The following is a 59,111-nucleotide window of genomic DNA, read 5'->3' on the forward strand; positions in this document are numbered from 1 at the left end:
CAGCGAATCCTCTGCTGCTCAGTATTACACAATGCTCCTGCAGTGCTGTTCTGACAATGAACACATGAAGCGATTTAGCACAGAATCAGATCTTTTCTAATTCTGTCATCTTACGCTTTTCATGTCATGTTCTTCTGTGTGATCAGGAGCTCATCTGGACAAACTGGTTCCTGTCCTGATGAAAGTTATCATGTGTAAATGGTGTGAGCGATGAATTCATGAATGAGTCAGTGGGGGGTAAATCTATTGACCTTATTATACATCTGAATGCCTGTGGGAGGGAAATATGACAGTAAATCCTGTGTTGTTGTTGTGTAAATTTTCAATATAGTGTTTGGTTTGTAAGAGATAGACTTAAAACACTGGGTTAAAAAAACAACCCAATTTGGGTTGTAGCCGAAATATGCTGTGACTGACTCCATAACTTGTCCATAAACAAACAGTGTACAGTTCTGAGAACATATTTTAACAACCTAAGTATTTATATTATGTATCTTTTTGAATAAAATCAAAAATTTTATGCAAGCATTAGGTGTTTCCATCACACGAAAAGACCAACGCGACATACTCACATCGTGCCCCTGTATGTTGCTTTGCATAGAATTAAACAATATACAGAACAATAATGAATTTGTAGATAAAATAAAATGTACACAAATCTGTATTTTACCGAAGACATGCACCAATTTGATGGAGCTGCACTGCTCTCTTCTGAAGAGGGCACAAAAAGCCTGCAATAAATAACTCAACCCCTGGGTTATGTCTGACCCAGGATCTGGGAAAAACAAAAACTACCTAAACACTGGGTTGTTACGTCTGACCCAGGATCTGGGTAACACAAAAACTACCCAAACACTGGGCTGTTACGTCTGACCCAGGAGCTGGGTAACACAAAAACTATCCAAACACTGGGTTGTTACGTCTGATCCAGGATCTGGGAAAAACAAAAACTACCCAAACACTGGGTTATTACATCTGACCCAGGAGCTGGGTAACACAAAAACTACCCAAACACTGGGCTGTTACATCTGACCCAGGAGCTGGGTAACACAAAAACTACCCAAACACTGGGTTGTTACGTCTGATCCAGGATCTGGGAAAAACAAAAACTACCCAAACACTGGGTTGTTACGTCTGATCCAGGATGTGGGTAACACAAAAACTACCCAAACACTGGGTTATTACCTCTGATCCAAAAAATGACCCAAAAGGCTCAACCCAGGACTTGGATAGAAAAAAATAACCCAAGATTTTTTAGAGTGTACTTAAAATGCATTCTACTTAAAAAAAAAAGGGGCCAAATAAATAAATTATACTTTAATAAATACTTAAAAAAATAAAATAAAATAATGGATAATACACTCAGCTTATTTTACTTTTTTTTTTGTTTGTTTTCTTTCAGGAAGTCCAGAACTCAAAACATTGGCATGACAAACAGAAAACAGATGTCCACTGAACTTGTTCGATCAGTGGAGGCCAGTGGGTTGTGTCCCAAAATCCATTGAGCTGCCTACAGCATTTTTGGGAGTCTTAAAGGGATAGTCCACCCAAAAACCAAAAATGAAAATTCTGTCATCATTTACTCACCCTCAAGTTGTTCCAAATCTGTATAAATTTCTTTGTTCTGCTGAACACAAAGGAAGATATTTTGAAGAATGTTTGTAACCAGGCTGCTTTGGGGCACCATTGACTTCCAGAGTAGGAAAAAAAAAAAATAGTATGGAAGTCAATGGTGCCCCAAAACTGTTCAGTTTCCCACATTCTTCAAAATATCTTTCTTTGCGTTCAACAGAACAAAGACATTTATACAGGTTTAAAACAGCTTGAGGGTGAGTAGGCTAAATGATGACAGAATTTTCATTTTTGGGTGAACTATCCCTTTAAGTGTGGACCGAAGTTTTGGACCGAAATGCTGCTCACACACATAATACCCAAAATTAAGCTTGTAAGGCGCACATAAAACGCCCTAAATGCCGCTCACGAGGTTTAAAGACGCAGCCGGTGTGTGGAGGAGGAGCGAGAGGAGGAGACAGTTAAACATCCCTAAGATAGAGAGAATGACATGAATGAACAACACTGAGAGAGAGAGAGAGAGAGAAGAGAGATGTTGATGTTAAAAGGAGCGGACGCGCTCGCAGCGAATCATTCGTGTTGATCTCGCGCACGTTCTTTAATGACGTCATGAGCGTGCGGTCGTGCGTCCAGCTTTCAGGCTTCTGCGGGATGCGATTGTTGTGAAGCCTCGTCCAGCCTCTCAGACGCGCGATATGAGCTGGATAATGATGAGCACGAAGCGCGAGGCGTCCTGATGACAGAGTCTCGATGGATCCGAGTGGATTGAGGCTCCTCTGATCCTCACAGCAGCAGCAGTAGCATCTTTAACGGACACGACATGGATGATTCGGGAATAATCAGGCGCAGGAGACTGCAGGTCAGATCCACATCCTTTCAGACAACATTACCATGTTTTCTGGACATGTACCATGGTAATACCGTGGTTTCTGTCCATGTGTAGGGGTAGTACCACAGTAGAAGGGCATTGGTGTAAGAATATGGTAATCATTCAGTACTGGTATTTATACATATCAAAAAAACATGATGTTTATATCTGAGATACTGATTAAACCATATAAGGACAGTCTAACCAATAGGGAGTGGTATTCTTTGAAATACCATAGTAAATGAACATAGTAGTCATTCAATACCATGGTGTTAATGTGTTTTCTAAACATGCACTATGGTAAAACCATGTTTTTTGGGCATGTACCATGGTAATATTGTCGTTTTTGCCAATGTATTCTGGTAGTATATAAATATGTTATTCTGTATTGGACCACATAAGGACAGTCTAAACAATGGAGTGGTATTCCTTGAAATACCATGGTAAAGATACATGATAATCACTTAGCATGGTTTATATCAACGTACCATGGTAGTGTGTTTTTCTGGACATGCTATAGTAGTACCATGTTTTCTGGACATGTACCATGGTAATACTGTGTTTTTGGCCAAATATAGGGGATGTAGCATGGTATTCTTTAAAGTACAGTGAGGTAACATGGTAAATGAATATGGTAAACATTCAGGACTATGGTATATATCAAAAATACCATTGTAATACTATCTGATTGGACCACATAAGGACAGTCTAACCAATGGAGAGTGGTATTCCTTGAAATGCATGGTAAATGAATATGGTAATCATTCATTATTACTATGTTTTTCTAGATATGTGCTATAGTAATACCATGTTTTTTTGGCAATAACATTGTATTCTTTGAAGTACCTTTGAGTTGTTTTTAAATGTTTTTCATTCAGGTGCTTTTTTTACAGTATATATCTGAAGGTATTTGTTTGTAAGGTGAAAATAATGCTTTATACTGCATGTTCAGTGGAATTGATCTAAATCCTTTGCTTTGCTGGACCGTGTATGTGTGTGTGTCGACATCAGAAACCGCTTGTGTATCTAGAGTTTCACAATGAGTTAAACAGTCTGATATGATATCTCACACACACACACACAGTCATCAGTAGACAGTCATTCATGAAGTCTGAGACATGAGAGAGAGACGGACGGTCTGTGTGTTATCTGAAAATTTCAGCCTGAAATCAACCACAAAAATACACAATTATATTTAGATTAAGCTTATTTCTTGAGCAGTTTATTTTTTGTTATCATTCACGACAATTAAGTGCATTTACCCCCAAATTGTCAAAAAATTATCATTACTATAATCCAATAGGAAAAATCTTTTTATCTGAAAACATTTTTTTTGTTTGTTTAAATCAACCATTTTACAGTTTAAATAATATCAGTATTTTATCAGTTTCAGAGATTGTTTGACATTCACAGTAATGAAATTTTGGGGTGAAATGTGTCATTTAAAAAATTAAACCAATGAAGAATACATTGTATCAAAGAGTAGGACCATGCGTATCCAAGATTATTTGACATTTACAGTAATGAGAATTCGGGATGAAACGTGTTTAACTGTCATGAAAATAATGTCAGAATGCAAAAGAAAAAATGTTCCTAAAATAGGCTTCATTTATGCAGAATATAATAGCTTGTCATTGTGTGTGATTGTGTTTCTCAGACATGTGACACGTTTTTTGCTCAGTGTGAGAATAATTGCCCTCCACCATTTTTTTGCGTGTCCCTCGGGTGTCTTCTGTGCATCACACACACTCATTGTGTTGGTTATTCAGTTAACACCCCCTCCCACTGCACTGTTGCTGCCATATGGTGCAACACACCGTCTCAGAGGTCAAAGGTCACTCCCATCATGCAGCAGGGTGCTGCATGCTCATTAGGAGCTGATAGGCTATAGGAGCATTTTAGGTGAACGGCTGTATGCATGCAGCTCAAAATGTTCATTTTTTATTATATTTTTAGTGATGCACCGAAATGAAATTTTTACAGAGACACCAAAACCAAAATTAAAGTTTTTAATTTAGCTGGAAATAAAAATAACGTGTTTTTTTTTTTTAAAATGAGCAATAAATTAAGCAAAATTATTTCATAATCAACAATCAAATAAGAACTGAGTTTTACAAACATTTAAAGTGTTTTTACATTAAAAATGTACTCCAATTTGTTGTTGAGATAAAAACTTTTAAACAATAGGTGTAATAAAAAAAAAAAATTCATGACAGATTTATTCAAACATACATTACATAATGAAGACAACACTAACAGGTTAAGTAAAAATATAATGAAGATGTAATAATTCAGGAATTTATTCAGTTGTTTATTCTAGTTAACTAATGAGCCATGGACACTTACTGTAAAAAAATAGTAAATAATAGTAAAATAATTGGAGTACGTTTTTCTACTTCAAAATTTAATGTTTCTTTGTAATTATTTGTAAAACTTAGCAATTACTGAGTGAAAATTGTTTCTATACCAATATTTTTTAGTGTGTATGGAAGCTTGCTTCTGCCATGAATAAAAAAATAAAAAAGGAATTGCGACTTTTTATCTCACAATTCTGACTTTTTTTCTTGCAATTGCAAGATCTAAAGTCAGAATTGCGAGTTATGAAGTCAGAATTGCGAGATATAAAGTCAGAATTGACCGTTGGCAAGGACCTGCCCCCTTTAGTTACTGTTGCTACGTCCGACAAGCCATGCCGATCTCTCACCACACATCATGTTCTCACGCATTGGAAAATACGTTGCGGAGCAAAGAGGACACTGACAACACGTCTACAGACAAGACAGAGCAGGTTACTTTTAATATGAAACAAAGTCTTAAATTTCAAATTTTGTCATTTTTAAAGAAATTTAAACAGTAAATACCATTTTGTGGCTCTTTAATGTGTCGTGACAGATCGCTGTAGCGCCTCATCAAGCGGCTCGTGAACCGATCATCTCTTCCTACTAGTTTAAAGCATCAAATAAACATGAATGAACATCAGAAGGAATGTTGTTTCAACCGTGGAAAGACGTCAGTACACTCCATTTTTCAAGTTCAAGTCCACCGACGTTAATCTACCAACTCCACTGACTGCTTTGTTGGACAAAATGGTGGATTCAGCGTTATGATTGGTTAGATCGCCTGTCAATCAAACTCCCGGCGAAGGGTCAGTTGCGTGTTATAAAGTCAGAATTGCGAGACAAGAAGTTAGAATTGCGAGATATAAAGTCAGAATTGCGTGACAAAGTCATAATCGCAAGATATAAAGTCAGAATTGCAAGTTATAAAGCAAGAATTGTGATATAAAGTCAGAATTGCGAGATATAAAGTCAGAATTGCGAGATATAAAGTCAGAATTGTGAGTTATAAAGTCAGAATTACGAGATATAAAGTCAGAATTGCGAGATATAAAGTCAGAATTGCGAGGTATAAAGTCAGAATTGTGAGTTATAAAGTCAGAATTACGAGATATAAAGTCAGAATTGTGAGTTATAAAGTCAGAATTACCAGATATAAAGTCAGAATTTCGAGTTATAAAATCAGAATTTCATGATAAAAACTTGCAATTGTGAAATAGTCAGAATTGCGACTTTATATTAATAATTGTGTGCAATTCTGACTTTACATTTCACAATTCTGACTTTATTTCTCAGAAGAAGAAAAAAAGTCACAATTACCTTTTTTATTTTTTTATTTAGTGGCGGAAACATGCTTCCATAAGTGTGGCTTTCCTGAGGTCAATATTTTTTAACTGTTTATACGCTTTTCACCATTTTGGAGCTTGACAGTGTCTGTCCTCATGTTCGTCTCTGTAATCGACCCTCGAGACTGGCGTGTTTTGCTTTGACGCAGACTCCAGCAGATTTCCGGCGGCTCTCATTTAATCACTGAAGGCATCTGATGCACATTTTACTCCTGATGCAGAGAGCCATTAGTAAAAATAGTTGGAGGAAATCCCGAAAATCCCGGCAGAAGGCGCAGCGATAACTCACAGGCTGTTTTGCTTTCTGTTGGCTGGCACACGGGACGCTCTTAGGTTAATGACGCTCAGATTATGGGGTTGGCGCAGTAAATGATGGGTTTGCACCAAACAGTGGGCAGGAGGCCCAGCTTGTGCCATTTCATTAAAGCTCAGACTGCTCATCGTTCTTCAGACAGATCATCTGGAAGTAGAATCGATGATGATCAGACTGTGTTCAACTCATGTTAAAAAAAGAAATATAATATGTAGAAGTAGATTTTTACATTTTATGAAGAAAGTGGTGCTTAAAATCACTGCCACAATGCATTATGCATAAAGGCTGTAAGTAAGGTGTTACCAAATTATCATTAGATTTATAATTCATCAAATGTTATTGTGATAATTAATTGTGATAATTTGCTTTATAATCTTTTTTAACTGTAATATTCAAAGCATCTCTGTGTTGGGGACTCAGTATATGACTCATGGTCCATTACAGCAGCTGAAGTGCTTTTCTCGGCTGATCTCTGCTCAGAGTTTGTTCTCGTTCGGCTCCATCTGTCCACTCGAGTTCGCCGGGCTGCTCTTCTCCGCAGGCAGGGTTTCTGGGAAGCTTTTACAGCATTTAAGGATGGAAAACTCAATTACTGTCTAAAATTAAACACGTGAGTCACAGTGAAACAAACAGACAGCACAAGTGCCACGTCTATCTTCAGAAAAACAAGTGATGAGCTTTAGCCTTCTGTTGCTTTACGTGGAACGTTAATTTAATGAAGATGACGCCTCATGAATTCATTATGTTGAAAATGAATACATGTTTTCACTGCCAGATATTTTGGTATCGTCATGAAACAGGCTTGTTCGTCACTTCAAGCCTCAGTAAAATTAATTAAGTCTCTGTTGACAAAACTATATATTGTACAACATTAATGAGAAAGTTAAATGAGTATCTCACTGATACTTGACACAGCAGAAGGAAACTGCACGCTGAAAGTGAAAGTCAGAAGTGAAATACAGTACTCTTTAAATTGAATTTAAATTGAGTTTCATTTCGTTATACTTTACCCTTATTAAAGTCTAAGAAGAGCTCCAGTATTTAATATGCCAAATACAAAACAGCTGAGAAAATGCTTAAAAACCTCTCAAAAGATTTTAGCAATCTTATTTTAGTATCACTGAGAGATGGTTGACTATTATAGTATAGTATTTTTTTTTTTCATTTTAATTGTAGGTAAAGTATTAGTGATTTTTGTTGTGCGTTTTTTTGTCATTTTTGTTAGTTTTTGTTTTTTAAAAAAATGTCTATTGTTATTCATTTTGTTTCAATTTTATTTTATTTTGAATTATTTTAGTACATAAAGTTAAAGCAAATGAAAATAAGAAATGTTTTCTTGGCAAGTAGCTGAAATAAAATAATTGTAATTTTTTTATATATTATTTTGATTCAGTTAAATTTTGTTATAGTACATGTAATTTTTTTATGGTTTTAGATTTAGTTGACTATAATAACCCTGGATTTCAATATATTCATCAGCATTTTACCATTATATATAACTTCATATTATGTATTTATTACATATATAAATGTTTTTACATTTAAATTTGATTTAAATAAAAAAAAAAGTTTGTAGTTAAAATTTCAATGTAGCGCAAAGGTGTAGTTGCAGAAATTTAATTTTACATTTGAATTAAAACATTGAATAGATTTCTAAATTATTGATATTTTTATAGCTTAAGCTCACAAGAAGTAATGAATAAAGCATAATCACATTTTTTTTAATAATAATTTTGTTGCATTTTTATTCATGAAATGTGGAAAAAGTCCTGCATGCTACTGTTGTAGCTTGCCAATCTTTATTAAATAGGAATGTGAATGTTTCAGTGAAATAACTTCTTCTGTCATGAAACTCTTGATGGCGCAGACTGATAGGTCTCTATAGGGCACAGCTGATTGGTTCCTGCTGTATCAGTAGCCAACAAGCTCGCTGCTCAACCTTCAAATACTTGGTCAGCATTTGCTGTAGCAGTTGCAGCATGCTTTCAGAAACCCTCCACATTCCCCAGCTCCACCTGTATAGATCTGCTTATGGGTAATTTACGTACGCTATATTGTACAGCAGCAGCATGTCTTACTTGCTCACAGCAGCGTTGTGTATGTATTGGCAGTAGAAAGTCTGGTACTTGCTCTGCAGCAGCAGCAATAACCAGCAGCAGCAATAACCAACAGCAGCAGCAATAAAAGCAGAAGCAGCATCAGCAGCAGCAGCACTAATCAACGGCAGCAGTGATAACAGCAGTGGAAATAACCAAGAGCAGCAATAATCAACAGCAGCAGCAATAACAACAGCAGCAATAATCAACAGCAGCAGAAATAACCAAAAGCAACTGCAATAACCACCCGCAGCAGAAGCAGCAGCAGCAGCAGCAGCAATAACCAACCACAGCAGAAGCAGCAGCAATAACTAACCACAGCAGAAGCAGCAACAATTACAGCAGCAGAAGCAGCAGCAATAACCAACAGCAGCAACAATAACAGCAGCAGAAGCAGCAGCAATAACCAACAGCAGCAACAATAACAGCAGCAGAAGCAGCAGCAATAACCAACCGTAGCAGAAGCAGCAGCAATAACAGCAGCAGTAATAACCAACTGTAGCAGAAGCAGCAGCAATAACAGCAGCAATAACCAACAGCAGCAACAATAACAGCAGCAGAAGCAGCAGCAATAATCAACAGCAGCAGCAATAACAGCAGCAGAAGCAGCAGCAATAACCAACAGCAGCAACAATAACAGCAGCAGAAGCAGCAGCAATAACCAACAGCAGCAACAATAACAGCAGCAGAAGCAGCAGCAATAACAAACCGTAGCAGAAGCAGCAGCAATAACAGCAGCAGCAGCAGCAATAATCAACAGCAGCAACAATAACAGCAGCAGAAGCAGCAGCAATAACCAACAGCAGCAACAATAACAGCAGCAGAAGCAGCAGCAATAACAAACCGTAGCAGAAGCAGCAGCAATAACAGCAGCAGCAATAACAGCAGCAGAAGCAGCAGCAATAACCAACAGCAGCAACAATAACATCAGCAGAAGCAGCAGCAATAACCAACCGTAGCAGAAGCAGCAGCAGTAATAACCAACTGTAGCAGAAGCAGCAGCAATAACAGCAGCAGCAGCAGCAATAACCAACAGCAGCAACAATAACAGCAGCAGCAGCAATAACCAACAGCAGCAACAATAACAGCAGCAGCAGCAATAACCAACAGCAGCAACAATAACAGCAGCAGCAGCAGCAATAACCAACAGCAGCAACAATAACAGCAGCAGAAGCAGCAGCAATAACCAACAGCAGCAACAATAACAGCAGCAGAAGCAGCAGCAATAACAAACCGTAGCAGAAGGAGCAGCAATAATCAGCAGCAGCAATAACATCAGCAGAAGCAGCAGCAATAACCAACAGCAGCAACAATAACAGCAGCAGAAGCAGCAGCAATAACAAACCGTAGCAGAAGGAGCAGCAATAATCAGCAGCAGCAATAACATCAGCAGAAGCAATAACATCAGCAGCAATAACAGCAGCAGAAGCAGCAGCAGCAATAATTAACAGCAGCAGCAATAACAGCAGCAGCAGCAGCATAACAGATCTATTCTGTCAAGACCAACCATATCAACACTGTCATATCCATTACCATACCAAACACTCTGAGAGTTGTCATGACAGAAATTATATTTGGGAAACATGTTTTTGCCATTTTGTTTTATGGTATTTACTGTAGAAAACGGTATTTATGGTATTTACTGTAGAAAAAAAAAAAAGAAAAAAAAACAGAACGACGCAGGAAAAAATGTCATACAGCTAAAGATCAGTCCTGTGTGAGTGTGTATTTTGACATGCATGCTGTAATACTCGTGTGGTCATGATCTCTCAGGTTATTTACAGTATAATTGGCCTGTCAGGTCAGTCAGAGGGCGTTTAACCACAGTCGATAGCGAGGGAGACTGAGCCACAGCATTTAAGAGCCTCTTGAGGGATTATTCATGGGGCGGCCCGATGTAAATGTGTCAGCAACACACTGGCACACTACACCAGAGCCTGTGTTGTCATGGAAACACACGCTTTTATTGATCAATAAGAAACATGGAAGCATACAAGAGCACAGTGATGCGGCTTTTGATCAGTCAGTCAAATCTAAATGAGCATCTTCTGTTGCTAAATAATAATGCTAAAAATACAACACTTATGAAAGTGTTCTGATACAGACTTTTCCTTTCTTATTGTCATAAATGAAGATGTTGATGGCCACTTTCAGCCCCGTTGAGCTTTAATATGATAAAACCTTCTGGAACATTCAGATAGCTGCTTTTGATTTTTGTAAACGCTTTCTTTGTTTGGTTTAGTTTTTGTAGCTGTTCACAAAATCTGTTTATTTCTGTAATATTTTTGATCAGGTGAATCTCATGACAACATCTCCAGGTAATTGTTCAGCCCAAAACACACTTTTAACTTAAAAGCACACACACATATATACAGTCAAACCAAAATTTGTTCAGACACCTTGAACATTTCATTCATTATTACAGTTTATTCACTATAGTTTAAAAAAATGGTAATAAAATATGACAAGATCTCAGAGTTAAACTGTGTCAGAAAAAATGAATCTTAATTATGTCAGATAACACTTAAGCAAAACATGGTCAGGTCAAAGTATCTGAATAATTTTTGGTTCCAAATTTTTATCAATTTTACTGGTAGTCCACTGTATAAAGAATTTTTGGGTATAATATGTCACAGTTTACTTTGTTTTGTTTTTTTGCTATCCTCACTTACATAAATGAACTATAGTGTCCTGCACCCACTAGTAAAAATATATCAAAAATGTCTGAATAATTTTTGGTTTGACTGTATATATTTCAATCATGACAACTCTGAATTGTTTTATCATGTTATTGAATATGGCAATGTTAATGTATTTGGTCATGGCGGACTAGATCTGCTACGCTGTTGCTGCTGCAGAGCAAGTATGGACTTACTACTGTTAATAGATACAGATCTAGGCAGGAGGAACTGGGGGAGGTGGAAGGTCTCAGCAAACAATGAAGCAATTTACAGCAAACAGCGAAGAGGACTATTTAAATGTTGAGCAAGCAATCACATTGGCTGCGGGATCAGCTTGTGCTATGATGTGGTAATGATGTGATTTCTTGCAGATTGCGTTATTTGCATAATGTGACATTTTCATGCACATTTTTGGCAAAAACATCTTATTACTGTAATGTGTCTGGATGGTTGGATGTTGGATGGTTTTTGAGTTTTTATGTAATGCTAATGATGATTCTCATTACTGTAATATTGTAAGTATTATTAAAATATTTTATAATCATAAATACCAACATAATGTTTTTTTTTTTTTTTGTTTTTTTTTACATTCCAGCAAGGTGAATTTTAAGGAAATTGACATGAAAATAATGTCACAGTCTTAATGGTCCATTTCTTTATGTAAAATAAATGTTCTTATTTTTTTGCTGTGGTGAAATACCTCTCTAGATCTCTAGATCTGTGTTCCTGTGTGAATCTTGTAAAATGAGGCACAACATTAATTCTGAAAGCACACACACACACACACACACACACACAGTTGCACACACACGCGTGCACACGTGTCCAAGGACATCTGAGCGCTCCTATTTATTAGTGATCAATGTCAATTGATGCTAATGATGTTTGTTGATTAAAGCTGCTGCAAGCTTCTTCTTTTTTTGTTGATGAACATACATAAAATGTCTCCATTGAAATATGAATACTATTTTGTTTAAATATAATTGGCTAAAGGTGACAGTGGCCTGTGTTCAGCAAAAGCTTTTATGCTGAAACTGTTTGCCGTGCAAGTTTTTTTTCTGCCACAGAATGAAAAATATAAAGGCAGTTGCGACTTTTTATTTAACAATTCAGACTTTTTAATCCGCAATTCTGAGTTTATAACTGACAATTCTGAGGAAAAAAGCCTTTTTCCTCGAGTTATAAACTTGTAATTGTGAGGTTAAAAAAAGTCAGAATTCCAAATTTATATCTGACAATTCTAAGAAAAAAGTAATTGTGAGTTATAAACTTGTAATTGTGAGGTTAAAAAAAAGTCAGAATTCCAAGTTTATATCTCACAATTCTGAGAAAAAAGTAATTGCAAGTTATAAACTTGGAGTTGCAAGGTTTAAAAAGTCAGAATTCCAAGTTTATATCTTAGAATTCTGAGAAAAAAGTGATTGCAAGTTATAAACTTGTAATTGCGAGGTAAATAAATAGTCAGAATTCCAAGTTTATATCTCACAATTCTGAGAAAAAAGTAATTGCGATTTGTAAAACTTGGAATTGCGAGGTAAAAAAAAAAGTTTATAACTCTCAATGACTTTTTTCTCAGAATTGTGAGAGATAAACTCACAATTGTGATTAAAAAAAAGTCAGAATTGTGCAATAAAAGGGCGCAATTACCTTTTTTTTAAAAAAAAGTTTTATTTCCTGGTGGAAACAAGCTTCCATACAGTAGTTTGCTGACATCAGACTGGCTGATATGCCTTTAGAGGGCGGGGCTTGGAGTGTGATTGACAGGATGTAGATGGTCTAACTCAATATTTTCTTGATACATGCACCTACAAATCATTCACAGTAAGACCACGAACATGAATTAAGAAAGTAAAAGGAGTAAATTCTGAATCTGTTTGGAGGTTCAGATCTGTTTAACATGTGAGGAGTGTTGTTTCTCTGGGTCTGAATGAACATCTGCTGAAGTTCTGCAGAGAGAGAGACAGAGAGTCTGTCAGTAAGATGAATGAGAGGATATTATGTGGTTAGTCGCGTGTTCAATCAAAGACGTACAGCGAGAGAAATGAAGGACGGGAACGCTGCCAGAGCAACATCAGCTTCTCTCTGCGTATGCCAAATGTGTTTAGTTTGTTCGTTCCAGTGTGTTTTGTCCACAGAAACCGAACAGACTGTTTCATTTGCATTTTTAGAATAACGTGCCAAAACTGTCTCAAATACAAATTCAGTGACATTCTCACACTTTACATTAAACATATTAAATAGTTTCTGTCTTTATTTTCAACACTAGTTCTATTGTTTCATCATTTAAACCCAAACAAACTTCGCTTCAAGTGTTTTGCTTGTAAAGTTTGCTTTGTTAATGTTATTAACTAGTGTAATGGAGACCAGCTAGTAGTTGCTGTGCGATTAAACCTCACTCCTCTGATCTCAAGAGATGCTCTAGTGACTGATGCTAGAGGTTGCATCCTTTAGCCTTCTTGTTAGAGTGTCCGACTCCCACGCCGGAGACCCAGGTTCGAGGCCTGCGCAGAGCAGGGTGAGTAGGACCTGGGTAGAGGGGTTACATTGGTGCCGTGACCCGGATGGGAGTGAGGTTTAGGGGGGGTGAGTGTAACGGAGGCCAACTAGTAGTCGCTGTGCAAGTAAACCTCACTCCTCTGATCTCAAGAGATTCTCTAGCGACTGACGCTAGAGGTTGCAGCCTTAGCCTCCTTGTTCGAGCGTCCAACTCCCACACCGGAGACCCAGGTTCGAGGCCCGTGCAGAGTGGGGCGAGTAGGACCTGGGTATAGGGGTTACATTAGCATTAACGAAAAATAAATGCTGTAAAAATGTATTGCTTTTTGTTAGTTCATGATTCTTGTGATATATAGACTTTCGATAACACTTTAAAATAAGTTTTCATTTTAAATAAGGTTTCATGTTAACAAATGAGACCTTTTTTTGTAAAGTGTAAAGTAAAATTTGTGGCTCTGTAAATGATGCTTACTCTGGTATCAAATTTAATGTGTGTCTGAGATATCATGCTTATTTCAAACTCCCATCTGATCTCTGTTTTCTCTCTGTGTGTTTCTCCGTCTTTGTCTTGTTGTCTTCGTCCCAGAAGGATCTTCCTCTGCCCCGTAAGAACAGCAGGTGAGTTCATTTTCAATGATTACAAGAAGATAAAATGTTTCATATGCATCTTTTTAATCAGATTAGATACATGTATCAGGGTTCGTTTTGAAAACCCCATAACAAATGAGTAACTGCGTCCCATGTTTCCATCCAAAGTTGCAAATTTATCTTGAGCAAAATTGGAATATTGCATAAAACATTTGTGAATAAAGCACCATTTCCATCCCATGTGTTCAAGACAACAAAATCGCTACTACCGAGGAAGTTGGTGCAAAATATCTGTAATAAAAATGGAAGTTGATACAGTCAGGGAAGAAATGGTGGATCTTTTTTCCTCCATCATTAATGACCGTGCAGACGAAATCCAATCAATGTTGTCATGTGATCTGGCTGGTGTTTGGGAATGCAATAGTGTGAGACGCTTCTTGGAGGTAATTAAACCAAATCATTTTGATGACAGACTTTGGCTAAGGCGTTTCAGAGCAACCAAACCAACATTTGAGAACCTGTGAAGTGCGATTGGTCCGCTGGTTTGTCCAGTTATCCAATCACATCCTCTGTTGAGGACACATACGTTTTTTGTTTCGCATCGAAGGATTTATTAAAGTCCCTTTCAAGCAAACTCTGTTCATTTGGCGGCCATATTTGCAACACCTCCCGGCAGTTATTTCGGGCATCCAAGACCAAGTCCTATCTGCTTGAATGGGGCAATCCTGAAATCTCAAAAACATATTTTAACATATTTTAAATCAGCAACAAAATCAACTGTCCAATAAAAAATAAATGTTTCTTATTAACAACATTTATCATGATACATTTTCATACTGGTTCATTTTGTGTGCAGTACAAACTCAGTCTGTCTCTCTTTGTCAGGATGCCTTCTCTCTCTGTCCATTTCCCTAAAAGCTTTCTTCGTTCACTTAGTTTTTTTATTTTGTGATTCTTAGTTATATCATCCACCGTGACCTCTGGGAAAAAGCATATTGCACTTAAATTTAGAAACACACACACTCCCTTTGTAGCATCTTATGAACGGATGTGCTGCACCTGCTCCCCCTCTTTTAACGTTCGTCTTGGTATCATCCGCTGCCCTCGAGATTTTACCCAGAATTCCCCCTTGCACTCTATTTTCCAGTGTGTGAGCAAAGCCAGACGCTCTAACCGTTCTCCATCTGATGATGTTTGTGATGCACGCTGGTTATTTCTGAGCGGCTGTGTCTTCTTTTCGCTCTTGATCATGCAGGGCGGCATGTTTCGTCGCACTAAAAGGTGAAACGTTTTTAAAATCTGTTTTAAATGGCATTTTAATACCCGTAAAGATGTTGCTGAGGTCATTGTTTACCTGCAGCTGGTGACACACAAACTGAATGACCTCATCAATGCAGTGAGTTTAACATGTTAGTCGATGCTGGGATCTCATTTTATATGATATTTTATGTGTATAGTGTATATATTATGCTGTTAGATTGAATCAAAATGTTCATCTTGTGTATTTGAGCCACAGGTTATGTTGTTTGACTCAAAATGAACATTTTACTATTTGTTGAGACTAGTGTTATTAGTCACTAAGTCCTGCAAACTTTTTTGATTCGTGAATTACTTGTTGATCATTTGAATGCATTGGTGAGTCATTGATCTATTAGCTTGCACTTTCTTACATCTTCTGAAGTTTTGGTCTTAAATCTTCCATTTTGATGCTGAATGTCCGAGTAGAAAGATGTAAATGTTGAGATACACTGTGTCAGACCTCTAATAATGAAGCGTATGTTGATATTAGCAGGTACTGTAACCCTGAAATATGCCTGAAATATGAAATAATAGTCAGAAAAATCACATTTAAAAAAAAAAAAAAATGAAACAGTTTTTTGTACCTTTAGACAAAATATTAAGAACATCTAGATGCAGTTACTGTAAACAACAGATTTAAATCAACAGTCCACAAGAGACGCAACAAATAAATACAGACCAAACAATGCAGTATTATATTGTTTATTTCAAAGGTCAATCCTGCCTGTTAACCCTATAAAGCCTGGCATATGAAAAAACACCTCAGTTTTATTCAGACGTCCAAAAAATATGTAGTTTTGAAAAATATAATCCTCAAAAGCCTGTTGGATCATATTAGATAGTCACATTTGAACATGATTTTTCCAAAAACAGATGTATGGATAATCAAGTAGGTTGCTTCAGTCCAGTAAGTGTTTTTTTTTTAAATATTACTAACAATATTAAAGTTATTCTTTCATTTACTTTATAAAAATCAGTAAAGATTTCACAGCAAAAAAAACATGATCCATGAGCTGAAGTAGGGGTGGGCGATATGGCAAAAAATATCGTATCACTTTTTTTTTTTTTTTCTTCAGGAAAATCACAATTTTATCACGATTTTTTCATGTTGGTTTTACTATTTTGCAAGTGACTAAGAATTACAACCAAACTAATTTTCCTATTTTAAAAATTTAGCCTTACATGGCAAAAAAATATAAAAGGAAAACGAATGACAGACCATTTAGGCCAAAGTAGGGGGTGGAAGATGAAAATCTTTATTTCATTATTTTATCTTTGTTATTAAAAATAAGAACAAGTATGCACATTACAAATACACAATATAATATACAAATGAAATAAACAGTGCTTTATTCTTTCGCAGTAGGTGTATTTAACAGTGGTATTCAAGTAATTAATTGAATAAACAAATGTAAAAATAAATCACTACATCAACATCACTGTATAAATTATATATACACACTGATTCTTATTAAAGCTACTGAAGTTATTCAGTGAAGAGCAGTGAGTGATTTTTCTCTTTGTCTTTTGTTGTTTGATCAACATTAATGACAAGCGGTAGCAGGTTTATTAGGCTGCCGTCACTTTAAGACTGAATGCACGGATCTAATATACAGACGAGCATCCTGTTTTCTCCCAATCGTTTAAAACATAACCGTCTGTGTTTATGAAAACCTTGTGTGTATTTGACAGTTTGTGAAAGATAACTTAGTTTAGTACTCAAACGCTGTTAAAAAGGCTTTTAGTGGAAAAAAGCACAGAAAAGCATGTCAAAACAGCATGCGAATAAAATGTTTAGGATTTAAAGTGCGTGCAGATAATAAACTTTAATGATTGTGAATAACTGCAGTGTCACGTGAGTGTAACTCTACCTCTGCGTTAACATGTGATGTGAATGTGCATCGTGTTGTACAGTATGTTGGGACGGGGGGTGCCAGAACTGTAACTGATGTAGCACCATACTACGATATTCTTCAAAAGCAGATTGTGGAGACAATTTAATTGTTCACAATCAAAAAACGTGATATCGCACACCCCTAAGATGAAGGTGGACATTTTTACAATTGTACTAAAATGCCTTTACTTGTTAAAAAAACTATAAACTAAATCAATCAGATGACAGAAGGCATGTGGTAGATTGTGCAACAGGTTTTTCAGCAGATCATGTTGATCATTTAGAGGCAACTTTGCGTATCAAATATGACACAGTAGGCTTTAAAGGGGATCTATAATGCCCCTTTTCACAAGATGTAATATAAGTCTCTGGTGTCCCCAGAATGTGTCTGTGAACTTTCATCTCAAAATACCCCACAGATATTATAACAAAATTGCCCCTATTTGGGTGTAAGCAAAAACACACTGTTTTTGTGTGTGTCCATTCAAATGCAAATGAGCTGCTGCTCCCAACCCCCTTTCCTCACGCAGCTAAAATGTTGGTTGTCAGTAACGGCGTTCAGCCTTACGTTGTTCAAACCAGAGTCAGACACTGATGGAGAGACTCAGGAAGAAGTTACAACTTTTAGAATGCATCTGGACGTTTCTGAATGGATAGTGGATAAATTTATGTAGTTGCTGTGGAGTTGATTCAACTCATCGACTAGCATGTTAATCTTTTGTGCAAATCCCGTATGGATGCCCACTATACATAGCGTACCTGTTTGCCAAACAGAGTCATACACACCAGGCTAATGTTTATGATTGCTATCAAATGCTGTGAATGGTCTAATATTTTTTCCAAAATATCGCTCGAACAGAAACGCTCCTTTTTTAGCAATCGAGCTTGCCAGGGTCAACTTGCAGGCTATCCAAGCTAACGAGACTCTAAATAGTGTTCAGTGCTCGTCTGTGCAGCCAACGACAGAACAGTTAGCATGCTTTGCTTGAACTTTTGCCATTGCTTTAGAACCGGTACACCGTTTTCGCTTGCGAAAACAAAATGGCGGCGCCGTGGGTGGAAATGTGCAGATTAAGAGGTGGTAATATTATAATAAGATCCCCTTCCTACCTCACTATGGGAGCGAAATCTGAGCGGATCATTTTTTTCACATGCTTGCAGAGAAAGGCTTGCCAAAACAAAGTTACAGGGTTGTCCTTTTTCACGTTTTCTGGTTTGGTAGATGCACCAGGGACCCAATTATAGCACTTAAACACAGAAAAAGTCAGATTTTCATGATATGTTTAAAGGGTTTAGAAGGTCACTGTCTCTTTAAGAGAGGTCACTCTGTTCAGGATGATCCCTTAAGAGTTGACTAATCTTCTGTCTACACCTGTGTGTGTGTTTTACTAGTACTGTATTAGGCAGTGCTATTTAACATCCTTCCTAATGATGTTGACATCATTTTGACAGCCTGGGATCAAATTTCAAATATCAAATCTTTCTTTTCAGGGTTTTTTGTCATAGAAGCACCAAAAGACTTCTGATTTGCTGGATTTGAGGCACACAAACCCTATAAGGCTTTATTTAGTCTGTTCGTTCAGCATTTTTTTTTTTTTTTTTGGCTGCTCTCTGCTCAATGTAGCTGATTATACACACAAACACACACACACACACACACACACACACACACACACACACACACACACACACACTCTGAGTCTGTGTATGTCTGTAATGGTGTGTAATGGCTCTCATACACTCACTCAAGGCGTATCAAGTAACTCGTTCACTCCCACTCCTCCATTATCTCTCTCTCTCTCTCTCTCTTTATCTCTTCATCTTTATCTCTCTCTCGTCCAGAGTGCCTCTCTGTTTCTTCAGAGTGCCGGTACACACCGACTGAGATTGATGACTGTGGAAATGGAATTTTCTGTATCGCTGTTGTTCTACTGCAGGGCACACACACACACACACACACACACACACACACACACACTCACACACACATACGCAGTTTCTCTGTTCTTGGCTCTGAAGATTTCTTAATCTGACTGAACCTCATTTTCTCTGATGTTGGAAAATAAATACGAAAACAATTCATACTTAAAGCATTTAATTCTCTGTTTGTTTGTCTGTAGTTGCCGCAGTAACCGGAAGAGTTTGATTCTGACCTCGCCAACTCTGCCCCGCCCACATTCCCCGTTACCGGGACACATCGGTGAGTGGCCCCGCCCCCTGCTGGAAATCCAGCTAACAAACCAACTTGCTGGACAAACCAGGTGGTCCAGATGGTTTTTGGAACTGAATGCTGGTGTGTTGATAATCCTAGATGGTCAACCAGCTCTAACCAGCTTCAAGTTAACCACCTTCTTCCAGGGGAAACTCTTTTACAGATACTGACAGCTCATGTGTTTGATGCAGTCTGTGAAACAACTAACTGTTATAGACTGAGATGCTTATTCTGTCCTGTTTCTTCCTGTCCACACAGGAAGTAGTCCTCTGGACAGCCCTCGTAACTTCTCTCCCAGCACTCCTGCACATTTCTCCTTCGCTTCCTCCAGACGGTAAATAAACACACACTTCAGACTTTACTATAACATAAACACTTAGTTAACATTAATACAGCTTAAACTGGAAGATCATCTCATGTTAATGATCGATCTATCTATCTATCTAATCTATCTATCTATCTATCTATCTATCTTGTCTATCTAGTGATGGGCGAAGATGGTCACTGGCGTCTCTTCCCTCTTCTGGATATGGAACCAACACACCCAGTTCAACGGTATTTCAGTCTCTCATTTAAACACACACACACACACACACACACACACACACACACACACACACAGATGGAGCAGATGTGTGTGTTTCTGTAGGTCATGTGTGATTAATCCCCTGGTGCAGCAGCATCTGCACACCGACACATCAGATGTGATCCAGACAAACACACCCGAATGCACTTCAGCTGTGGGTCATTCATGCCGCCGTGTGCCGTATGTACTGTATCTTTCACTGTACAGTCAGAGACCTGCTCACTACACTGATAAAAACAGCTGTTTTGTAATGGTGGACACACTAAGAAATGTATTTTTACTTGAATACCCACCATATTTAATTACCATAGGTTTTAAATGCAGAGAGTAGACCGTTAAACTAAAATCTTTCTTTGTAATAAAAAAGCATTATTTTGCTGACTGTTGTTTAGAACAGCTGTTCATGTCAGGACAGCACCTATATGATGTCTTAAAATACTGTCTCAGCAGGCAGCTCACTAGGGATTGAAACTGAGCTGCCGGTTCCAGATTGTTTACATCCTGTTCATAGCTTCATTCTGTGTTCAGCTGGATTTAGTTGTAAATCTCTGTGTTTATCTCCAGTCTTCCAGCTCGTCTCAGGAGCGTCTGCACCAGCTGCCGTCTCAACCCACCATGGACGAGCTGCACTTCCTGTCCAACCACTTTGGTAGCACAGAGAGCATCACTGACGATGACGGTGGACGCTGTTCACCCCACATACGACCGCGCTCACGCAGCCTGAGGTGAACACACACACACACACACTCATGCTTGTGTGTGTTTGTTGCAGTAGTTGTGTTTAACACACACACTCTCTCTCTCTCTCATGTCTTCAGTCCGGGTCGTTCTCACTCCTGCTATGACAATGAGATCATCATGATGAATCATGTTTACAGGGAGCGTTTCCCCAAGGTAAAGCACACACGCCTGTCTCACACCACAGCATCTCTCTACCTGTTTCTCACACCTGTCTACCTTCACCATTGTCATCTCTTAAAATCTGTGAGAACACAAGCATATATACAGTGTATATATATATATATATATATATATATATATATATATATATTAGGGGTGTGACGAGGCAGTTAGCTCACGAGACGAGACACGAGATTGAGTTCACGAGACGAGATTTTTACACAGTATTTTTAAGAAATCCTCAATGACGAATACATGACTAGAAAAATAGTCTGCAGGTGCATTTTGAAATGCTTTAACTAATCATCTTGTAATGAATGTCATTTCAGTTTTACTTTCTGAGTATGAATTATCATACGCAGTAAAAGACAACAATACTCAAGCACTGTAAAAGGTTTTGCCACAAACTGCTTCTCTCCTGTATGATTTCATATGAGTCTCTTCAGACCTCAGAACTGTACATGATTCATGAGCTTCTACAACTTCTGACCTCCTAACTGAACTCCTTTCCACAAATCGATCATAGAAATAAAAACAGTACTCTCAATGTTCAAAGTGCAAATAGAGACCAAATTTTTCTTCAAGCATGATACAGAGCTAAGAGATGGTTACAACTACACAGCCTGGCCTAAGATAGCTTTCATATTGGGAGATATTTGCATGCATCAGAGAGCCACTTTCAAAATGCGGGGTATTGAAATCGCGTTTTACTTTCGCTTTCGATTTTGCAATTGCGCATACTCTGTGAATAGGAAGCGGTGATGCTGTGTGCGTATTCTACAAGATCAGACATTTATCAGATGCTAAAGCTCTGTTCTGCAACGAATCCTCCGCCATGGTCTCGTCAGTCATCTCGCCACGTGATCAGTGAACTCTGATTCCTGCTGCACTACGTACGACTCTGCAGCTCTTTAAATGTTTTTTTTTCTATAAAAAAACAAAATGACAGTGGAGGTGCAATGTAAATGTAGTGGTGGCATATTCTATCCTAATGTCACCCTCACACTCCGTCATAGCAATATCACGAAACAGCTTTTCACCTCTATGAGAAATCTTATCTCATTTTAATCTCACAAGATCTCGTGGCACGAGATGTAGTGCATTCTGATATTGGCTTCTCTGTGAAGGATGTGTACAATGCTGAGATCCAAAATGAGACAATTTTGCATTATTATAAACATCATTTTAAAAACCAAGGACAATAATAAGCTATAAAATTAGGTGCTTTCTTCTCAGATATTCCTTCTAAGAAAAAGACCCCAGTAATCTAACATGTGAGCTTCAGAAGTGATCTCAACAGTGTCTCAAACTGAGCTCAGATTTGCTCAAGATCCAAAAGTCTGCAAATCAAAAGTCAGAGATGTCAATATGAACTTAAACCTTTCTCATCAAATGATCTGAATTGCTCTTCACATTCATTTTACAGCTCTAGACTCTTACTGGATGACAACTAGTGACTCATTTAGGTCTTTTTTTATTTTTATTGATTTTAGGAGAAACATCTGAGGCAGTTGATAGAGCAAACGTTACTGCTTAGATACTGCTGATTTAAGTAGCCTGCGTGTCATGAAGTGCTGACCTCGTCATGTGAAGCTCTTTCCTAACATTAGCCATCTTAGAGGAGACTATATTGATTTTTACAACATGCCACTCTGTGTGTGTATGTGTGTGCGTGTGAGAGATTGAACTGACACTAACACATACACTGAAACTCTTAACTGGTGTCTGGTGTCTGTCTCTGTTTACTGTCAGACAAACACATTTATACCGTCAGAGCAACGTCAGGTTAACTGAGGGCAACTGAAGAGACAAATAAATATAAAAAAATGAAAATAAAATAAAAACTAAAATAAAAAAAATCTTGTTCTACACAACTATATATCAAACATCTGTCCTATATTTCAAATAATGTACGTATATATATATATACACACACAAGAAAAAAAAAAAATATATATATATTATAATAATATTTTGTGGAATATTTATTTAGTAATTTGGTAATAAATAATCTATTAGTAACAATAATAGAAATAGTAATAATATTAGTAATTAATATTTATTACAAAATACTAAATAATATTATTTTTATTTATTATTTTAGAATATATTATTGTATATTGATATATTATATAAAATATAATATAAATATATATTTAATATATACAGTATTTTATAATACTGATAATATTTTATTATATATTTAAGTTTTTTGTAATTAACAATCTAGAAATAATAATAATAATAATAATAATAATATTACTAGATAATTTATCTGTCTGTCTGTCTTTATCTTTATCTATCTTTTTCTTCATAAATAATCTCTTTATTTGTTCCTCTCAGGCCACGGCGCAGATGGAGGGACGGTTGTGTGATTTCATCCACACATATTGTCCCGAGAGCGTTCTGCCGCTGGCCGACGGGGTCCTGAGCTTCATCCACCACCAGATCATTGAGCTGTCCAGAGACTGCCTGACCAAATCTGGAGAAGGTCTCATCACGTCTGTCTACTTCTTTGAGCTGCAGGAGAACCTGGAAAAACTTCTGGATGACGTGAGTTCATCGCATCAAACCTGTCAAGAACGGTCTCTTTACTGAAATGTGAATTATATATTAATAGATTGTGAAGTTTTAATACATCCGAGTAGGATTCGTTTTTCTACATTGACCCAGGCCATGTGGTGATAAATTTTTTTTTTATAAATATTCTAGAAATAATAATAATAGTTATTATTATTTATTATTATATTTATTTTTTTTAGAATATTTATGTATTACTACATACTTTAATAATAATAATAATAATAATAATTATCATTATTATTATAATATATTTATACTACAAATAATAATCCTAATATTATTATCACTATTATTACTATTATTTTAGAATATTTTTAAATATGTATTTATTGCTACATGACCAGGGCCAATTAATTTTCTGTATATATTATATTATATTATATTATATTATGTTATAATGTAATATAATTAGTGTATTGTAATAAAGTCTAGAAATAATAATACAATTTAATTTAATTTAATATAATATAACATTTTGTAATAAAGAATCTAGGAATAAATATATTACGTGCATAATAGTATTAATAAATATATTTAATTTTAGAAGTCAGTGGTATCAGCTTTCATTCATCTCTCTTTCTCTCTATCTCAGGCGTATAAGCGGTCAGAGAGTTCAGAGTTGACCTTCGTCACTGAGTTGGTGAAGAAACTCCTCTTCATCATCGCTCGACCTGCCCGACTTTTGGAGTGTTTGGTGAGAAAATATGTTTTGTTTGTTCTTTCATCCACTGAAGCCTTATTCCCACTCATCAGATAACATGACACTCCAAACCCCTCCGGACTCCAACAACACTTTTTTAAAGTATTCTGAGCAAGAGCGAGTTGAGCCTGCATTAGCATTTAGATTGAAGCAGCGTGTCACTGTTATCATTGACCTTCTGTGATTCACTGCCTCTAAATCTCAGACAGTCATTTGAAAATGTTTCTGTGCTGCTCCAGGATTAAACCACATGAACGATTCATTATCCCCGTTAAACTGAGAAGCCCACGAAATGAGCCTCTAGCAAAGTTTTGGGGAGAATGTCCATGTACTTCAGCAAATTACAAATGTTCAATTTAATTCAGCCTTATTTATAGACGGTTACAAAAACTACTACAACCAGATAGCAACAATAATAGATGTGGCTCTGGTACGTGTGCAGGAGTTTAACCCTGAGGAGTTTTATCATCTGCTGGAGGCGGCTGAAGATCACGCCAAAGAAGGTCACCTGATGAAGACCGACATCCCACGCTACATCATCAGCCAGCTGGGCCTGACGCGAGACCCTCTGGAGGGTGAGACGCACAATCACGCACTAATTTCATTATAGAGGATCTGTGTGCTGGTCGCTGACTGTCTGTGACGTCTGTGTTTCAGAGATGGTCAGTCGAGAGCACTACGACAGTGAGGGTCCCGTCACACCAGAGACAGACGATTCTGCAGAGGTCTGAACACACACACACACACACACACACACTTGTACATCTATCTACCTAACCTTACCCATCACAACTAAGTGCCTAACCCGAACCCTTACCCTAAACCTGCCCTTAACCTAATTAAAACCTGATCCCTAAAACCAAGTCTTGACCCTCAAAAAGGGCTCTCAGAAAGTGAGGACCGGCCAAAAAGTCCACACTTTACTCTTTTGGTCCTCACTCCAATGGTCTAAAACTCAAACTGGTCCTCACAAAGATAGCTGTACAAGCACACACACACACACACACACACACACACACATAGTCCCAAGAAACCTGAAAATAATTATGTGTCAGTAAAGCATCTGTTACAAGAGGATAATGACTTCCTGTGCAAACGAGTATAAAGTGTTGAGGGGATTTTTCTCTTTTTCCAGGGAAAAATGAAACCCATGAAGCCACCTGGAGAGGCCGATTTCCAGACCATCAAGCTGATCAGCAATGGAGCCTATGGGTAAACCAACACACACACACACTAGTGTGTATTGTTGCTGTTAGAGCATAAACAACATCTGCAAAGTTACGACGCTCAATGCAAAGGGAGATATTTTCTTTTACAGAAATCACTTACCACTTACCAGCCGTTTGACTACAACAAACGGCTGGTAGGGACTACAACGAGCTTCTTCCTGGGTTGGTGACATCACAAACCCTAAAATTTACATAAACGCTGCCCCCCGAGAACACACAATAAAGGGGGTGAGGCCATGTTGGGCTGCTTTAGAGAAGAGGAAGAGTTGTTGTAGTAGAGGGTTGTTCACAAACGAGGGTCAATTCAACGCTGGATTTGAACAAAAGATTAACATGTCGGCACATGCTAGTCGATGAGTTGAATCAACTCCACAGCAACTACATAAATTTATCCACTAACCATTCAGAAACGTCCAGTTTCATTCTAAAAGTTGTATCTTCTTCCTGAGTCTCTCCATCAGTGTCCGACTCCGGTTTGAACAATGTAAAGCTGAACACCGTTACTGACAATCCTCATTTTGGCTGCGTGAGATTCTCCAGCTTTGTTGTTGTTGAGCAACCGAAGTGCGAGCTGTTAAAGCTCCGCCCTCTTCTGGAAAGGGGGCCGGGAGCAGCAGCTCATTTGCATTTAAAGGGACACACACAAAAACGGCGTGTTTTTGCTATCCAAGCTATAATAAATGATCTGTGGGGTATTTTTAGCTGAAACTTCACAGACACATTCTGGGGACACCAGAGACTTATATTACATCTTGAATGGTAGTGTGTATGTATCTACCTGATAACCAAACACACACGCAAGACAGTGACAGAAGTTTCTGTGTGTTTTTCAGAGCGGTGTATCTGGTCCGTCATCTGGAGACCCGGCAGCGCTTCGCTATGAAGAAGATTAACAAACAGAACCTGATTCTGAGGAACCAGATCCAGCAGGCGTTTGTGGAGCGAGACATCCTGACCTTCGCCGAGAACCCATTCGTGGTCAGCATGTTCTGCTCCTTCGAGACCAGACGACACCTATGTATGGTCATGGAGTACGTGGAGGGTGAGACACACACGCAGTTTGATCGCTCTTTTATGGCTCATGAGACTTTATTAAGGCCTCGGTTATGTTTTGTTTAAGTATCAACTCTCAGATGTTTCTCTTAAAGTCGGCATGAAACGAAAGTTGTGATCCTCTTTTCTTCCCCATTGTGACGTATATCTGAGTGAAATGGCTTCTCAAACAAGCACAAATGTAGGGCGGGGCTTGATTTTGTTTATGCAGAAATGATTGGTGGTTGTGGTTTGCTATTGGTGGATCTGATGTGAGTGACAGGTTGCCCTGTCCTCGCGCCAGTAAACACATAATCAGAAAAGAGAAGAGATGAGCTGCAAGAAGGAGGACAAGTTATTTTAATGAAGGAGAAACATCTGAGAAGCAGGAGACTTCTGTATTGTTGTCTTTAAGACACAGCTGAGATGTTAAAGCGATCTCCTCTGTGTTTTTTTTGTTTCCTGTGGCTCAGGAGGCGACTGCGCAACGCTGCTGAAGAATATCGGAGCGCTGCCCGTGGAAATGGCACGCATGTACTTCGCTGAAACCGTCCTGGCACTCGAGTACATTCACAACTATGGAATCGTGCATCGAGATCTCAAACCTGACAAGTAAGATGCCTCCTAGTGGACAAGACTGAATTGTGAGCGTTTCATTTACTAAATGACCCTGCACATTCAATTAAACGATTGCTGGGATTCATTTGCCATCTGCTGGGCGGCGACAGACACTTCCTGTGTGAGATTAATGAAAATCTTTTCATTTGGACAGATTGTGTTATATAATTAAACACATGTCAGAGCTGCCGCTCAGCTTCACTGTGAGCGTTTGTGTTGCTGTGTCACATGATCTCTGTCTGTCTTTCTCCATCAGTCTGCTCATCACGTCCATGGGTCACATTAAACTCACTGATTTCGGTTTGTCTAAAATGGGTCTCATGAGTCTCACCACAAACCTGTACGAGGGACACATCGAGAAGGACACCAGGGAGTTCCTGGATAAACAGGTACAAGAAAATACTGTCTTTTAAAATAAGTTCATATTGTATTAGAAGACATGGATCACAGACAGGGACCAAAAGACACAAAATGACAATGTTCATTATTCATGTTCATTATTCTTTAAATTATTATATTGTGTCTGTTTAGTGTTAGTTAAGAATTAATGCCAGTGTCACAAGTTGCCAGTAAGCAACAGCTGCATGCCAAAAATTATTCCAAACGCCAACATTCTAAAAATAATTCCAAACACCAACATGCTAAAAATAATTCCAAACACCAACATGCTAAAAATAATTCCAAACACCAACATGCTAAAAAATAATTCCAAACACCCAAGCAACTGCATAACAATGCCTCAGCAATTTCCTTAGCAATGGTGGAAAGTTTTGTATTCATAAACACCACTTTTATTTTTTTCAGGAAATATGCAAGTGTAGTTGGTTAATAATTTTTTGACCCCAGGTCTGCGGCACCCCGGAGTACATTGCCCCAGAGGTGATCCTGCGGCAGGGTTACGGGAAGCCGGTGGACTGGTGGGCCATGGGCATCATCCTTTACGAGTTCCTGGTGGGTTGCGTGCCGTTCTTCGGTGACACACCGGAGGAGCTGTTCGGTCAGGTGATTTCAGGTAAAGACGCACCTACAAACAGCCGACATCACAACATCAGATACTTTACAAAGTTAAACTTTCTCATGACTCAAAGTCAGAAAAGGAAAAGATGTATACAATGCACACAATGTAAAATATCTATAATGAAAATATAGATATAGAAGCAAACAACAGTAATAGTCACATTCAACAGTGAACCTTTAACAGGAAATTCCAAAAACATAAAAAGCAAACAGTCACATTTTAAATAAATATATTTTGTTTTAAGGATGTTTTACTAGAAAAATAACACAAAATACTGAATATGAAAAATATAGTTCTATTTAACCTAAAATGTGTGTGTGTCTGTGTGTGTGTAGATGATATCGTGTGGCCCGAGGAGGACGACGCTCTCCCCGCTGACGCGCAGCACCTGATCTCATCTCTACTGCAGACCAGCCCGCTGCTCAGACTGGGCACAGGTGACCTCACACACCTGCAGTCATGTGACCCTCTGTCACTGAACACACGCTGATGCACTCTAACCGCTGACATAGATTAGAGCTGTTCATTTGGGCTCTAAATCTGAGTGTATGAACCGTGTCTGAGGCATTTTACCATGGTGTAAATAATGACAATTAAATAAGAATATTTCTTTGCAGAAGAATAGTTTAAAGCTTAAACCCCAGTCCATTTGTGCACAATAAAACACTGAAGGAGGGATTCCAGGTCTGAATACCATAGCAACGAGATAACAACCCCCAGAATAACCCAGCAACACCCTAGCAACCACCCAGAATTCCTTAGAAACATCCTAGAAACCACATAGTAGCACATTTAACAAATCAGAACTGCCTACACATATTATACACTAAAACACCCTAGCAACCACTCAGAACAACTTAGAAACCACCTAGAAACTACATAGTAGCAAGTTTAATGCCACCCAGTAACACTTAACTGCATAGCATGCACTAAAAAACACCCTCGCAACCACCTAGCAACACCTTAGCAACCACTCAGAATACTTTAGAAACCACCTAGCAAAAACATAGTAGCAAGTTTAAAACCACTCAGAACCGCCCAACAACCCCATAAAATTCACTTAAAACATCCTGGTGACCACTTAGCAACACCTTAGCAACCACTCAGAACACCTTAGCAACCACCTAGCAACCCATAGCAAGTTCAAAACCACTCAGAGCACCCTAACAACAGCATGCTCCATAGAAACCACCTAGCAAACACATAGTAGCAAGCTTAAAACCACTCAGAATCACCTTACAATCACGTAATATTCACTAAAAGTATCCACCTAACAACACCCTAGCAACCACTCAGAACACCTTGCTTCCGCATTATAGCAAGTTTAAAATCTCTCATCTAACAACCCCATAATATGCACTAAAACACCTTAGTATCCATCTAGCAACACCCTAGCAACCACTCAAAACACCTTAGAAACCACCCTGCATCCATATAGTAGCAAGTTTAAAATCTCTCATTTAACAACCCCATAGTATGTACTAAAACACCCTGGTATCCACCTAGCAACACCCTAGCAGCCACTCAGAACACCCTAGAAACCACCCTGCATCCATATAATAGCAAGTTTAAAATCTCTCATTCAACAACCCCATAATATGCAGTAAAATACCTTAGTATCCACCTAGCAACCACCCAGAACACCTTAGAAACCACCAAGCAACCACCTAGCAAGTTTAAACCACTCAGAATCACCTAATAACCCCTTAGTATGCACTAAAAACACCCTTGTAACCACCTAGCAATGGCCTAGTAAGCCCATTCTAGACCATTTTATTAACCATACAATGTCTAATGAAAATATAAATATCTACATTTTATTATTTATGGAGCATTGATTGTCTTTTATCATGTTACTGCTGCGTGGTTAATTGCTTTGGTAGAGTCGGACGCTCTGCACACGCTGAATGGAGTGGTGTGTTTGTGCGCAGGTGGAGCATTCGAGGTGAAGCAGCATCCGTTCTTCTGTGATCTGGACTGGAGCAGTCTGCTCCGTCAGAAAGCCGAGTTCATCCCTCATCTGGAGTCGGAGGAGGACACCAGCTACTTCGACAGTGAGTGACGGATGGATGGATTGTGTGTGTGTTTATGCTGGTGTCTGTTAAGGCCCCGATATATTTCATGCGAAATCGAAGAACAAACTGCTGTGATGTCATTTCGAACACAATCAGGCGAAAACTAAGTACGTTTTGGTGTTTGTTTTGAGAGTTAGAAACAGCTTGCCAACGCGAACTTTCTGTAAAAGTTCATTCTTGCTAGTAAACACCTTCATACTACCATTGGTCAGTGGAGATGATGTAATAGGTGGGCGTGGCTCTGAGCCTCCGCCGCCTTTGACATGGAAATCTTCTCCAGTTCATTTCTTCTGTTCAGTCCGTCGAGGTCAGACGTCCACGAGTAAAAACATCAACACGCTGGAAAGCCGCTTTATAGTAGAAAATAAAGTTGTAATACTAATGGAAAGCGACACTGACACAGTTTTCCATGTTTAATACTGTAAGTCTGCTTAAATTTAAAGCAATTTATTGTATAAAGTGCAATATAAATAAACACAATTTGACTGGCGTGAGCTCATGAGTGGTACTCTGCAGCCATCTACCGGTTATAGTGGTAATTTCATGTAATTTTCAAGTTAAAAGTGTGTGTTTTCCGCCAGGTGACAGAAATCCTCCACTAAACCATGGCACATTTTTCACGTTATCTCCATGAATGAAAATGATAAATGTAGATCTTCTTATATTGCAAAAATGTAGTTAAAAAATAATAGTGTTTAAAACATCACGGTCTAATATAGCCCCCCTAATATTGAAATCCTAGAATCGCCTCTGGCGCTCGCCACATGTTAACATTTTCATCTAAACGCTGTCCGTTTCAGCGCGATCAGAGCGATATCATCACGTTCACTCATACGATGAGGACGACACCAATGACGACGAGCCAGTAGAGATTCACCACTTCTCCTCCTGCTCTCCACGCTTCAGCAAGGTTAGACCTCACTCCTGATAATCATACACACACCTAATGTACAACTTCCAAACCTACACAAACCTGTACGAAAATATGAACTTCCCAAGGCAGTTCTTCTCATTAGACAGTACTGAGGATTATGGGTAATGTAGTCTATTCCAGGACTCATGTAATGTGTCTGAATCACAGGTGTACAGCAGCATGGAGCATCTGTCCCAGCTGGAGCACAAGCCTGTGGTGACCCGCCGAGAGCCCAAAGCTCACAGAGAAGATCGCAGCAAGAGAGAGAGTCTGGGCAGCCTGACCCTCCGAGACAAGACTTGGAGAACCGGATCCCCTGAGATGTAAGACAGATAACATAACCTCCCAGAATAACCCAGCAGCCACTCAGAACGCTTTAGAAACCACATAATAGCACATTTACATTAAAACCACCCAGAACTGCCTAACAACTGCATAGCATTCACTAAAAACACCCCTGGAACCACCTAGCAACCACATAGTAGCATGTTTAAAACCACTCACTAAAAACACCCTTGCAGCCACCTAGCAACGCCATAGAAACCACTTAGAACACCATAGAAACCTCCTAACAACCACATAGTTGCACGTTTAAAGCCACTCAGAACTGCCCGAGTAACAACTGCATATAGCATGCACTAAAACACCCTAGCAACACCCTAGAAACCACATAGCAACCACAAGTTTAACTAACCAAGTTTAAATCCAGTCAGAACCAAATTAAAAGCACATAGCAATGAAAAAAACATCCCAGTAACCACAGAGCAACACCTCAACAACCACTCAGAACACCTTAGCAAACACATAGTAACAAGTTTAAAACACTTGAACCACAACCACATAGCAATGCACTAAAAACACCCTAGCAACACCACAGCAACCACTTAGACCACCTTAGAAACCACATAACAAACACATAGTTGCATGTTTAAAACCAATCAGAACTGCCTAACAACTGCATATAGTAAAAAAACTCTCTAGCAACCACCTAGCAACACCCTAGAAACCACATAGCAACCAACCAAAATTACAACCACTCAGAACCGCATTAAAAGCACATAGCAATGCACTAAAAACATATAACCACATAGCAACAACTTATCAACCACTCAGAACACCTTAGAAACTACCTAGCAAACACATAATTTCACATTTAAAGCAACTCAGAACCACAACAACCACATAAGCACTAAAAACACCCTAGCAATCACATAGCAACGCCCTAACAACCACTCAGAACACCTTAAAACCACCTAGCAATTACATAGTAGCAAATTTACAACCACTCAGAACCACAACAACCACATAGCAATGCAGTAAAACATCCCAGTAATCACTCAGGACACCTTAGAAACCACATAGAGCCCTTGAGCACTATCTATCAACCTTATAATGTCTTAAAAAATATATATGGTTTTGATGATTATTATTAGTACTTTTAATTATTAATTGAACATTGATTATCCTAAAAACCACTGATGATGCTCCTTTCTCTGTGTAGGAAGCGTTTGTCATGTTCAGAGTCATCCTTCACTGAGTCAGACTCCAGTCCTCCTGGAGCTCGCCGGCGTTTCTCAGCGCTGATGGACACGCACCGCTTCGCTTCTCCACTAGAGGGAGATGGTGAAGTGCACACGCGCCAGCCAGCGATCAAAGTCAGGGGAACGTCACTAGAGGGCGCCAGCATGCCCGTCAGCTCCAGTCTGCTGGAGTCCAGCTCTGCAGCCTCAGTGGGACATCCTGGAGGTGATTTGGTTTTCAAATAAAGAGAATTATTTCATACATTATACTGTTGTGCACTCTAAAATTAATATTCATCTTGGGTGATCTTCCTGTTTCTCAGATAAACTTCTGCGACCCGCCGATGCCGCCACAGCAGCAGTGCCTTTGCACATGCCAGACTCGTATGGGCCTCGAGTCGGAAGTGACCTCGTCTTACGAAGAGCTCGACATCATCAGATTCCCACTGACAGTGAGAAACGCACCGCGACTCGCTCCGGCACCAAAGTCATAAAGTCGGCCTCTGCCACGGCCCTGTCTGTCATCATACCTGCAGGTGAGCACATTAATTACTATAGACAGCTGTGTTCATGCTTTTATAAAATCATGGGGTTTGTGTTTTCTTTAATAATGGGCCTTTTTGTGGGCCTTATGTATGAAACATGCACATTTCTGTATAAAGCCATTCATAAAACCATTCTTATGTACATTTTTCCGTGCAAGTTCTGTGTAAAAAAATTTGTTTGGTTTTATTTTTCTCTCCCGTAGTTGAGCAGCATGGTACGTCTCCATTGGCCAGTCCCATGTCTCCTCGCTCCATCTCGTCCAATCCCTCGTCTCGTGACTCATCTCCGAGTCGCGACTACTCGCCTACGGTCAACGTCCTGCGTTCACCGATCACCATCCATCGCTCTGGGAAGAAGTATGGCTTCACACTGCGCGCCATCAGAGTCTACATGGGCGACAGTAACGTGTACAGCGTGCATCACATGGTCTGGGTAGGAACGCATTCTGAGACATTCTACTGATTTTATTGCTGAAGAATGTGTTGCATGTGATGATTGACATTGCTTTCTTCCAATCATAGCATGTAGAGTGTGGCGGGCCGGCCGAGGAGGCAGGGCTTTGTGCCGGTGACCTCATTACCCATGTGAACGGGGAGTCTGTGCATGGATTGGTCCACACAGAGGTGGTGGAGCTCATTCTGAAGGTACGGGCATCACAAACAGACTTGTTGTTTCATGATAATTACTTTCTAGAGATAACTTTAACATGGTGCATTTGGATTTTCAGAGTGGCAGCAAAGTAACAGTGACAACTACTCCATTCGAAAACACGTCCATAAAGATCGGGCCAGCCAGGAAGCTGAGCTACAAAGCAAAGATGGCCAGACGCAACAAGAAGTCAGTAGCAAAAGATGGACAAGAGAGGTCAGAAAGAGTGAATGCCTTCACATAAAATATACACCTCATTTATATAATTGCTTTACTCAGTCTCTCTCTTTCTGTCTGCAGTAAGAAGCGCAGCTCTCTCTTTCGTAAGATCACGAAACAGTCAAACCTGCTTCACACCAGTCGTAGTCTGTCCTCTCTGAATCGCTCGCTGTCATCTGGAGACAGTCTGCCTGGATCTCCGACACACAACCTGTCTGCTCGCTCACCCACACAGACGTACCGCTCTCCTCCAGACTCCGCCTACCTCGGTCAGAGCTCCTCCTACTGCTTTATGATATGGAATCTTATTGGCTAAATCTGTGGTGTCATTTATACTTGTTTTATTCAGTCAAAATGAGTGTTTCTAGAGATTCCCAACCAAGGGGACACAAACCCCTGGGGGTTCATTATGATGAAAATCAATCAAATGTTAAATTTAATTAAATTAACATGTACAGTTTAAAAAAAGAAGAAGCAAAAAATACCTCGTTATTCTGATCTTTTGCAAATTTATGTTTTTGTTATTAGTAGTAGTAAGTCAATTTATTATTTATTATATGCATTATTTATTAAATGTATACTTGCATTTTACTACTTTTATTACTTTAGCTTGACTGATTGAGATTATACTAGTATGAAAATGAAGATTCAATACATTCCATGTGTGTTTATATTCTTTGCATGCATTCTTGCATTACAGTAATAACAGCAGTACACAAGGGGGCGACAGAGTTACAGTTTAATGTTTGTATTGGTAATCACACACCTTGCTTTAAACATGTTGACTGTAGAAGACTGTTGACTGTTATAGCTCCGCTTGCAACAGTGCTGAGAATGCAAAGCATACATAAAAATGCTTGTGCCTTGTGGCAGAGTCCAATGTCTCTGAAGATCAAGCTTGAAGCTTGAAGCTAGAAGCATCTGTGTTGATATAACAAGAGTATGATTGGGGTCTAAGTTTTTGAGTAGCTGAACAATTGTATTATACAGCACATGCAAGAATGTCCAGTAGCTCCTCACTGCAGAACATGAGATCTAGTAGGATCCAGATCCAGAGGGTGGAGATGGGTAGGTTTAGGGATATTTAAAGTGGGAGGAGTTGGATCCAGATCTAAGGGGTGGAGATGGGTAGGTTTAGGGATCAGGGGGTGGAGACGGGTAGGTTTACGTAGAGGGATATGTAAAGTGGGAGGAGTTGGATCCAGATCCAGGGTGTGGAGATGGGTAGGTTTAGGAATCGGGGGGGAGACGGGTAGGTTTAGGTAGAGGGATATGTAAAGTGGGAGGAGTTGGATCTTGTGGATCTTGTGTTCTGCAGTGAGGACTATCTCAGAATGTCTGGTTACAAAATAACTCCTTTCTAGAGAAAAAAAAAAGCAGAATTTTGCCATGTTTTGATTAAACCTTGCTGCCTCACAGTATGTACTTGAGTGACATTTGACCTACTGAAGATGAGGCGTGTGTTGCCTCTTTCGTTTTCCGGCAGACATGCTTTGAAATGAACTCAATTAGCCTTTGATATTTAACTACAGTCAGTGTTTGGGTGTTTTGACTGATTATTATGTGCCCTTTACATGTTTCTTTGAGGTTCTGACCTGGTTCTGTCCTTGTCCTTTCAGGCACGTCGTCTCAGAGCAGCTCTCCGGCGTCCAGCACGCCAAACTCACCTGCGACATCTCAGCACATGCGGCCAAGCTCTCTTTACGGTCTCTCACCCAAACTCCACCGGCAGTACCGTTCTGCTCGCTGCAAATCCGCCGGGAACATTCCTCTGTCCCCGCTGGCTCACACACCATCCCCCACTTCGTCCTCCCCGCCGCCCATTGCTGGACACACTGTCGGCAGCTCCAACACCACCCAGGCCTTCCCCGCCAAGCTCCATGCCTCTCCTCCGATCACACGCCCCCGGCCCAAGAGCGCAGAACCACCCCGTTCCCCTCTCCTCCAACGGGTGCAGTCTGCCGAGAAGCTTGGCCCGGCCCCTCCACCGTCATCCTCATCTTCCGTGGGCTCAGACAGGAAGGGAGGGCTTTGCGTGTCCATGAGGAAGCACGGTTTGGATGTTGTGCATGGAGAATACCGCCGGGAGTCATTCCACTGCGAGCACGCTCTCCAGAGCCTGATGGAGATCGAGGGGGAGAATACGCCCGGGGCTCCACCCTCTCCACCCGATCAGACGCCAACGCACATGCCCGTCCAGCGCACGTTGAGTCCGGCGAGGCATCTCGGAAGGCAGGACTCAGTGGCGGATCGAGAGTCCGAGGGTAAAGCGAAGAAGCCTGACTCAAGTGAAGCAGTTTTAAGAACTGCATCAAAAACCGAACCAATAGCAGCCACCTTGGATCCTAAATCAACCCAGTTGGCCGAAACACCTCAGAAGGAGAAAGTGGCCTCCAAGTCTGAGTCTTCTCAAGTCTCAGTCGTCTTGACAGTGAAGGAGGCAGCCAGGGATGTGGGAAAGAGTGAATCTCTTAGCGTGCCATCTGCAATGGGATGTGGCTCCAAGACCCCAAATTGGACGCCAATTATCAAGAGCTCTGGAGCACAGGAATTCAAACCCCATAGCCTTCAAACCAAGGGTCCTAAAGGGCTGGAGAATGGCAAAGACACCGAAATAATCCCAGTGAAGGAGAAAACTGCACCCACAGTAGCTCCAGAGGCAAGCAAGTCAGGTAAAGGATCTCTGAGCATTGAGGGGACTGGACCTAGTTCTGCTGGTCCACCTAAAGTCTCAGAAGCCATTCCTATCCTGTCCAAAACCATTGAAGAACGGGTTCAAAGCCCATCGGGGTCAACCAGAGCCCCTCAAGAGGAAAGATGTCGGCTGGAAGTGGTCGAAGAGTCTCCAACCGCCAAGTCGCCTTGCACAAGCAAATCACGTGCCGTATCTCCTGGTGACAGGTCCAGCTTTGTCACACAGCTCACCAGTGTGGCTAAAACTGTGCTTGGGCCAATAAAGTTGGGCTCTCAGGATGGCGGGAAGGCCAAGGACAGCTCCAAAACCAATGAGGACAAACGAGCCGCCACCTTGGGAAAGTCCGAGGCCTCGTCTGGGAGTCGTCGTGGGCTGACGGGAACTTGGCCCGGTCCTGGATCATCAAAGCCTGAAAAGGCATCAAAGAGCTCTTCCAAACATTCGTAATATTCTAATAGGAATATTCTGTTCGGAACTTTGAAGGGGATGCATTCCCAGTATTTGTCCAAATGCAGACTGTTCAAAAGACTCTACAGCCATCAAACCAAGATATAAACAAGAAAAAAAAAGAATCGCAAACAAGTAAAGGTGCTTCAAAATTATCATTGTCAAATATGTTTGTGCATATGGCGTAAGAGTATATGCACCATCATATGTGGATGTAGAACAAACCAGTATGTCTCTCTAGATGCATGTTACATGTATATTGTGAATAGAAGAGTCAAAAAAAAAAAAGATATGAAGACCTAATGCTAGTGAACACTGCACATCCAGTCATTCCTGCCAGGTCTGTAGAGGGCATGTACTTTCAGTCATCACCATATCAACCAATCAGTTTGTCAGATTTAGAATCAAGAGGTCGTTAACGTGTTTGTTTACCAAGTGACCGACACCATATATCTAAACAATCTCATTCCAGTACCTCAGTTATACTGTTAAACTGCCGACAGTAGCGCTATACTAATGCTAGAGGCAACAGAATGACTAACAAGAGGTTTGGAAAGGTTTAACTGGTGGAAATGGGAAATGATTGTTGCACAAGGACAGAACCATGTGAATAAGTGCTTGTTTCTGCTGTCTTAATTACATTTGCACTGGAAATGCCCAGCAAAAGTCAACATGAAATCTAAACTGACCATATTTACTTTAGTAATGCATGTTCCTGGTGTTATTGTGCACGATTCATCAGTGCACGACTTTCCTTTTCAGCTAACATTACCTTGGCCGTACACCAACACATCTTAGTCAGGGTAGTGACATATTTAATTTTTGACAGGAAGTAATGGATTGCAATGTTGTTTAATCTGTGTAAAATTCAACCCTATCTAAGGTCTATAGTCCAGTAGCTACTTTGTAGGAAATGCAGCCTTTCTAAAATCTTGCCACAAGTCAATGCAGCAATTTAAAGCCAGTTAGCATTATGGCAATAATAGCACATACCTGTAGAAGTAGATTATGGAAGCAAAATTGGTTGCAGATGTCGTTTCATGTTGACTTTTTTGTGGCGTAATTTTAAATGTCTTGGAAAGAAGAAAAGAGAGTCTATATAGTTGAGTTTGCCACTCTTGAGACTGAAGGGAAAACCTTAAGGATGGCATTGTTATGAAATGATATTGAGATTCTTAGACAAACTCTATGAAGAAAATAGGTCACTATGATGTCATCCTGTTAGATTATATTATTAATAGGCCAGTAAATGCACTGTGGATTATACACTTGAATTCTTACAAAGCCTGAATTATCCTTTAGTATATGCAGAAGAGTTTGTGAAGTATGAGGTCGTCCATGTGTAGATGTGTTTAATTTTAATCCATTCAGGGCTTTTAATTCACTTTTGCTACATATTAGTGATCTTTTATAAGAATTTATTACGTAGTAGGTTGACATGTAAATGTCTAGTGGTTTGCGAGAGATGAAACAATGTTTTGGAAGTGGCTTCATGTTACATGTGGAATTGATCTAATATGTTTACACTTTAAATCACACGGTCACTATCACGTTTGTGTGAACGTCCTTTTGGAGACTCTGTGTGTAGTGAATCTAGCGATGTCTTAGGAGTATTTGGTGCCACGTTAGCACAGTGATTATCAAAATCATCTGATCCTTGATTGACCGTCTTTTGCCAATATAGAACTTTACACTTTACCCAAATATTAACCTTTAGAGGGAGAAACAAATGATAGATTGAATTTTGGCTGGTATTAACATGGTCTCTTAGACATTGTACTATGATAATACCATATTTTTTTGGACATAAACCATGGTATTTCCCTGAATATACATAGATATGATAATGATTCAGTACCATGGTATACAGTATATCAGGTACCATCATTATGCCATAGTAACACCACAGTACTTTTTGTCAAGGTAACATCATTTTTAGTATGCTTTTAATATTTGGGTAAGGTGTATATGCCTTCAAGACATGTTTTCATATTTATTTGTGCTGTAAAGTGTGTGTAGGATAGATGGTGTCAGTTTCTGTCCGTGTGTTTAGATTCTGTAGAGACAGTTACTTGCGCAAGAGTACAAGCAATGTTACAGAATGCACTTTATTGTATTTATTTATACGTTTATAATTTTATTTGAATGATTTTTGCCCTGTTTGATTATTAAAATGGGAGGTTGTACGTCGCCCTTCGAAACTACGCTGCTTTGCATAAATCTTCCTCTTAACTGTTTTACCTGTGAATTTTTTTGTACATTCACTTCTTATATCATTGTTTATTTACAGTTTTTATATGATTTCTCACCTCAGGCAATGTTATACACTAATGCAATTTAAAAAATAATAATAATAAAGTGCAGTAATAATAAAGAAGCCAATCACATGTTTGGTTTTGGGTTGTTTGTCGTCTTGCATGCGTTCCTAGATAAATGTTATATTATAAATGAGTTTGAAATATTGATTAGTTTGGAAGATGACAAATAACATGCACATCAAGATTATAGTTTAAAAATTGTATATAGCCTAGCTGTATAAGCAGAATTGCCGCTAAAATTCACAGACTGGGACAAATAATTTTTGTACAGTCCCTAACCAGGTCATGTGGTGTCACAATTATTTCATATGTTTGCCCAGTTAATATAAGTTCATAAAATACGATACCATAACTATAAAATATTATAAAAATGTTAGTTTAATAAAAGTAATAACTTATTGTGTAGTCTGTTATAAGTAACAGTCTTTTTGTCGTGAACTATCCTACTGTAATAGCTGAGTTTTAACTATTGATTATTTAGCAGTAGTTTGAATATGATTTCACACAAATAAATCCATACAGGTACAAATTCTTACCGTTTTCTGTTATCTTAGTCAGAACAGACATTACACGTAATAGGATTAAACTCATTAGCGATAGTATACTTATTTAGGACATTCCCAGTTCTACATAGACACTCAAGTGACCAATCAGAGAGCACTGAAGTACCAGACAGCCAATCAGAGGAAAGATGCGAGTTTCGTTGCCAACTGAAGGAGGGAAGAGGCGGAGATTCAGTCAGGCAGTGAATCTGAGTGGCGTCGCGGCATGTTTACAATGCGGAAAGTTTCCAGCAGAAATCATCCGATATTTACAATGACATGACAATCAAAACAGCCTATTAAGGTAGGTATTTTATCACATAATTCAAAGAGTATCCCTTTGGTTTAAGAAAGTGAGTCGTCTATTTATTCGAGAGGCGAATCTGGGCATATAAACATTGTTTCCGCATCAACTCAACAAACCCTCATCGTGCGTTACTCTTACATCTGAAATTCATTATAGTCCTCAAAAATAATAATAATGAAACATTTGGACATTGTGCTATGGTAATACCTTATTTTTAAACATATAGCTACCATTGTAGTATCACAGTTTGATTAACTACTATTATTCTATATAGTTAACTATATAGTGTACTAAATACTATATGAATAATTCAGTACCATGGTAAATAGAGTAGCATAATATTCCTCAATACAGTCATTACAGGGCAGATAAACCGGAATTATTTATATTCAACACCTAATAGTTATCTAAACACTTATTATAAGATCCTTTTGAAATGTTTTGTTGAATTTAGTGATATTAATATGGCTTAACTTTTGCTTTGACACATTTGTAAGATTCCTTCAGTCACATGTGTGTCACACGTCTCAGTATTTCCCTGAGAAAGTCCTGAACAGAGCTCTGTAATAACCCCTGTTAACTTTTACTCCCTGTCCCACAGCGGCACAACTGCAGCATCACTCGAACCCCTAACATCCATCCCTCCTCTGATTGGACGGTTGGGATTCAGATTCCCTGGATGTCATGGTAACAGGGTTATGGATATGAGTGATGAGTTTGACAGAGGGATGGAGCCCGAAGATGATCTCGCGTCCTTTGAGGTGGTCAACCTGTCGAACCCGGGCCTGCTGGATCTCAATGCCGCCGGACACGTCCAACAGTCCAAGGAGAAGACCAAACTCAAAACCAAACTCGTTTCAGCATGGAATAACGTCAGATATGGAGGTGTGTGGAGAAGTGCAGAATGTTAAAAGATGTTTAAACTTATTTTATCTGTAGGTTGTTGGTTAAATAATTAACATAAATGACTGACACAAACATTATTGCTGGTAGCTAACAAATTTTTATGATAATGCCGCTTAGTAAACAATAATTGCATTTAGCTGAAGATTATTCTCGACTTCTCAGATGGGCGGTTTGTATTAGTAAAAAGTATATCACTAGTTTCACATCTTATAATATAGGTAAGATATTTCATTTTAATGAATTATTAGTTTTGCCACCTAAGATAATACTTCCATATATTCAGGAGAACATAATAGTAATATTACAAAAGATTAAGACAATTGTATTTTTACTTTGAGTGCACTAATTTGAAAATGCTGTAGATTAATGTCCATTTTTTCATAATGAGGCAATTTTTTTTTTACTCTCTTTAGGCCCTATCAAATGTAATATGATTTTGTTTCTCACAGTAAATATAATTAATGATACTTTTAGCACATTAAAAGTATAATGATAATGGAAAAAGTATAATGATACTGAAGTAAAATTATACTTTTGGGGTCGGTAAGATTTTTAAAATGTTTTTGAAAGAAGTGTCTTCTGCTCACCAAGGCTGCATTTATTTAAAGAAAAATACAGTAAAAATTGTGAAATAATATTACAATTCAAAATAACTCTTCTATGTGAATACATTTAAAATATAATTTATTCCTGTGATCAAAGCTGTATTTTCAGCATCATTACTCCAGTCTTCAGTGTCACATGATCCTTCAGAAATCATTCTGATATGATGATTTTAAGCTCAAGAAACTTTTCTGATTATTATCAATGTTGAAAACACTTGTGCTGCTTCATATTTTTGTGGAAACCGTGATACATTTTTTGCAGGATTCTTTGATAAATAGAAAGTTCAAAAGAACAGCATTTATTTGAAATGGAAATCTTTTGTAACATTATAAGTAAGCAAGTAAGTAAATTGTATTTATATAGCACATTTAAATATCAGAGCTATCCAAAGTGCTGAGCAGAGTAAAGAAACATAACATAAAAAACAGAGTAAAGCCAAACAAAACAGAAAATAAAACAGGAGTATGATGATATTAAAATGCCAGGGAGTAGAGATACATTTTCAATTTCGATTTAAAAAATGGTAATGGAAAGTGCAAGGCAGATGTCCAGAGGCAATTAGTTCCATTGACGGTGGTGGCAACGGAAAAAGCTCCATCTCCCTTTATTTTTAGACGGGAACAAGGAATAGATAAAAGAGCCCTGTCTGAAGATCTTAAAAGTCTGGAAGATGACAGAGGAGTAAGTTTGGAAATTAATTTGTTTGGGTAAACATAATTCTGAATCCAGGATGACACAGAGGTTCCTAACTTGGGAGGAAACTGAGGGGAAATCATTACCCAGCTCCTACTACTCCTTAATTTTGGGGGAACCAAAAACAATAGTTATTTAAAGTTATTTGATAACCATTTCTTAATGTCCCAGGTGCATTCCAACAGGTAAAGTTGTGTATCATCGGCATAAAAATAAAATGAAACATTGTGCTTCTTAATAATATCCCCCAGTGGACGCATATGTTAAAAAGAAGCGGACCCAAAATAGAGCCCTGAGGTACTCCACTAATAATAGGAGCAGAAGATGAAGAGAACTTGCCTAACTCTACAGAAAAAAAGATTATGTGTCTTTACTGTCACTTTTGATGGACTTAATCTGTCCTTGCTGAATAAGTGTTAATTATCATACTGATGTCTTTCTGACCCCAAACTTTTGAATGGTAGTGTATGTTTTATATCAAAAGATAGCTAGTAGGTTTCTAGTAATTTGATCGTTCTACATCCTCCTGGTTTGACCTTTATCTTCCTCTCTCACTAAATGACCCATTTCAATAAACCCAGATAGTAAAGTTGAGTTCTACCGCACACTTTTTTCCTCTGTTTCTGTGCAGGCTGGTCTCTGAAGAGCAGACCGCGTCTCAGTAAGAGCAGTCCCGTGTGTCTGCTGGGACAGTCCTTTCAGCTGAGCTACAGTGGTAAGCAGAGAGGACGGTTGTGTCTGCATGCACAGTTGCACTGAGTGCCAGGTTTTCATTGTGAGCATGTGTGTTTTCTCTCAGGAGAGCGAGAGAGTTTCTGGCGGGCGTTCTCCTCCCTGCTGTGGATGACCTACAGGAGAGGTTTCCCGCCACTGGACGGCTCGGCCCTCAGCTCTGACGCGGGATGGGGCTGCATGCTCCGTAGTGCACAGATGCTGTTAGCTCAGGGACTGCTGCTGCACATGATGCCTGCGGGTACACACGAAAACATTAACCCTTATGACGCATATGGCCACTTTGGGCCCAGTGGAAATTTAAAAAAAAAAAAATGCATAGTTTTAGTTAAGATGATCAAAATACAAACTAATTTTGTGTGTGTATGTGTGTGTGTGTGTATATATATATACACACTACCGTTCAAAAGTTTGGAATCTGTAAGATTTTTTATGTTTTTAAAAGAAGTCTCTTATGCTCACCAAGGCTGCATTTATTTAATTAAAAATACAGTAAAAACAGTAATACTGTGAAATATTATTACAATTTAAAATAACTGTTTTCTATTTGAATATATTTTACAAAGTAATTTATTTCTGTGATCAAAGCTGAATTTTCAGCATCATTACTCTAGTCTTCAGTGTCACATGATCCTTCAGAAATCATTCTAATATTCCAATTTTCTGCTCAAGAAACATTTCTTATTATTATCAATGTTGAAAATAGTTGTGTACTTTTTTTTTTTTTTCAGAATTCCTTGATGAATAGAAAGTTTAAAAGAACAGCATTTATCTGAAATACAAAGCTTTTGTAAAATTATACACTACCGTTCAAAAAGTTAGGGTTCAGTAAGAATTTTATTTTTTTTGAAAAGAAATTAAAGAAATTAATACTTTTATTCAGCAAGGATGCATTAAATCGATCAAAAGTGACAGTAAAGACATTTATAATGTTACAAAAGATTATATTTCAAATAAACACTGTTCTTTTGAACTTTCTATTCATCAAAGAATCCTAAAAAAGAAATATTGTACACAATAAATGTTTCTTGAGCAGCAGATCATCATATTAGAATGATTTCTGAAGGATCATGTGACACTGAAGACTGGTGTAATGATGCTGAAAATTCAGATTTGATCACAGGAATAAATTACATTACATACACATACATATAAAATATATTCAAACAGAAAACAGTTATTTTAAATTGTAATAATATTTCACAATATTACTGTTTTTACTGTATTTTTAAATAAATAAATGCAGCCTTGGTGAGCAGAAGAGACTTCTTTTAAAAACATTAAAAATCTTACCAATCCCAAACTTTTGAACGGTAGTGTACATTAGGGCTGGGAAAACAATATCGATTTCTCGGTTTTAATTGATTCTCATTTTTACGAACTAATATCGATTCTTAAATCCCAAGAATCGATTAGTCTAGTCTGTTTTCAGTTGATGAATGAACAGAACATGTAGCACGCCTCCTATCCAATAAATCGCAATAATCTTTGTGCTTTGTTACTTTTGATATGAAGCAAAGTCTCAGATTTCAAATGACGTCCATCTTATTATGAGATTAAAAAAATAAATACCATTTTGGCGCTGTTTAATGTGACATGACAGATCGCTGCAGCGCCTCAGTTAAAGAGAAGTGGCAGCGCGGAGCGCGAAATAAACATGACTGAACATCTGAAGGTATGTTAAAATATACAGTACAACTTACTGAAATCTGTATCATGTCTCGTGTATTAGCTCAATCAGTGTTTCAACCTCGGAAAAACGTCAACAAAACAGCTTGTAAACAATGTCCCGTAACATCACATTTACCTCAGAAAAACATATTCAGTGATCATAAACTCATTAGTCAGCTAGAAAAATGAACTCTAGAAAGCAGCATTCTGATAAATATAGCTATGCACCGTTACATATTCATTATAATGTTCTTCAATATTTAATGCATGTTTAAATAAATCAGTTATGCCAGCCATGATTTAAATGTTTATATTAAAAAAAAAAAAAAAAATGAATTGGAGTAGAAATGATTATGTAATTCTAAACTTTATTTGTTATATTAAAAAAAAAAACATAATTGAGTGTAATTTAAGTGTTTGTATATAAATAAGTTAATTTTAACCTTCAATATTATAGTAAAGTAGTACCAACTGACTCCTATGTGTGTGTAGTTTACAGCATTAGTTGAGAGATTTTTTTCCTCTAGAAAATTTGCCATGTACTTTAACTGATATACTACATCTAAAATAATCGATATCAAATCGCAAGCATATGAATAGAAATCGAATTGAATCGTGAAATTTGTGATATTTGAAAAATTCAAACAATTTCTCATTTGTTTTAATGAATAGAAAGTGGTAAGTGTAGTAAAAACATGGTAACTTGTAAAACAACATGTTTTTTGTTCAAAAATATTTTAGATTATATATATTTTTAGAAGCTTACAGTCCACTGTGTCAAAACTGACCTGGAATGTGAAAATAGGCTGTAGTATTATTAAATAGATGGCTGATACAGATAAATATCGGCCACTAACCTATATTATGCTTCCTTATTAATTAGTGTTGTCAAAAGTAGTGAAATTTTAAAGAAACATAATGAAACATATCTGTTGAGCACATGAACACAATGGCCAATCAGAGATGTTTAAGAATCCGCTCAACAATGTTCAAAATGCTAGTGGGGGGGAATGCTAGTATCGTCACATTTTTTTAAATTTCAGTATCAACTTGGTATTGAAGTCGGTACTTTTGACAGCACTACTACTAATAACACCTTCACAATGTCTACTTTTAATTTTTAAAGTATGTGAAACGTAAAGCATTTCAAATAGTAGCGCACTAGTGTCTAAGGCACAGTATGTGTATTATGTATAGAAATGCCATTCCACTGGTCTGTATCGTCTCTCTTCAGGCTGGACGTGGCCTGCGACGCACCATCAGACCAAAGATGACCTGGAGGTGGTTGACGCTCACTTGCTGGATAATTCCCTCAGAGACTTGGGCAAACCTCGCAGGCGCAGTTTGGGCACCACTCTGGACTGTGAGACTCAGGAGGAGAGGACTCACCGGAGGCTGGTGTCCTGGTTCGGGGATTCACCGTCTGCCCCGTTCGGCCTGCACCGGCTGGTGGAGTTGGGCAGGGACTCTGGGAAACGGGCGGGTGACTGGTATGGACCGGCCATTGCAGCTCACATACTGCAGTAAGTGAGTGAGGCTTGAACTGACAGTGTTTTATTGAGTCTTATTTTAATATCATTGATATACATAAAAATAATCGATACATATAAAATTGATATATATATATATATATATATATATATATATATATATTATATATAATATGTGTATATATATATATATATATATAATGTGTGTGTGTGTGTGTGTGTGTATATATATATATATATATATATATATATATATATATATATATATATATATATTATTGATATACTTTTATAGCTTTTATTAATTTTTTTTTTTATTTTCATATATTCTGTTTTTATTTTAAAGTTGTATTAATTTAGCTGTTTTTTGTTTTTATTTATTTATTTATTTTATTTCAGTTTTAGTTCAACTAAAAAAAAACAAGAGATGTTGCCTTGGCAACTTGATGAAATTAAATGTTTTTATTTTGTTATTTGCTATTTTATTTCAGTTAAAGATCATTTTATTTCAGGTAACGAAAATGTTTTTTAAGGTTATAGTTTTAGTTTTAATCATTGTTTATACTAATTTTTACATGCCATTATTAATTTGATATTGGAGTGTATTATATGGAAGCCCATTTCTGCCACAAAAGAAAAAAAATCTTTGGTAAATTGTAATTATGACATAAAAAGTCGAAAATTGGCATGCTAAGTCATATTTATGAGATGAAAAATTGAAATTATAACTTAAAAATTAAAGTCAAAATTATGACATACTAAGCCAAAATTATGACATAGATCATAATTACGACAGTCAATTATGAGTTAAAAAAGTCAAAATTATGACATAGGCTACTAAGCTGAAATTATAACATTATGACACAGTCAATTATGAGATGAAAAAATTAAAATTATTAAAAAAGTCATGACATACTAAATCATAATTATGAGATAAAAAAAATCTAAATTATTAGATAAAAGTCGAAATTATGACTTTCTATGTAATAATGTAATGTCATTTCTGTCATAATTTTGACTTAGAATGTAATAATTTCAACTTTATATCATAATTATGACTTACAAAAGCAATATTTTTCTTTTGTATGTGGCAGAAATGGGCTTCCATACTATTATCATATTGCTGCCATTTTATTTTATTTGTTACATTAATTTTACCATGGTAAATCTGCTTTGCATTGTGCCTAACAACACCCTATTAAGAGTAAAATCACTGTAACACATGGCCTCTCATGGTGTATTGCATCATTTATCTCTCTCAACAGTGTTTTTATATACACATACACGAGAAAAGAAACACATGTATTAATATTCATATTAAACTGCATGTAAAGTGTTTGTTGCTGTGTTTCAGGAAGGCCGTGTCAGCGTCGGAGCTGTCGAATCTGGCGGTGTACGTGGCGCAGGACTGCACAGGTCAGTCTGACAGGAAGCTGCAGTGAATCTGCATTAATATTAATAATATTAATAATATTTTACTCACAAATTCTAGCTGATAAAATATTTTCAAGCTTGACATAACTAGGAAATTGTATATTCATTATAAAATTCATTATACTTTTCATGACTTTTCCACGTTTTGAAATCTGCCACATGTGCCATAGTTATTGTTATTATGGTAAAACTCAACACTAAATCTGTCTGTTTCTCTGTAGTGTACATTGGAGACGTGTTAAACCTGTGCGGGACGTCCCGTACGGATCTCTCAGTGAGGTCTGGGTGGAAGTCGCTCATTCTGCTGGTGCCTGTGCGTCTAGGGTCGGACGCGTTGAATCCCGCTTACACTCGATGTGTCAAGGTTTGTTACAACACACACACACAAAATGATTTTGTGATGCTCTGAGCTCATGTTTTCTCCATCCATGTCTGTAGAGGTTGCTGGAGCTGCGGTGCTGCATGGGAATCATCGGAGGGAAGCCCAAACACTCGCTGTTTTTTGTGGGATTCCAGGGTGAGTCACGTGACGAGCATGTGATGTGCGTGTCTGTGCCAATCGCTCATCATCTGTGTGTTTGTGGTTTTCTGTGTGACTCATGCAGATGATCAGCTGATATATTTGGATCCTCATTACTGTCAGACTGCTGTAGATGTCAAACAAGACAACTTCCCTTTAGAGGTGAGTGGATATTTAAAGGAGAGTTTGCCTGAAAGTTAATGTAGTCACCCTCAGAATGTCCTCAAAATATCCATAATAATAATATACATAAAAATATGTGATGTATTGTGAAAACGCTGTACAAATAAACTTGAATTGAATCCAGTTGAATATATTAATGCCTCTGTTTTTGTCTCCGTGTTTGTTAGTCGTTTCACTGTAAAAGAGTCAGGAAGATGCCGTTTAACCGCATGGACCCCAGCTGCACGGTGGGCTTCTACGCCGGAAGCAGGGCGGATTTCCAGACTCTGTGTTCAGACGTCACTAAGGTGAGAGAAAGACAAGCACACGCTGCAAAACTGAAGCATATCGGCACTTCGTATTATACCAAAAAGCCCCAGATCATGGAGAACATACAGCATGTGCTCGTCGCCAACGGCCTTCTAGTTCACACATATGTGAGCTGTGATTGGTCGCTTCACATGTCAGTCAAAAAAACCAAAGTTAAAGAGCTCCTAGATTCAGTAAGTGAAGTGCGACACTGTGGTCTGATACTATGGTTTAACGTTCGAAAGCAGACAAATTAAGACGGACATAAATATTAGTATTGTAATTTTACTGTTGTTCTGTAAAATAAAATTATTATTTTTATAATTACTGATTTTTTTAAATGTTACAGTACAATACTATTACTATAGTAATTTTTCTTTATTGATTTAATTTTTATAATTTAATAAAATAAAAATAAAATGATGATTAGCTTATTACTTTTTATTTTTATATTATTATTATTATTATTATTTTATAATTATTATTATTTAATCTTTACAAAAACTAGTGTCTGGTCTATGGTTTAACATTTGAAAGCAGAGAAATTAAGACAGACATAAATTAGTATTGTAATTTTGCTGTTCTGTAAAATAAAATTATTATTATTATGATTAATTATTATTATTAAATACGGATTTTTTTATTTTACAGTACAATAGTATTACTATAGTAATATTTCTTGATTTAAATGTATTATTTAATAAATTAAAAATAAAATATATTTTATTTCTATATTATTTTATAATAATTATTATTATTATTATTATTATTATTATTATTATTTACTCTTTACAAAAACTAGTGTCTGGTCTATGGTTTAACATTTGAAAGCAGAGAAATTAAGACGGACATAAATATTAGTATTGTAATTTTGCTGTTCTGTAAAATAAAATTTGATTTTTATTATTAAGTACATATTTTTTATTTAACAGTACAATAGTATTATTACTATAGTAAAATTTCTTTATTGATTTAATTCTCAGGCTCTTGTTCTATAGTTTATGTTTGAAAGCAGAGAAATTAATAAATATTTTATAAATATTTTACTGTTCTGTAAAATATAATTATTATTATTATTATTATTAATAAATACTGATTTTTTTTATAGTATAATTGCATTATTACTATAGATATATCTTTATTGATGTATAAAATATTTTAATAATAAAAAAATTATTTAAGTTTATTAACAAAAATAAAAAATATATATAAAAAAATATTTATCAATATTATTACCATTCTTTGTCACATTTTTCACTTCTGATGAGTTTGCATCCCTGTAATATGAAACTTTCTCTTCCTTTTTCTGTTCACGGACAGGCTCTGACCTCATCCGAGGAGAAGTACCCCATCTTCACATTTGTGGAGGGTCATAATGAGGAGGACAGCGGCTGTACCTCTGACTCAGTCGCTCACATAAAGACAAATAAAAGCAGACTGGGCCGAACCAAAAAGAAGAGCAGCATGGACGATTTTGTGCTCCTGTGATACACAGACTGTACTTCCTGTTTGTTACTCCAGTACTTCCTCCAGTGTGTGTCATGTGACAGGGGCTGTCACATTCTCTGGCATGTCAAAGGAGAATGTCCAAAACAGACGGCGAGTCATTAGCAGGGTTAACAGGGTTTTTCCAAACTGCTGCTTGTTTTTCTGTAGCTGCCGTGTGTGAACGCATCATACAGGAGGATGTGATGAGGTCTGCATGCGTTGGTGAGCAGGTGGCTAAGCAGATTAACACGGATGATGCTAATGACAGCAGACAGTGAGGCTCTTGGACAGATGAGAGGTGCAGACGTTACTCTTTGATGGGATTTAAACACTGTGATTTAGTAAAAAAAAAAAAAAAAAAAACTTCTCTGGTACAGCACCAACTACTACTGACGACATGAATTCAACTTCCACAGAATTTGCATTGATAATACATGTTTTCTGGTCTTGTTTTCTGAACAAACTTTTTATTTAAAAAAATAAAATAAAATATTGAACAGTGGCTCGCGAACCCAAGTTTCGGAAACCCAGTTCTAGCTTCGTTCTATTCTTAAAAGAAAAAAAGGTTTTTATCATTTTTCAACAAAATGTAAAAAATGTGCCTTGCCACTTTTTATCTGAAGTCACAACTCCTCCCCTCCAGTTACTTGTCCAATAGAGACTGGCCAAACCTTGTACTTTTGAATCATTCATGTTCGAGATTTTTTTACCCAAAACAGAACGTTTCAGCAAATGTTCTGAACTGATATTGCAGCAATTTGACATCAGGGCTGCGTTCAGCCCTGACAAAACGTTGCAAAACGTTTTTTAAACTGAAACTGTGGTGCGTTGAACACCCTGTTCTGATGACGCAAGAGTTGCAACTATGGCAGCTGAGAAGGCCATTCTTTGTGTTATTTTTGAAGAATTTTCGGAGCCTGATGAAATCGGTATATACGTGTTTAATACTGCAAAATACACTCGATGTTACAGTCACTGCCCTTGCCATCCAGAATAAAAGAGAACAGGGATTCGTGAAAACTGTGGTTTCTAATTATTGTGATCCAACATTTGCCTCGCATTTCAGGATGAAAAGACAAACATTTCAGATGAAGGATAATCCACTTCTTACCTCCGAGACTGTGTTATGATCTATGACCTTATTATTTTTATTGTGAGTATTAGGCTTATCATCATTGATGATCACAATTGTTGTGCTATGATATTGTAATATTTACCATTATATAATCAGAGTAGAATAGAAAAGTTTATGAAAGTGTCACTCCAAAATACATTAGCAAAATATATAAATATGTATAGTGCTTTTATGTTACATTCATACCCATTGTGCGAGCTGTCTCTTTAGTACCGCGTGGTTTATATACATGCTGATGCTGATTGGGCTGACATTTTTGACACACCCACCAAACAAGAGAAAACATATCTCAAACCCGTTGCACACCGTTTCCAGGAAACATGTCGTTCAACCCAGAAACCGTAGCAAAACTTTGCGCACCGGTTTGAGCTTGAACGTGCCCCAGGTCCTGTTTACAGAAGACAAACAAATGCCATTCAGTTTATGGCCAATCCTGATCCAGGATGGCAGAGTTTAGCTCCAGCCCTAATTAAACACACCTGAACCAGCTAATCAAGGGCTGTGTCCGAAATCGCCCCCTATACCCTTAAATAGGGCACTATTTGAGGGAACAGCCATTTGTAGTGGTGTCCAAAACCATAGTGGACTTTATCGAGTGCACTCATTCAATCCCACAAAGCACTGCAATAATGAGTGTACAATCAATGTACGCTCAGCGGCTAGAGAATACCCATAAAGTACTGCGACAGTCGTGAATGAATTCCCGCAGCTGAATCATCCATCCATTTTCCAAACTGCTGGTCCAATGTGGGTACTGCGTAAAATCAAACGGGCATAAATTCACTTTTAAGTGATTGTTTAATTAAGGTTTATACATGCTAGTTTTCATGACAGTGTTCAAGATAAATCTAAGAGCTGCCAGTTTGCTACTTTGCAAATAATCATTAAACGGCAAGCACAAACTATGCAAAAGCAGCAGCCCTTCCGGTCCATTCAATGTCCAAATTCACTCACTGAGGACTGAATGAAAACAGGTATAGGGGCGATTTAGAACACAGCCAAGGTCTTTCAGGCAGGTGTGTTAGGACTACTGCTACCTTCACATGCTATCAGAATTATCGTAAATACGAGTTTCCTAGTCGGAAATTGGACATGAACGGCCTCTCAAGTCATATTTATGACTGGAGATAATTGCTGTATTGTCTGTTAAGTTTCATTCATTTTTCCTGGAACATATACGTTGCTTTCTCTTGCCGTTCCAGTCATGTATATTTTTGTTTATAATATCCATTTGATGCGTATTGTATGTATTTTGCATAGCAAAAACAGCATTTATTTGACCGAAATTCCAGAATCATCATCAAGCTGACTAGATAATGCTGCGAATGTAACGCATAAATGGTTGTCAATGAATGGGACACTACATTTTATTCAAAATTTGCTGGATGCTAATTAAATATCTTCAAAACTTTTTGTCTTTAATAAAATTTCCCCAAATTTCTCCATGATTCCTATTCTTTCTAACAACAAAGTAGTTGAATGCTACGAACTTGTAATTATGACTTTAGAAGTGGGAAGTATGAAATTTCCGATAGCTTGTGAAGGCAGCATAAAGTGACCCTCCAGGAAAAAGATTGAACACCTCTGGTATGAGTGGAAGTACCAAGACTGTCTTATCCCAGTTGAACACGTGCAAATCCTTGATGTAGATGTTTTATCCAGGACTGGTGTTCAGATGGTGCAGTCATTCAATTTTGGTTCCACCAGACTTGGTCTGCGAAGAGCTTCTGGAGCGCCGTTGGCCAAAACTGGGCCTGAAGACCATTTCAGGGCTCAGTCGGCTGGAGCAGCTCTCATATCTCTCCCGTACTGCTTGAAGTACAAGTGCGAGTGATACTGAAGCTCAGGCAGCATCATCCGTACGCAGAACCCCTGATCCTGCAGCGAGAGGTTCCCCCGCACCTCATATCCCACGATGGTGACCAACTCCGTCTGCCGCGGGCGCAACAGGTCCTCCAGCTCCGCTGGTGGAACCGCAGCCCTGGAGACGCATTTCCGCCGAATGTTCTCCGTAGAGTCCCTGAGCCGTGCCGCCTCCGCTTTCAACCTCTCCAACCCATACTGAGCCGCCTTCTCCCAGAACACCTGCACGAAGAAGTCGTAAAGAAGCGTGTCCAGGACGTTCCACGATCGCACCTTTGCCCGCATGTTCTCATCCAGCTCTGTCACGCTGTTTCCTGCACGAGTGTTGAGCGAAGGTAAGCCAAATCCTCGCGCTCCAGTCCAAGAAGAGCTCCCAGGAGAACCAGGGACTCGTCAAAGTGCTCGGCAATCATCACCAGGTGAAAGGCCTCCTCCAGCTGGGCCAGGTCCTCTGGCCAGGAGCCGTTCCACTTCTGGTTGTTGAGTCCCATGTCGAAGCTCATGGGGTTCTTGGCTAGTCCGTTCCTGGGTTCCTTCGAGTCCCAGAAAGTCTCCGGAGAGTCCAGGAACACCTTGAGTGCAGGTTTGCCTTCACTGGCGGCGACTCGGTGTGCGCTGAAGAATGCTGGCACGGTGGAAGTGTGGTATCTGAAGACCGACTCGAAGGTCTTGATTGGGTCTCGTAACAGCGTGATGAAGACCGCGTTCTGGGGCATCACCTTTCTCACCTGGGGCAGGTCCAAACGCATGTGACTGCACAGCAAGTCAAACTGAGACGAACCCTCTGGTAGCTCGTCTACAAACACCGCTCTAAATCTGAAACGGAGAGAGTGAGAATGAAGCACTTGTTTGGTTTATAGCTCATTAACCTTTGAACGGCGCTTAATGGTCTGAAGGGGGAGGTCAAGAATACAGTGTTAATGACTGACTTGCTTGATCCATCCACCCCAGTGAAATGTTTATATACAGTATGCAAGTTATACAACAACTTTGAAGGTGGTCCATGTTTTTTAAGGTAATATTTGGGGCACCATCCATTGCCGTTTGTCTCCAATTGTCTTTTAGCGGCCCAATTTGCCCTATGCATGAACTAATTTGCTGTCAAATTCATCTTTCTCCATTGACAGCCATTCAAAAGTAGCTGTGTATGCTAACAAAACAATTAGCATAAATCATAAGCATTTCACTTATATTTTTCTTAAATGATCATTTGGCACCTTAGATTGATATCTTTCTGCATTGACAGCAATTCAAAGGTATGTTTGGAGCAATTTTGGAGGCTCTTATGGACTTAGTATTTTTATTACATTTGTCAATTGGCACAAAAGTAGCCATGTACTGTATGCTAACAAACCAATTTGATAGCAACACATAAAATATATTTCATTTTCATGTTGATTATAATAAAGTAGATGTTTTTTAAGGCTATTTATATGTATTTCATTATATTATACAGTAGTAGATGTATTAAAAGTGTGAAATGGACTAATATTTTTCTTTGACTCTTTATAGTCACTAGTGAAGAGTTTGCTGCTGCCTGAGCCAAAGACTGCATCAGCAGGTCATGTACTTCCAGAAGATCCTGCACTGTGATCAATGGGAACAGGTACTCTTGACTGCATGTGCTAGAACTTTTGCAGATACTGAAACTTAAGCCGGGTACACACTGTGCGATTTATAATAGCCCTTTAGGATTGTTGCTTGTCAGACTGTACGAACATTATCCTCATGTCACACTGTGGGATCTCAGCTGTCATTTATGTCAGACTGTACGACAGTCAAGACGCGTTAAAAACGGACACGCGCATGAAAACTTGTCCGGAGTTTTACATCATCAACCCATACACGTTCGGTGACAGTGAGCTGCATTACACACGGGACTGAAATGGTGGCTAACAAAGACATCTCTAGCGTTAATTTTATCACGGCTTGTCTTGAAAAACAAGTCAATTTGACGTTTGTCGTAGGAGAAGTCACACTGCAGGACTGTGCGCCAAATCTTCTGACACTGCCAGAATTTCGTCTGAGGTAAAATTTGATTTGAACAGTCATTAATCAGCTGTCGGTGAACATGTCAAACTAACGATCAAAGACTACAGATTTTAGCCTAGGATTATAGGAATCTTTTAGGATTCTCAAAATTTGTCTCAGACGACCAAATCGTGGCCAAAATCGCATAGTGTGAACCAGCCTTTAGTTGGGAAAGTAGTGTGCATCATGCATTGTGCTCGTACCTGTCTGGATAGTTAAACTGGTACGTGCGGTATGGAAAGGCGAAAGTTGAGCTCTCTCTTTCCCCGAGTCGAAACAGGATGTTCTGCACGGTGCTGCCGCCCGTTCGGTGTGTTTTCAGGAAGACCACAGGTGGGTGTGCTCTCTGCCGCTCGGCTCTGGCGGTCGGTGTGTGTTTGGCCGGTCGGTGTGGGATCGGAGTGTGTTTCTCAGCAGCTTTTCTCTGGTTCCTTCTGTCTGCTGTAGGTCTCAGTTCATGAGTTCTGTAGGGAGATGTGAGATTTTCACATTGTATCATTTGGGTCTGAACCAGTGATATTTTATTATCACTGAGATTTTCCATAGAGGGACAGGGTGATGGGAAAAAAATATTTTAATTCTTCTGTGTTCCCTCCAACCACTGACATGAGTAGGCTACTAGAAACTGTTAACCGTATTAGCTAGTTAATGACTCAGAAAGATGCCAACAATGGAAAGCGCTGTTAGCTTCACTTTTTACCTGTGTTTCTGGGTTTTATGTTATTGTTACCTAGGCTTGCTGCGATAGTCGGTGTTGACGGTGTTACCGGTGTTCAGCAGTTTCCATGTTCCATGTTTACGTCCGAACGTGGGCGGGACATGAGGGTGAGTACTTAATGACAGAAATTTCTGGGTGGACTAACCCTTTAAACCCAGTGTTAATAGGGAACCTGCAAAGGATTAGTTGTGTTTTTCATTAAGAATAATAATGAACCCACCATTCAAGCAATTGCTGCCCCCGAATTGGCGCTAATTTGAAAGCAAAAGTAAAATGCGCACTGCTGCACGGAGATTCATAACAGTGCGTGTCCACTGGCACAGAGCGTTTTCAGTTCTTTCTTATAGAAGCTCAACTTATAACTCGAATTAGCGATTTAAAAGTGAGGTGTAAAAGAGAGACCCCCCCCCATCCCCCCATCCCTGTAATACTGGTATTATTAACCAGTGGGAAAATTTCCTCACCATCACATCCCTACTGTTAACATGCATAAATGTGCAGTAGATGCTAGGGATGTGAGTTGCAGCAGAAAATGACTTCAGTGAGTAAGTAACACATAATAAAATAGGCAAATTAAATGTCATAAGCTCTTACCACAAAACCAGGCCGGATTGCAAACCATGTTTGAGTCCAAATTACCTCTTTTAAAATTGTGAAATTGACTTTTTTGGGGGGCACCCTAGATTGATCAGTCCAATTAGCCCAATGCTGAAACTAATAAGCTGTCAAATTCTTCTTTCTGCATTGACAGTCATTCAAAAATAGCCATGTATGCTAACAAAATACTTTGGAAAAAATGCATGAAAGTATTTCATTATATTATGCGCAACGCAAGCACTTACTACTAAACCAGGCCGGATTGCAAACCATGTTTGAGTCCAAATTACCTCTTTTAAAATTGTGAAATTGACTTTTTTGGGGGGCACCCTAGATTGATCAGTCCAATTAGCCCAATGCTGAAACTAATAAGCTGTCAAATTCTTCTTTCTGCATTGACAGTCATTCAAAAATAGCCGTGTATGCTAACAAAATACTTTGGAAAAAATGCATGAAAGTATTTCATTATATTATGCGCAACGCAAGCACTTACTACTAAACCAGGCCGGATTGCAAACCATGTTTCAAAAGGCCTGTTTTCTAGCTAACTTTCTAGTGTGGTTTCCTGGTGATCAACCCCAATTTGGAAAACAGCTTTTGCTTCCACCAAAGAACCCAAACCCCAGGAGCATTTTTTTTTTCATGCAGACTCTGCTGTGGTTCACTGATGTGCAGAAAACCACTTACTGTGGTTACCACTTACATCAACCAGATTAACCTAACACTAGTTAAACTGAATGTGGTGGTACACACCAGAAGATCTAGTTTGAAATTGCTCTAAAGATACTAGCAGGTTCATTTGAACCTTCCTCCAGAGAACCAATGTTATTTAAAAGTTGCCATTAGAGCTATTGATCACTATAGGGTTATTATAGTTAACTAAAACTTTTAAATAACACTGGTTCTCGTGATGCTCTAGCAACGCAAGAGTCGTGGCTTTGATTCCTAATGAATACATTATATGTAATACCTTGAAGTCGTTTGGGATAAATGCATCTGCCAAATCTAGCTCTGTTTAGTTGTCAGTATTGTAGTAGTTAAGTCTGTTACCTGTTGTTCTGCAGAGAGCGTGTGGCCAGGAGCGTCAGCAGCAGGAAGATCAGCAGCACTGCCAGTAAAGCGCTCACCCGGTGCCTCCACAGCCAGCGCAGGCCCATGTCCACAAACAGCTCTTCAACTCTGTGATGTGAGGATTGTGAGGGCAGGATGGGCCGCGTCTCTATCTGTCGGCTTCCTCTCACCTGATTAATCCTGTAGGCCGGATCAGGAAAACACACCCCCACACCTCACACTCCTTATGGCTTCTCTTTTCTCCACACACTGCTGTTTAAGTCTCACTGCGATCTGTGGTATTTTTTGTTTCTATGCTATTTTTTGTCTCATATGTTATTTTTAAAACAGGTTGGTTAACATCATGGTCTAGTTAGCCCCTGCTGGTAGATGCTGTAATGACACCATTATGAGAAATGCATTCTGATGAAATGTATTAATTACAAGCAACAAATTTATTGCAAGTTTGTTGCAATAAATTTGGAGGCTCTCATATTCTGCTGTCTTTGCCTTCACAGATCAGGATAGTCACTAGTGAAGCAGTTGAGACTGTCATACAGTATGTCTCCTATAAACATGAGAGGGTGAGGGTGAACAAAACGTCTCGGGTTACTCAACATAACCATGGTTTGCTAAGAGGAGGGAATGAGACATTGCATATAGACTAATAGCTTATATGCTTTGGGGGAAACTCCTTTCTCTTACATTCATGAAGCCTGATTGAATCATGCTATTGCACTTGCAATAGCCTATGATGCTTGCCTTGAACTCTCACATGGTGATGCTATATAGGTAGAGCCAAGTGCCCTATTATCTTAGAACCTCTCCACTGAGCGAGAACTACTCATGGACTTTTGGAGGTTTTACATGGCGATCAACACAATGTATCTAATTTTCATCCTTTGCTGTAGATAAAAAAATCTGTCAATTGCGTCGTCATCATCTCCAAAGGATTGGTGGTCAAAGCAAGGTAATAATCAGGATTAGTGATCTGTTGGAGTCCTTCCCTGGTGTATCGTCTCTCCCCCAAACTAAAACAGCACCCTCTTTTGTCCACCAGTTTTACAGTAATTTCCTTATTTTCAAATAACCACTTCAATGCTTGAGAC

The 59,111-nt window shown here is 38.4% G+C and overlaps 3 protein-coding genes across 5 annotated transcripts; 2 read left to right on the forward strand and 1 right to left on the reverse strand.

The window, feature by feature from the left end:
• Positions 1 to 1,945: 1,945 nt before the first annotated feature.
• mast1b (microtubule associated serine/threonine kinase 1b) lies at positions 1,946 to 39,817 on the forward strand. Of its 3 annotated transcripts, none has more exons than XM_051888466.1 (27): positions 1,946 to 2,431; positions 14,295 to 14,326; positions 19,610 to 19,689; positions 19,960 to 20,035; positions 20,187 to 20,256; positions 20,852 to 21,012; positions 21,106 to 21,181; positions 23,531 to 23,740; positions 24,363 to 24,464; positions 24,913 to 25,045; positions 25,128 to 25,195; positions 25,606 to 25,682; positions 26,533 to 26,741; positions 27,205 to 27,343; positions 27,606 to 27,738; positions 28,196 to 28,361; positions 28,703 to 28,804; positions 30,299 to 30,421; positions 31,243 to 31,352; positions 31,524 to 31,678; positions 32,857 to 33,101; positions 33,199 to 33,411; positions 33,624 to 33,853; positions 33,943 to 34,065; positions 34,149 to 34,285; positions 34,370 to 34,557; positions 35,908 to 39,817. In XM_051888466.1, exons 1-27 carry the CDS (start codon positions 2,393 to 2,395, stop codon positions 37,428 to 37,430), a joined length of 4,920 nt encoding a protein of 1,639 aa, XP_051744426.1. In that variant the 5' UTR covers positions 1,946 to 2,392; the 3' UTR covers positions 37,431 to 39,817. The 3 variants fall into 3 exon arrangements, with proteins under 3 accessions (XP_051744426.1, XP_051744427.1, XP_051744428.1); XM_051888467.1 differs by having other exon boundaries at positions 1,947 to 2,431; positions 14,298 to 14,326; XM_051888468.1 differs by lacking the exons at positions 1,946 to 2,431; positions 14,295 to 14,326 and adding an exon at positions 15,452 to 15,577.
• A 658-nt stretch (positions 39,818 to 40,475) lies between these two features.
• On the forward strand, positions 40,476 to 51,110 carry atg4db (autophagy related 4D, cysteine peptidase b). Its single transcript, XM_051888429.1, has 11 exons — positions 40,476 to 40,594; positions 41,199 to 41,482; positions 43,434 to 43,517; positions 43,602 to 43,775; positions 46,440 to 46,728; positions 48,050 to 48,111; positions 48,351 to 48,493; positions 48,568 to 48,646; positions 48,735 to 48,811; positions 49,000 to 49,119; positions 50,441 to 51,110. The coding sequence occupies exons 2-11, from the start codon at positions 41,296 to 41,298 to the stop codon at positions 50,606 to 50,608; spliced, it is 1,383 nt and encodes a 460-aa protein (XP_051744389.1). The 5' UTR covers positions 40,476 to 40,594; positions 41,199 to 41,295; the 3' UTR covers positions 50,609 to 51,110.
• Positions 50,946 to 58,122, reverse strand: LOC127509577 (galactose-3-O-sulfotransferase 2). The gene is given in 4 exon segments (XM_051888430.1): positions 50,946 to 53,938; positions 53,941 to 54,422; positions 55,841 to 56,101; positions 58,003 to 58,122. Coding segments are annotated over 4 exon segments (1,272 nt in total). The 5' UTR covers positions 58,110 to 58,122; the 3' UTR covers positions 50,946 to 53,516.
• Positions 58,123 to 59,111: the final 989 nt, after the last annotated feature.

Source organism: Ctenopharyngodon idella, chromosome 3 (genome assembly GCF_019924925.1).
Source record: "Ctenopharyngodon idella isolate HZGC_01 chromosome 3, HZGC01, whole genome shotgun sequence".
NCBI lineage: Eukaryota > Metazoa > Chordata > Actinopteri > Cypriniformes > Xenocyprididae > Ctenopharyngodon > Ctenopharyngodon idella.

What these genes read in the sequence shown, in the direction of transcription:
- mast1b (XM_051888466.1), top strand. Translation starts at nt 2,393, where the DNA reads ATGGATGATTCGGGAATAATCAGGCGCAGGAGACTGCAG. An exon ending in ATCAGCAATGGAGCCTATGG is followed by an intron (nt 25,683 to 26,532) that starts GTAAACCAACAC and finishes TGTGTTTTTCAG; the next exon opens with AGCGGTGTATCTGGTCCGTC. An exon ending in GTCTGTCATCATACCTGCAG is followed by an intron (nt 33,412 to 33,623) that starts GTGAGCACATTA and finishes TCTCTCCCGTAG; the next exon opens with TTGAGCAGCATGGTACGTCT.
- atg4db (XM_051888429.1), top strand. Translation starts at nt 41,296, where the DNA reads ATGGATATGAGTGATGAGTTTGACAGAGGGATGGAGCCCGAAGATGAT. An exon ending in ATTGCAGCTCACATACTGCA is followed by an intron (nt 46,729 to 48,049) that starts GTAAGTGAGTGA and finishes GCTGTGTTTCAG; the next exon opens with GAAGGCCGTGTCAGCGTCGG. An exon ending in AAGACAACTTCCCTTTAGAG is followed by an intron (nt 48,812 to 48,999) that starts GTGAGTGGATAT and finishes CGTGTTTGTTAG; the next exon opens with TCGTTTCACTGTAAAAGAGT.